This window comes from Macrotis lagotis, chromosome 1 (genome assembly GCF_037893015.1).
Source record: "Macrotis lagotis isolate mMagLag1 chromosome 1, bilby.v1.9.chrom.fasta, whole genome shotgun sequence".
Classification (NCBI taxonomy): Eukaryota; Metazoa; Chordata; class Mammalia; order Peramelemorphia; family Peramelidae; genus Macrotis; species Macrotis lagotis.
The window spans coordinates 923,772,525-923,844,613 of NC_133658.1; the positions used below are offsets into that span (position 1 = coordinate 923,772,525).

Sequence of the window (72,089 nt, forward strand, 5' to 3'; positions counted from 1 at the left end):
CCCAGGCTGACATTTCATTCTCTTAAAGCCAAAATGAAACAAGTTCTTTTAAACTTAACCTTAGATTTGTCTATCTTTTATATATAAATTTATAAGCTTATTTTCCTTTTATCCCAAATATAATAATATTTTCAAAAAATAAAATAGGATTCTCTATGAATTTAGTTTTAAATATATATATATATATACTAATTTCAAAAACCCAATGTAAATTTTTTACCAAAGCTAGTTTAATAAGATACAAATATAATTTTAATAGATATGATTTCATAAATATGAGATGGAAAAAACTTTTCATAAACTCTCTGGGCCAAAAAGACTTTGAGAGATGTGATTCATTGGCAAGTATTTTTTCTACTTTTCTTATAACAGATCTTTACAAATGTGATGAATGACACTTTAATTCATTCATATTTTGTTAATGTAACATAATTTTAAATTAAAAAAATTTTTGAATCTGTTCTTATACAGTTTACTATGTATACATAATCATTTTCAATTTAAAGTATATTCCCTTTATGCCCTAAAACTTTGAAATAAAAAAATTCTTAAGATCAGATGTTTCTAAAAATTTTTATGATTACAAGATTTTCTTTATAGTTCTGTTAATAATCTTTTAATTTGCAAAATGCATATTCAAAATTATCTTAAATTATTTTCATTTTCAAAATATAACAGTTTGAAAATTTTTATCAATTATAAAGCCTGATTAAAAGCACATAATTGAGAAGTCTGCGCTAAACAAAGATTTGGCAGACTTCCAGTCTCTAACAAGGCCATTCTGACCATATCTATTTTAGAATTCCCAATAGTTCTTTTTCCTCCTAGGACTCTGGAGGAGTCAAAAAAATTGTAACCAAAAATATTATTGTTTACAAACCCCTTAATTCACTTACATGTATTTTCAGATAATTTTGTTCACAGGATTGCACATTATACATTTAACCAATTTGAAGAAACAGGTTACATTTACTTAGCAATTGCTTTCATATCAAAACTTTTTACTTCATGGGGATTATTACTTTTCCAATCAATTCATTGCCAGACATTGCTAAAGAGGCAGTTTAATACAGTTTTCAGATTATTCCAACATTATTTAAACTCATATCTTCATTTACTTTCTCTCCTTCCTATTTGATTTTCAAATCATTTTCCCAAAGCTCCCCATATAGTTGATAAATGAAGTAAAACATTCTCCCATATTGTTAATGTACTGCCTCATTATTCTTTACCATAAATTCTCTTATTAAGATCAGTCAAGAAAAATAATTTTAGGGGCCGTTAGGTGACACTGTGTCACAGGCCCTGGAGTCAGGAGTACCTGAGTTCAAATCTGACCTCAGACACTTAATAATTACCTAGCTGTGTGGCCTTGGGCAATCCAATTAACCCCAATTGCCTTGCAAAAACCTAAAATAATAATAATAATAATTTTAAGTGCAATTTCAATTTCTACTAGATCCCTTATAAGTATAATTTGCCAAATCAGGAAATAAAACTCTCTTAGTCCATCAGATCAAAAAAAAAAATAGTAGAAAATAAGACAAATTAATAGAACCCTTCTTTCCCAAAAAACAACATGATTTCCTGGAAAATCTGTGGGTCCAAATTATGGATTTTTGGAAAAAGAAAAAGATCCAATTTTGAAAAGAGAGAAAGGAAAGAGGATTGGTCAGACAGAACACAAAGATATGACAGCTGTGAGAGCTAAGAGCTTTCCTCTGCCTGAATTTTAAAACAAACATTAAAAAAAAAAACCACATGAAAACAGAATCAGAGCACATTGAACCAGAAAGGCCCCAGAACTCCAGGTAAAACGTGACCTAGTTTTCATAGTAGAGAAAATACATAGAACATTTAATATATCACAATACATTTTTTTATAAAAGGTTATTAATTTTAGCCCTTCTAAATTTTGACTAGTATAACGTTTGAGAGGGCAAAACAGTCAATTAAAAATCTCTCAGCATAATTGGAATATTCCCTGTTATTTTAGAGTAAACCAAATAACTTTCTAAGGGGACAAGTCTTAAGCCTTTTCTGAGTGGTGTGGAATCTTCTATTCTTAAATCCTCATTTGACCCATAATTTTATGAAATAACCGACATTATCAAAATCCATATTGATAAAGTCTTGAAGCTAAAATATGATGATATCATCTTGGTAAAAGATTAAATATTTCATTTCCCTTTATTTCTTTTATTAATTTATTTTTGGCATTACTTATTACCCAAATTATATACTTTAGAATTAACTGGACTCTCTTGTCTTGATGAAATTTATTTATCAAATTAAAAATAGAATTACTTTTTATGATTTTATACACACACACAAACACCTACATATATATGTATATGTCTATATATACATATAAATATATATATAAATATAAATATATATATATATATATATGTAAAACATATTTGCTAATAGTCACTGTCTTTCCTGATTCTTTTACCTCCAAATAAATTTTCTTTTTTTAACACTTGTTTGGACAAATCTTCATGAAGTAATTCACTCTCTCCTGTCTCTCTGGCTATTAACTCCAAGTTCAAGAGATTAAGAACCAGATTATAAAAATGGAGAAGCCACAGAGAGGGAAAAGGAGGTGGGGAAACATTCTGGCAGAATTACAGTGAAGAAGTGGGGAAGAGAAAAATGTAACAATATTTTATCATATTAATATTCATTTATCTCTTTGATTCAAAGTACTATCTAAACTCAGTTCTCCTATCCTCGGGAACCATGGAGAACATCATAAGCAGTCTGTCAAGACTTACCTTATTTGATTTTGATAATTTCTAAGCCTTTCTCTTTAGCCAGTTTCTTTAAGATTTTTGTGTCCTTTCCTGGCTTTTTTAGTTGCTTGGAAATTACTTACCCTTTTTTCACGCATGTACCTGCTTGGAAAAAGGATGTAAAAAGCCACAGTTGTCAAAACAACTCTACCCAAAGCCTTCCCCTCTTTATGTGATCCTAGGATTCCTTCACAGCTTTACAAGGGGATTTTGTTCTAGTCAAAGATTACCTCAGTCTCCAGACAAGTTCAAGTCCTGCTTCTACCCCACTTAAGGATGCCAAATTTTGCCATGCCCTGATCAGCAGGGAATTCATTCAGCTCAGGAGAGAAAAGAAAACATGCATACACTCAGGTGGGGAATATCAGCAGGACAACTGACAGAGCCAGTTCATTGAAAACATCACACAGTTCTTATGGAAGAAAACCACAACATTAGCATATAGGATAAAAACAATGATGTAACTTTTTGGTGGGCAAGAATTAACCCAGCAGAATGTGACCCAGGGTTGAAATTTGGAAACAGGGCTTATCAAATAGTGAGTCCAGGAATGATGCAGTTGTGTTATCAAATCAGAGTTCTGAGGAATCTTTCAGCTCAAGGATCACCAGAGGTTAGGTTTTCTATCCATAACTGGCTTCATGATCCCAAACTCATTTGACTGGCTTCTACAAGCTATTATTCATGAATTCACAGATTTATATCAGAAGGGGTCAAAGTTTGTGATATTTCCCTTACCACCCTTTCAAACCCATCACATGTTAATTCCAGGCTTTAGCATTACAGTATTCAAAAAGCTTATATGTTCACAAGAGAACCAAACACTGTTAATTTCTTCCAAGTCACAAAAGAATATCAAGTAACTTATATATACACGTACATATATATTCCCTTCCATAAATATACAATAATGCATGATGAGACAAACATTACAAACTTTTTTCCTTTACCAACAAAAGACCTTGTGAGATTGTTGACAATTATGAATATTGATTTAGCATCAAAATAAATTAGATTCCCCAATTTAGTACAATAGGTCTTTCCTAAAAGAAATCAGTAAATATATTGTATATGATTCAATATTCACAAATTCTTTGACATTCAATTTATTCCAATTATATTCTCCTTCTTAATAACACATATAAATTCTCAAGACTTGTTACAAAACTTTCAAAGGTGACTAAAATGCTCTCATTTAGCTCTCAGATAGTTTCTTTTTCCTTTAAAAACAAGGAGGTGACCTTTTCTTTTCAAAGACCTTCCCACCCTCTTTTCAAAGCTCCTTGAGGGATAAGGAGTCAACATTTCCTGAAGCTTAAAGTCTCACTTAACCTAAGTTGAATATTTCAATTAATATTAGGTTAACAAAAAGTTAACTCATATCTAAGGTCATTTCCCAAACTTTGCCACTTACAAAATTTCAAATAATATAAGGGGATAGGCTCAGATCCCCACTTCATTAATTATTTAAAATTAGATCCTTTCAAGCAATTAAATTTAAAATCAAAGCTAAAAGGAGTAACATTTAACTCAGGTAACTATTTTAGATCTGAATTACACACACACACACACACACACACACACAAACACGCACACATAAAGACATATATACAGACAGACAGAGAAAGGCATAAAAACAGACACACACAACTCTTATATCAAAGATTCAAATTAACCAAAGTGAGATTGATACCCTGACTATACCAGATCTCAGCTGCGTGACCTTGGGCAAGTCACTTAAACCCATTGCCTAGAAAAAATTCTAAAAAAAAAGAAGGAAGAGAGAAAGTAAGAATAAATTCGAGGCATGAAGGATGTCTAATACAAAGGGATAGTGAAGGAAGATGGAATTCTGTGTGAGGAGTAGAGAGAACATATAAATTGGACTGTATTGCTAACCATAGGAAATAATAATTTCCTTGGCTACATCCCAAAAATATTGGTAAATTGTCACTTCAGGATCGTTACATTTGTTGAAGTTAATATTTCTTTGATTTGTCCTTTAGTCTACTCATTCATTAGGAATTGATCACTTATTCTGCTATTAACTTTCAGTATCTCTTTTTATCATCCATTGCTGAAAACTTTTTTGATGGAGTATGTAAATGTAAATGCTTTGTCTTTTTAGAAGGGGATAGGAAGAATATGTTTTATAAAGCAGATACAACTCAGTTATGGCTTCCAGACAAAAGAAAAATGTCAGAGCAAAGTGAGAACCTGGAGAAGAAATTAGGCAGTAACAACATCAAAAAGACAAACAAATAACTCTGAAAGACTGAAGTAAGCATATTACTGCAATGTAAAGCTAAGGAGAAAGGCCACAACTGAATGTGAACCCTAAAATTATAAGAACCTTCTCTTCCTGACTCTGGTAGCTTTTTCCAAGAAGGTTTTCACTGCAATGGAAATCACCAGTTGCCAGTTAGCTGGAGCTAAGGGACCCAGGATCTCAGATTAATCAAGTAACTCAAAAGGGCATCCTGTATACACACACATGTGTTGTTGGAAATCTAGATTTAAATGTAGATGTGAATATTTAAGAGTCTATCTTGGCATATATGAAAATTATGCTAGAGGTTTAAATCTTGGTCTAAATCTTACTAGTATTCTTAATTAATTTTACTTGTAATTTTCATATAATATCACTAATATAAGGATAACAAATTTATAATTCTTATTTGATTTTACTCATAACATTTTATATAATATAACTAATATAAATATAAAGATAATACAAATTTGTCTAATATAAAAATATCCAAAGAGTGGAGACTGAGTCATTGTATTGATTGTAAACTTCATCTGAGCAGCTAGATGGTACAATGGATTGAGCGCTGAGATTGAAGTCTAGAAGACTCATTTTCTTACTATCTTTGTGATTCTAGGCAAATTACTTTACCTCGGTTATCTCGGCAGTAACATATGTTGTAGAAGAAATTGTAAACCATGCCATGATCAGTGCCAGGAAAATTCAAAATGTTATTATTAAAAAAATTAGACACACGTGTAAAATGACTGAACAACAAAGTTTAACCAAAGTTATTATTAGTATGAAATATTAAGGTAATAATTCTGGAAAGATATTATTCATGTCTCAAAGATGGTCTGGAATATATGCCATCCTCAATTCTCTCTCTGAGATAAACTGCCTTCCTTCAACTCATAGCTCTGGTTAGTGATGAAATTCAAATTAATTAAGAATAGGATCAATGAACTGAATCTAATATTAGTTATCAGTTTTTCTAAACTCATGTTAGCCAGCTGAATGCCATCACTAGCTCTAGGTGGGGAGGCTCCATCCTGCATGACACATATGTTCTTCACGTACCCCCCCTTCCAAAAATTCTTTGCATCATTTGGCAAAATTTTTGTATGTTATTACCTGGGCACAGGCTGGGTACTCCCTTCCCTATAATTCAAATTGTTTGAGGGAACATTCTGTTTCATTTTGTATTTGTAAATGCAGACTCTAATTCAATATTTTGCAGAGAGCAAAAACTTGCTAAATATAAGTTAAAGTGAGTGGAAATCCATGATCTCAATTAGGCCTGACAAATGCTCCTGCCTTGTAAAAGCCATTATTAATCAAATGGTACACAGAAACTGCCCAAAGTTTAGGTCCTAGGCTCAAGATGTCTCCAACTGAATGGGAAAAATCGTGTACTTTTGTCCTTATTAAATCTTCTTAGTCAAAAATGCTTTCAGAATATATCTTTTCAAAGCCAATATTAAATGCAAGGGTGATCGACATTAAGCTTCTTCCCTGTCCATGACTTTTATTTTGCTGTCTAATTATAGTTCTGAATTTGTTGCAAACAAATTTATTTGCAATGAAAAAAATACATTCATTCTTGTAATCCTTTAGATAAAGTAGGTAACAGTCAGACATTTGTCACTGGACTTGGGATTCCTCATTTGTCATGTGAAGAAAGTGATTTTTGTAGTGTTTACTGCTAGGGTTGATGTGAAACTCAAAATCTGAAACTGTAAGCACAGTGCTTTATGGACCACGGATCAATACGAGTGTTGGTTATTTAATTGGCAGAATGGAGAGAACACCAGGTTTGAAATCAAGAAGACTTATCCTCATGAATTCAAATCTCTCCTCAGGCCCCTAATTTACTCTGTGACAGTGGGCAAATAATGTCCAACTGTTTTAAGTTCCATAGCTCTAAAATGAATTGGAAAAAAGAAATGGCAAACCTCCCAAGTGGCCTTGCCAAGAAAAACCCCAAATTGGGTCACAAAGGAGTCAAACTTAACATAACATAACAAAAACAAAAGTACCCAGTGTGGCTAGGAGAACTAAATGAGACCACAGTTGTAAACCTTAAATTCTTATAATTGTTATTCTTAATTGGGTTTAACTTTCCAGCCTGCTTTCATCCCATTCCTTTAGCCAGTCCTCACTTTCCAAGAACAGAAGATCTTTGTCCATTCTATTTGCCCCTTTCTAATCACTCTCTACAAAATTATTGGGTGAAACCTTTACTGGCTTTCATAAAACATCCAATTACTTTATAAAACCAGAAGGTTTTACTCTGGTAAATGGATTCTCGGAAGACCTATATTAATCTCAAATGGGACTTTAGCTCTGCTTCAAAGCAACAGATATGCTTCTATTCCAGCAGTAGAGACTTATATCTCAAGCATCCTTGGGCTTTTTAATCTTAGTGAAAGTGTGAAAGAGTCAGCAACACCTTTCACTTTCTTCATTTTCAGACTCCATCAGACCATTTTAACTGCAGTCATCAGGCAAGTTACTCAAAAAATAGGTTGAGAGAAATCAATGTTTTATTTGTGTCACTACTTTCGTAATTTCATTAATGAGAATTTTCTAGGTTGAATAGAGAACTTCAAGGTATGCTGCAGTGTCTGCTCTAAGGATACAGGTAATGAAGGGATCAGCCCTCTAATTTGGCTAACTGGTGAATTGATTTCAAGTTCTGCTAAGTTTCTTCACCAAAATCTGATCACAGCCAAGAATATACATAGCAATGATAAGATAGTGCTTTTAAACTTGCTTTGTCTATTTAAAATGCTTGCTGTACCAAGTACAATGTGATGGTATTAAACAAAAGATTTGTTTACTGAATCTTTACATCTTTATCCCTCAAGATATTCACAGCAAATGTAGGGTGATTGTTATTATCTACCTTTTCTAGAGGAAATCGCATAAATTAAAAGAGATTAACAGTCTGGAGTGAGTGCCTTATTGTGCCTTATTGTGAGTGCCTACAGTCTTCATGATTCTCATTCCAACAGACAATTTAGCCTCCCACAGAAAGCTAGGATCATTGCTTTAGAGATGGGACAAATCTTAGAAGTCATCTACTTCCTCCCTCCTTTTATCTTTTATATTTATTTATATACAAGAAAATTAAGGACTTAGAAGGTAAATTGAGCACCTGATGGTCATGGAAGTAGTAAAGAAGAAGAGAATTAGAGTTGAGAATCTCAAATTCCAAATTCAGCAATGTTTCTATTATACTCTTCTCTTTTAGTTGATATCTTTTAATGATAAAGAAGTGATTATGTGATCAATTTCTCCATGAAGCTAGTGTGGAAAAAAATGCTTAGAATGAAAATAAAAATGATTGTGGATTCAATCTAGTAACCAAATCAGCTGCCTTACTTGTTGAATATTTCTTTTTGATTAATCTGGAATCCTCAGCTCAAGAATTGAGAGATATTTGAGGCCAGGGGGTTCAACTCTATCAAATACAGGAAGAGGACATGTTATGGATGCTTGTCCTTCATTTTCAAAGAAGAAGGCCAAGATATCAGGGAGGTGATACCATAACAAAAACATCAATTGGATTTGTGTGAGGAGATGTTCTACCATGTCACCAGTCTCACTTCCTCCTCCACAATCATCTGGGTCAAATGGCCAGATATGAATTTGAAGGAATGGAGATGGCCCTGAATGGGAGGCAATGAGTGTTAAGTGTCTTGCCCAGGGTCACGCAACTATAAGAGTCAAGTGTCTCTGGCTGGATTTGAATTCCCATCCTTCTGACTCCAAGACCAGTATTCCATTCACTGTGCAGGCTTATAAATTTGTACCAATTATATTCTAGCTTCTAGAAGGATTACTTTGCTATATTCAAATATACAATTGTATTTATTGAGATAGAGTCTCTGAAAAATCTTTTCCAGATAGGAGCATAGACATAGAATTGGAAAAGCAGTCTAATGCCTGTGAACCCTAAAACTGTAACCATAAGAATATAGAGTTTAAAATAACAACAAAATAATACAGATAGAAAATGAACCTGCATTCTCGGGGATTTACTGATAAACCCATATGTGAGGACCATCCAAGATTGTCACCCTGAAATGGGAATGAAATTTGTCTTCTAGACAAAAACCAAGAATAGATAAATATTGACCTTCCTTGGTGACCTCTCCATAGTAATTGCACATTATCTTTAGCAGATACTGATTTACATAGATTATCATCTATGAACAGTTTTTGTCTGAACTCTGGTTATCTCTTCCTGGGAGGATGATATTCTTACATTGTACTCCCTTTAAATTCTTAATTTTTAATTAGGGAGGAAGGTGACCTATATTATGTCTAGTATATTCTAAAAGCAATTAATTTTCTATCACAATATAATTAGGACAAATTATTCTTTCATGTGCCTCAATTTCACTAATTTGGTTTAATTTACAACTGAGTTGTAACAGAGTGATATTGTTTTTGTTTTATTTCCCCAGAGTAAGAAAATTACATGAGTTTGATAATGAATTTATACCCACTTCTTCCTGGCTCAACCTTTAATGCCCCCTCAACTCTTCTTCAATTTGTTTCCTAGGATACTTTGTTGAGTTTTAGAAAATGCCATTCATTTCAATATCCATCAGAACAATATATGTTCTAGAAATTCCAACATTCAAACTGATTTGTTCAGTAGAATACATTCTGTATTTTCTTATAATTTCTTGGAGTCATATATTCCTTTTCATAAATGATGTAAAGGTGTTCCCTGAAAACAGATTTGCATGCCTGGAGATGGCCCTGGATGGGAGGGTTAAGTGTCTTGCACAGGGTCAAACAGTTATAAGCATCAAGTGTCTGTGGCTGGATTTGAATTCCCATCCTTCTGACTCCAAGGCCAGTACTCCATTCACTGTGCCAACTACTTCTTCCTGAATGTCTCTTCTGCCAGGAAGCTCCCCAATTATACTCCCTATAATATAATAAAATGATATATCCTTAGAATCCATTTCCATGAGAAGATGGTAAAATAGGAGCATCATGTGGGGAAAAAAAAACAGGAAAGAATTAGGATGCTCTACACTCTGAAAATAAATTTGGCTGACTTTTCAGTTTTCTTAAACATTGCCAAAGAAATGGAAGTTTCTAGAATCAGAGTTTTCTCATTTTTTTATTCCCAGTAATATTTTTTGAATGACACTCTCTAAGGAATTTCTGGAAGTTGGGTAAGGTATGATACTGAATTTATTGTGTTTCTAAAGGAAAGAATAACCTGGGGTTGGTGAGAAAAGCAATTAAGAGAGTTTCAATTAGCTTCTACTGGGTAGAAGAGCAAGATCAGAGAAAAGGGAAGAACACAGCTCAACTTGGTTGAGATGATAATCATTAATGATGGAGAGAAATAAGAGTGGTTCAGTTTATATTTGACTTTCTTTTTTGTCTGCCAAAGATAACAACTTTAGTGCTAGAAAGAACATAAATAAACGAATACTAGAGTTTTATTAGTCAGGGTAAATGAAGAGATAATATAGTAAGAGCTTACCCTTCAATTCAATTAAGTAGGCTTAAGCAATCATGTTAAAAATTGATAGTATTTTAATATTATCCTTGTTTTTATTTTCTTGTCAAGAAAACTATTATGAATTTCTGTTTCCTTCTACTGTAGACAAAGGTCTATATGATCCAATCTATAGTTTTCAAGGAGCAATGCATGGCTGTGAGAGTTGGACTATAAGGAAAATTGAGTGTTCCCCAAGTAATGGTTTGGAATTTGGGCTGTAGAGAAGACTTTTCAAGAGAATCTAGTAAAGTAAAGAGATTAAAGTAGTCAATGCTTAAAGAAATTAAATTCAGGCAAATCATTAGAAGGTGAAGTATTGGAGCTGGAGCTTAATAATTTGGCTATGTAATGAGAAGATGAGAGTCACTGGAAAAGTCCTTCATGTTGGAAAAGATTAAAGACATAAGGAAAAAGGGATAGTAGAGAGTGAGATGGATAGAAAGTGTTATGGAAGCAATCCACATGAGCTTGGACAAACTTTAAGAGATAATTGGCAATAGAAGGTTCCGGCTTGTTGAGGTTCATAAAGTCACCAAGAGTCTGATTTTACTGAATAACTGAACAACCATCACAACAAAGTATTGGTATAGTTCTTTAAGGACTACAAAGATTTTTCTTAAACTATTTTGATTACTCATCACAGCTCTGAGAAATACAATTTACCCAAATATATAGAGGAGAAAATAATCTCAGAAAGGTTAAATGATTTTATGAATGTTACATGTCTAGAAAAAACAAAGACTGTATTTGAGACAGTTTCTCCACTGTGCTTTGGTGCCTGTCCAATGACTTACATGGTCAGCTACAGAAAGAACTGGAGATTTGATTGTTGAGTAAATGACACTGACATTTGAAATATTGTGGTAAATTGGATAAAGACCAGAGGATTGGAGAAGGCAAATATTGGATGAATTTTGAAAAACATTGGAAAAAATAGAGAGAAAAACTTTACTTTAGTTAGAGGAGAAATTTTAGAATACATGCATGCAAAAATAAGTCATGTATATGCATGTATATACCCGGGATCCTGAATGAATATCTAAAAAGAAGCAGCAATATAACAAAAAATGAGAATATCTCCATTGTCTTTGTTGACAGAATTGCAAACTTGATTATTTTTCAATATCCACCTTAGATAACCGCATACTTATGCTCATTTTATTATAATTATCATCTAAGGTAACTAATAAGTATATTTTTTCTTAGAAATCACTGATATTAACTATCCTTCATTGATTAATTACTCAATTTACTTGAACTTTCAAACCAATTGATAAAATAGATATAAAATAAAGAAGAGAAATCTCATTATATCTAGTTCACCCATTTTTAAAATCTTTCTTTCTTTATGTATTTATGCATATACCGCTGTTGGTTGCTAAATAAAACTCTGGTGGCCATTTCAAGAGGATTGTATAGTGAGATCAGGCTTTCAGAATTGATAAGTTACCATTTGCAGATATATGTTTGATGGATAAAGGGAATTCTGGATGTTTTCAATTTTAGCACTTATTTGTTGAAGACAATAATTCACATCTCCTTGCTTTTACGCTATTTAGTAGTTGTAGTGTTACCAATTTTCATGTTGCTTTAACTCAAGTAGTTTAGTTTAGTGGGCCTAGAATATTTAACTGTCTGTCTAGCTATCTAGCTATCTACACACCTATCTCAGCTCTTTTACATGTACACACATGTACATGCATATATCTCTAAATAATCAAAATAGAGCATTATTTCATCATAAAATAATGAAAGGAGTGGATTCAGAGAAAGGCTTGAAAACAGGGAGAATGAGTCAAACAGAAGAACAAATGATAGGATGATTACAACTTTGTAAAGAACAACAAGTTTGATAAAACTTAAGAACTTTGATCAATGCAATTATAAACCCATCCATTAATAAGCAGTTATAAAGCACCTTGTATATAAGAGGGATTTCACTAAGTGATTGGAATATGCAGTAGGGTGAAAGTGCTTACCATCGTGGAATTTTAAAATTAATAAGTAAATGCCTATGTACAAACAACCTATTCACACAATATATGGGGAAAAGTCTTTGTTTTTTGCACCTCATTCTCCAAGATGACTATGATATGAGGGAGGGAATGTCATGACATGCTTGTGAATGAATTGGAGTGAGGGAATGCATTGCAAAGGCACTATAAAGGCTTTCTCCTCCAGAGCCATCTGAGTGCAGTGATCAGATATGGATCAGAACAACTGAAGATGACCCTACATTTGATGTAGTCAGGGCTAAGTGACTCCCCAGGGTCACATAGCAAGTTCATGTCAAGTTCCTGAGCTTGAATTCCAACTCCTGTCTTCCTGTCTTCAAGGCCATCTGAGATTATTGGTGGCATTGGTAGTGCTTTAGAAAAATCACTTTAAACTGAGTAGAGAGTGGCATAGGATTTAGAAAAAGGCAGGGAGGTTGGGAAACCAAAATTGTAATAGTCCAAGTAATAGGTGATGATGGCCTTCCTCAAGTAGTGGCGGTAGCAGGGTTGAGAAGGGGCATATCTAAGAGATGTTATGGGGGTAAAAATGATAGATTTTGGTAACATTGATGGAATGGACTGAGAGAGTAAGGATGATACCTAGTATGTAAGACCAGTTGTCAGCAATCTAAAATACACTATTATGTTCCTTATACTTTGCCCTTTCAGTATAAAAATGGGTTATTGTTCATAGGCTGGGAAAATGTGGTTATTGAATAAAGAACAAAAAGATCAAAGGTTTATTGTCTTGGTCAAAACACCATGTCACTCTCTCCTGATTACTTAAATTGAAAAGAGAACTGACAGATGTAAGTAATGGTGAATTTCACATAAAAATCACAAAAGAAATGAAAATAACTGCGATTTAATTGACACGAACTGACAGGTTTTTAATGAAAGTGGGTTGTCTACTAATCATCAATCCCATGACTTGTTAAAATAAAAAATTCAAATTAGAAGAAATGTCCATTATAAATGAAATTCACAAAGCTTTTGAAAGCACTAAATTAAAGCTACTAAAGAGATCCCCAATATTCTCTCATTTTGGATAAAATGATGGTTCCTTAAGCAGGGTAGTTTAGTGATACAGTAGACACCACAAAACTTCGGGTCATGAAGATTTGAGTTAAAATATTTTTTTCAGATGTGTCCTAACTGTGTTTTTGGATTATTCATTTAAACTACTTTTGCCTTAGTTTCCTCATCTGTAAAATGAGGATAATAATACCTCCCTCTAAGGGTTGAGGACCAAAAGTGATCCTAATAGTAAACCAGGTAGCACAGGATCTAAAATGTTTGTAGATCTCACCAATATTTTTGATAATGTAGGTTTTTTATGAAAAATTGAGTGCAAATTTGTTTGCCCGCTCATCAGTATTGTACATCAGTTTCATGATGACATGCTTCTCCAGGTTCTGGACCATGGACCAGTGATTTCCTAGTCACCAATGTAGTGAAAGAAGATGTGTCCTTGCTTTCATGTATTTCAGTACGATATTATCAGTCATATTATCAAATGCCTTCATTGAGGATAAACAAGTCGTCAAGGTCAGCAACAATGCTGATGGCAAAATTTCCAACTTGGAAAGGCTTCAAGCCAAGACCAAAGTGGAGGGAGTGTTGGGACATGATCTTCTCTTTGCAGATGATTGTGTACTCAATGCAGTTTCTGAAGCTGAGATGCAACAGAGTATGGATCGATTCTCTTCTGCTTGTCACCTAGTAATTAACACCAAGAAAACATGGGGTTTCATCAGGCAGAACAACACCATCCATATATAGAATTGTAGCAAATGGAGAAGCTTTGAATGCTGGGAATAATTTAACTTATCTTGGCAGTATATTTTCCAGAGATGTACATGCTGATGAAGAGGTTGACGCTCACATTGCCAGAGCTAGCTCAGTATTTGGAAGACTCCAAAAGAAAGTTTGAGAGAGAAGTATTAGACCGATTACCTAGCTAAAGTTCTACAGAGCTGTTGTACTGACCTCTTTGTTTTATGCCTATGAAGCCTGAATAATCTAACAACACAAGGCTAGAATTTGAAACACCACTGTTTAAATTGTCTTAGGAATATTCAAAAGATCTCCTGCCAGGAGAAGATACAAGACCCACAGGTCCTTTCTTGAGGAAAACTTTCAGATACTCAAATACTACTATGGAAAATAATTCTGATGGATTGGGCATGTTGTCCAACTTCCAAATATTTGCTTGTGAAAAAGATTATTTTTAGTGAGAACTCACACAGGGGAAGTACTCACAGAGTAGGACAGAAAAAGTGATACAAGGACCTTCTCAGGGTCTCTCTGAAGAAGTTTGGCATTGATTGTGCAGCATGGATAAACAATGGCATGGGACCCACCATATGTACCCTTATCAAAGAGGATGCTGTGTTCCTTGAGCAAGCCAGATGTGAAAAAATTCGAAAGAAACATGAGATGCAAAAATTTAGAGAACCCACACTAGGGGGTTAGTTGGACTACTTGTGCCCAACCTGTGGTGGAACACATCCACACGTGTGCATGCCGAACTTATATTTCTCTAAACAGTCACAGTCAGACACAGGGCTCTAACTTTTGCCATTTTGATCCTCTTCAATGTTGAAAAGACAAAAACCAACCGCTAATACCAAATAGATTGACAAACTTTTATCATAAACTTTATCAAAAAAGCCATAACAACCTCACGAATTAAAAATTATTTTAAGTACCTGTGGAAATACTCAGTTCTTCACATATAGAAAGGAGGATTGTATAGATTAGAATTCAGAAGGTAGAACTGCTGGAGGGGTGTGTGGATTCAGACAGGAGGGCTGAGGACAGAATGAGAATCATATTCTAGGAGTAGCCCATGGAAAAGGAGTGGGAGGATGGGGAGGAAAGATAAGGCAACAAGAATGATGCAGGGGAACTATGAAGAAAACTGTGAATATAGAAACTGGGTGGAGATGTAAATTGACTACCATACCTACACTTCAGATTTAAATTGACTACCATGGAAAAATATAGAGAATTATGATTTTAACTGAAGCACAATTTGTAATCTTAAAAGCTGCTAATCTTGTCAAATTAGGTGGAGATCCCCATTCTTAATGTAAAATTTGTATCCTGATCTCCTTAGGCTTCATCCTCTACCTCAAAGTGAACAGAACCAAGAGGCCATTGTATGTAGTGCAAATAATATTGTTTTAAGAATGACTTTGAGTGACTAAGACATTTTGACTATTATAAATACATAAATTAAAAACAGAGAATTTATAAAGACATCTGTATTCAAAGAACTAATAAAAAAATACATATAAAATAATTTGACACACAGTCACACATACATATACATGTATACCTATATGTGTCTATCAGTAATCATCTATAATTCTAGTTGAAAGGAGGAAATACCAAAAAGGATAAAAGAAATTTACCTAATAATTATATATTTAAAAAGTATAGTAAGTTGGAAAATGATTTGCAATTTCATGTAAAATTTTGTTTTTTTAAAATTATACACTTTTTATGGAAGTGCTTGTTTTACTCTATAAATTAAAAACAAAATTAATAATAAAATAATTAAGATATGATCACAATGGTTATGATATTGAAGATATGAATAAAACAGTCCTTGATTGGCTCAGGCAATTTTTATATACTGAGTCTGGTTTGTCTGTTACAAAGAGCTCTCCCCTGTAGTTCCAATAGTTCATAATCTCTTCTTTGCATTGAAAAATGTTTCTTATTAATTAACTGAGAAGAAAGGCAAGGCATTGAGTGGCTGAATCAGCTTTCTGCTAGCCTATAAAGCTAAAAAATAAAATAGGAATGTAGAATTGTCCAGATGAATCACTTTGATGTCTTTATCAGCATTTCTGTCAAAGAATTGATCATCCCTAATACTCAATTAATTCAAATAATCTATTTAACTTATTTCTTTGAATAGGAATTTCTTGACCTAAATCAATGAAATGAATTTTGTAGATATTTATTAGTTTGAAGTTACACACTCAGTTCTGGATTTTGTTTTCATCCAATCTTCTTCCCTTTATAAACTTGTCTTTTGTACTATAGGTGAAAAAGGAAAATGATGCATATGAGAGAGTTAAAGAATCAGACTTTTGATAGAGATTTCATTCTATTAGGATTATTGGATCCAAATCAGTATGGATTGCTATTCTTAACACTCATTCTCATCAGTTTTATGGTGACAATTATGGGAAACACAGTTTTGATTCTTCTTATCTACCATGACATCCGGCTCCACACTCCAATGTACGTCCTCCTTAGACATCTCTCCTTCACAGATATCTTGAACATCTCCAATATTGTTCCCAAGATGGCCAGTAACTACATATCTGGCAAGAAATATATCACATTTGCAGGTTGTGGGTTGCAGATCTTCCTGTATACCAGTTCCTTGGGTACTGAAAGTCTTATTCTCACAGCCATGTCCTATGATCGCTATGTAGCCATCTGCCAACCACTCCGCTATTCCATCCTCATGAACCATCAAATCAGTGTCCTTATGGCCACTGGCTGCTGGCTTGGGGGAATCATCAATTCTACAATTCATACAACTTATATTCTACTCCTCCCATTTTGTGGAACAAGGGTCATTGACCACTTTTTCTGTGAATTTCCAGCCATGTTGAAACTATCTTGTGTTGATACATCACAATATGAAGGCGGAGTCTCTGTGGCTGCTGTATTTTTCCTCTTAATTCCCCTTTCCATAATCCTTGGCTCTTATGGTCAAATTCTCCGTACTGTGCTTCATATGAAATCTGTGGAGACCCAGAGAAAAGCCTTCTCCACGTGCTTCTCCCACCTTATTGTTGTTTTAATATACTATTTTCCGGGTATTTTTACATATATGAGACCAAAGTCCTATCATACACCTGGTCAGGACAAGGTCATAGCCATCCTATATACCATTCTTACTCCCATGCTCAATCCTCTCATCTACAGTCTCCGGAATAAAGATGTCTTATGTGCCTTGAAGAAGGTTTTGGGTAAAGCTCTTTATCACAGAAATGATTATTATTAAAAATTAGATTGAATGCCCATGGATGATCTATTAGAAATGTATGGAAAATATTCCAAATAGCTTCATGACTTTTTTGGGTTGATATTAAAAATGAAACTTTTTACTCACCTTCAATATATGACAAAATCAACTCAACCAACTCACCTATATGTCTCTCCATGGAAAATCAATTTGTTGCATTTATTTTATGAATTCTGAAAAAATATAACATGAGTGATGCTATGATTCATTTTTCATTTCCTCCATTAGACAAAAATCTCTTATGTAGAAGACAACAATTAGATGTCAAGGTAATATTTAAAAGGTTGTGATTCATGTCATCATATTTCTTCATGTTGTCAAATAGAATTGGTTTTTAAATCTTTAATTTATTTGTTCTTATTTTTGTACAAATGGTTTTTATACATTACTAAAACATTTTTAAGAGTAAACATACCCCCTCCCCCTAAAAAATATTGACCTGCATGAGCAATAAAGGAAAGAGAAAAAATTAAAACTAAAATTAAAAATAATAATAGTAATAATCGTTGTCGCCAGGTGGCACAGTGGATGCCGTACCAGCCCTGATACCAGGAGCACCTGAGCCCAGATCTGAACCCAGACACCCCCAAATCACCCAGTTGTGTGACCCAGGGCAAGCCTCCCCAACCCCATTGCCCTTCAAAAACAAACAAAAACACAAAATATAACAGCAACAGCAACAACAATAATAATAATAACAATGATAATAATACATGTGCGTCAGTCTTTGTTCCAGCATCTCCAGCTCTGTCGCGGGTGGATCGCATTGTTTAGGATAAGTCCATCACAAAAGCTACTTCCATATTTTTCCTCTGTTGCCATTGTTGATCATAACTCCCTCCATTAGTTCTTCCCTACTACCATCTACTGTATTTTCTCTCTACTTTCACTCTTTCCTTCTTCTTAAATGTGCTGTAGGGTAGCTGAGTGGCGCAGCAGACAGATCCCTGGCCCTGGGACCAAGAGGCCCCAAGCCCCCATACCACCCCTTAGGCCTAGCATCCACCTAGCTCCATGGTCCCGGATAGGCCATCTAATCTCAGCCCCTTGCAAGAAGTAAAAAGAAAATGTGTTATATCTGACCACTCTCCCCACAAGGTCCATCCTCTCCTCCATCACTCACATTCTTCCCCTTCCCCCTGTCTCCTCCTCTCCTTCTTACTACAGATGTCTGTACCATGTTAGGTATATATGCTGTTTCCTCTCCTAGACACCTCTGATGCAGGTGAAGGTTCCCTCATTCCCCCTTGCCTTCCCCCCTTCCATATCACTGCAATAGCTCATTGTAATAAAAATATCTTATTATATGAAACATCTTAGCCTATTTCACTTCTCCTTTACATTTTCCTTTTAGCCACTCCATTTTTACACTATGTCTTCAAATTCAGTTCTCTCCTGTGCTTCATCTATAAATGCTCCTTCTACCTGCTCTATTAAATGAGAAGCCTCATATGAGCATTATGAGTATCATTTTTCTATGCAGGAATACATGTAGTTCATTATCATTAAGTCCCTCATATTTTCCCCTTCTCCTCCACTCTCTTTGTTTCACCTGAGTCCTGTATTTGAAGATCAAACTTTCTGTTCAGCTCTGGACATTTCAACAAGAACATTTGAAATTCCCCTGGTTCATTGAAAGTTCATCTTTTTACCTGGAAGAGGAGGTTCAATTTTGCTGGGTAGTTGATTCTTGGTTGCATTCCAAGCTCTTTTGCCTCATGCAATATTATATTCGAAGCCCTATGAGCTTTTAATGTAGTTGCTGCTAAGTCCTGTGTGATCCTGCCTTCTGCTCTATGATATTCGAATTGTGTCCTTCGGGCTGCTTGTAATATTTTTTCTTTGACTTGGGAATTCTGGAACTTGGTCATAATATTCCTGGGTGTTTTTTTTGGATCTCTTTCTTGGTGAGATTGGTGGATTCTCTCAATTTCTATTTTGCCCTCTGTTTCTAGGATATCTGGGCAATTTTCCTGGAGGAATTCTTTGAGAATAATGTCAAGGCTCTTTTCCTGATCATAACTTTCAGATATTCCAATAATTTTAAAATTATCTTTGCTGAATTTGTTTTACATATCAGTTTAGTAAAACTGCTGGGAAATCAGGATAATACATAGATTGACATCTCACAATCTATACCAAAGAGGTCAAAATGGGCATATGATTTAGTTACCTAAAAGGTGAGGTCAATATACCAACCAGAAGATCAAGAAATCATTTACCTATCAGGTCTATGGAGAGGAGAAAAATATATGAAAAACGAAGAGATAGAGATCATTATGAAATGGAAAATAAAAAAAAAACAAAATGAATTACAAAAAATTTATTTCATAAGTTGTAAAAAAATTTACCCAACCAAAACTCATACTACCAGGATTAGAAGGAAAGCAAAGAGCTGGAAATCAATTTTTACAGATGGTATTTCTGAAAAAGACCTCCTTTCTAAAAAATATAGAAAACTTTATTATATTTAGTGGAATCCAAATCATTCCTCTCTTGATTAATAACCAAAGGATTTGCTTTTCAGATGAAGAAATTAAAATTAATTATAGTCTTTTGAAAAAAAATGTTCTAAGTCACAATTTTCTGTTCTTACTGTGCTTCTTTCCCCTTTGCAAGGAAGGAGTTGAAATTTCCTGTAGTACCTTCATATTTTTTGGGCTAAGCTATTTTTTCCCCCATCCCCTTTTTGATATTTATTTTTTGGAATTTGTTTGTAGGGGCCATTTTATGACTGTTTGGAGGTAAATATGGGAGACTTGCAATAATAAACTGCTGACTGCCATCCTGGCTCCCAGAAGTGGCATCAAGCTGTAAAAACAAATTTTAACATTCATTTAAAAAAATGATCTCCAAATTTTCTCTATCCATATTCTCCTCTCTCCCAGATACAAAAAGCAATTGGTCTAGGTTATTTATGGGCAATTAAGCAAAACATATATTGCACCTAAATCATTATAGACAGATCTGTGAAAAAAATGGGCATGCATATATCCAGGTATGTAAAACAGACCTGCATATCCTAAGGTTCCATGAGACACATACAATTTTCAGAGAATAATTATATTCTAAGTCATGTAGAAATCATAGATATTTTATTTTCACTATATATCTTTTTATTTATTTATTTTTCCAACAACATACAAAGATAATTTTCAATAGTCATTCTTTTGTATGGTTCTTAATTTTTTCATTATCCTTTCTCCCTCCTATCCCTTTCCCTTCCCCAACAGAGAGAAATAATGACCATCAAGAAAATTGTTCTTTTAGATCCCAAGTGTTAAACATATTTTACATGTATTCAAAGTTATTACAAGACTTGACTATGATAACATTGTGAAAGTATTTGAAATTCTTGATACCAGTGGAAGTTAGTGGACGATACTGGTTCTTTGACAGAACTGAACAGTGTTACATTGTTAGGAGTACATATAGACAGTCTTGACAAATCTTCTACAGCAGGGTTCTTATTGGAGGAGCATTACAAGCTTTTGATGACTCAGCTGCTCTGTGGGCTCATATATATTCATTCTGCAAATGCATTGCACAAAGATCTCAAACCATAAAATCTTTTAATTAATGCCAAAGACTTGGTGCTGAAAATAGGTGACTCTGGTCTTTGTCAAACCATGGATATCCATTATTTCCATAAGAGTCATCTTTTTTAATTGATTATTTTATTTTATTTTTGCAATTAATGTTATGAAGGTTTTGCAACATTCATTCACAGGCATATGCATTTTTTAAATTATATCATATCTTTCCACTGTTCTTTCCTACCCCCTTCCCCTCAGCGGTGAACAGTCAGGTGAAAATAACACATACACATTTGTGTTTAGCATGTTTACAGATTAATCATTTTTATTATGAGGAATTAAGATTAAGGGTAAAGACCTAAAACCTTGAAATAGGAAAGAAATACATAAGCAAAGTTTTTTAAATTAAATGAAATGTTCATTCACATTCTGTAGATTTTTGTTTTTTTGTTTTGTTTTGTTTTTCCTCTGGATAATGGCAATAGCATTGTCCATAGCCAGTCTCCTTGGGTTGTCTTTGCTCTCTAAACTGCTGAAAAGAGTTGCTTCCATCAAGACTGATCAACTCACAACATTGTTCTTAATGCGTACAATGTTCTCTTGGGCCCACTTAAGGCCATCTTCTGAAGCATTGGTTACTAAATGATATATATTTCTACAACTTTTATTTTCTACTAATAACTATACTCAAGACATAGACTTCAGGATACACCATTCCATTCCTGAAATAGTAACTTGGGAAACCTTCTTTTCTGGTGTGCATGAACTTTAACAGAGGCAGCTGATTTTAGAATCTATTCCTGTTGTATATCAGGAAGATTGTCAGGAATTTCTCAATGTAATCCCAGTTCGCATAAAGAAGGATATGATTGAACCACACAAAGCCTTATGTAGTCATGAAGCACAGGATTTCTTGGAGCAAATTTTGATATTTAGATCCATTGATTGATTCACAGGAGAAGAAACTCTATCTCAATTTATTTATTCCTTTCTGGTGTTTGACCAATTTCAAGCCATCCTTTTTGCATTAAAGTTGAGGTTGATATTTTTTCATGGATGAAAGTCATAGTCACATTTATAATTAGAAGAGGTATCATGATTGTTAATTTCCCCATCCGTGACTGGCATATACACAGTAATTTTTATATTGGAGAAGTTCCAAATGATTCAAGGGTTCTTTCTGATGTCACTGATGAAGAAATTGATGTAGATCCTTGAAAGTATTTGGATGGAGATTGTGAAAAGTATCCAAAGGATTCTGCCTTTGACACCTATTTCTCTCCTGAAGCTCATTCTCATTATCCAGATTATCATGAAAATAAGCATTATGATATTGAATGCAGTACAAAATGAGGTCATCATCATATCTAGATCACCTTGTTTGAAGAGTAAGTGAATTTAACCATGACCATGAACCCTAATTGATTATACATCTTTCTAACTGGAAGCAACAAAGCAAAGAATAATCTAATAAGAAAGCCAAATCAAGGTGTAAAAGGAATGAATTGGTTAAAGCTCAAATTTCTCTTAAGGAATCATCATAGCAAGTGATTGGAAATATAAGAGAGAACTATCAAGTATTTGATTTTGGTTCCTTTTTTTTCAGGAACTGATCAATTTAGTTTACAACATGAGCCAATGGATGATGAAAGACTAAATAGTTCAGTGATTCAACTAGAATTGAAAAATTTGATATTCAAGTCAATTAACAGGGAAAAATCAGAAAAGTAATGGCAAATTTGATGCAGTTAGATGCTTTGTACCAGTCTTCTTGGGGGTGTTTTCTCATACTTCAATTTTGTTGTGAAATTAAAAAGGTTGAACCAATTGAAATGGAAAATGCATAACAGTTATTTAGACAAATTTCTTAGTTGGAAGAAAGATAATGACATGTTATAAAGTGAGTCAGTAGGTAATGCAAAGTTTGGGTAAAGAGAATGTGATGAAATTTTCTCTTTTTATAACCCACAGTTATATAGTACATTTGGTTCACCTCTTAATTCAACATGGGCCACATTAACTCTTTTATGAAATCTTCCCCCACCCCTTATAAAACATACGTCAATATTCAGAAACAGCTGAAATAAAACACTCAGCAGACAGTTCTCTTGTATTCATGAAATGTGTTTTAACTTATTACTAGTATGTCATATTTCACTTGAATCAGATAGTGTTATTTTTAGTATGGTTTTTTATGAGTTCTTGCTTTTTTTTTTTTTTTAGGTTTTGTGAGGCAAATGGGGTTAAGTGGTTCACCCAAGGCTACACAGCTAGGTAATTATTAAGTGTCTGAGTCTGGATTTGAACTCAGGTACTCCTGACCCCAAGGCTGGTGCTCTATCCACTGTGCCACCTAGGTGCCCCAAAGTTCTTGCCTTTTAAAATACATGATTGCTTTCTAAAAATGAAATCTTTTCTTAAATTCACATTGTTTGCGCACTAAAGAATAGAGCAAAACAATACAATGCAAGAGGAGACAAAAGAAATTCATTACCTCAAATGAAATTTACACAGTGACACTATACATAATTTGATGAAAATATCAAATTTTTCCATAATCATTTTTCATTCATGCATATTATCAAGCTTTTTATACTGCACATATTTCTTAAAAACATATGATAACAACATCATGAAAATGAATGCTGAATTTGGTTCACATGGATTAGCTACCTCAAGATAAGAACAGAATATGGCATAGTCCTTCACAATATGCAATTTTGATTTAGTCAACATTAATAAGAAACATTCACTATTTATAATTGTTCTGGTATACATTCTTAATTATATTTTGTTTTTTTTTAAATTGTAATGTTAGACTTATGAATATGGGCATAATATATGTCATTCTTGTAGGCTAAAAGTGGTTTATGAAAAGACATATTTTGCTTTTATTATATTTTTTTACCAAATTATTGATTCCCCTCCCAAAGCAAATATGAGTAAAATTAGGTTTAATGAAGCATGTGACATCTTAGCCTCTTGAAAATTAATTTTACCTATTTTTTCATTTTAATTGAATACTACCTGTATTTTTTGGCTAACCTATACTGGAGAGAGATCATGTGAGAAATGATTGTGAGAATGTGAGAAAGTCTTCAATAAAAATGGGAAAGATATATAATACAAGAGAAACTTTATTATTGGCATCAGTGTGGAAAAGTATTTAGATTCATGGCACATGTTAAGATAAAGAATTCTTTCTGGATAGAAACTTAATGCAATGAATGTGAGAAAGGCCAATAACAGATACTTTGCTTTCTCAGAATATTCTTAGTGGCCTGCGGGAAATTATTTCAAAATAAAGAATATGGCACAATTTTCAGACAAAACAAACTTTGCTGTACTTGTAAGCATTGAACTCTTTTTTTTAATTTAATTAATTTATTTATTTATTTTGTAAGGCAAACAGGATTAAGTGGCTTGCTCAAGGCCACACAATTAGGTAATTATTAAGTGTCTGAGACCAGATTTGAACCCAGGTACTCCTGACTCCAGGGCCGGTGCTTTATCCACTACACCACCTAGCTGCCCCTTAAGCACTGAACTCTCAGATTTAGAGTTAGAAAAAACTTAAAACTCACTTATTCCATTACCTTTATTTTGTAGGAATAAAGATGCAGGGAACCAAAATGACTTGCCTACAGTAGTAAGAGTGTCAATCATAAGATTTGAAATAAAATTTTCAAGACAAACAGATTTTTTATTATATACATTTTTATTGCTTTTTTAATTTTATAATTCCCCCCCATCTTGCTTCCCTCTCCCCACCAGCCACAGAAAGCAGTATGATAGTATTTACATTTTTTCCATGATATACATAGATCAAAATTGAATGTGTTGAGAGAGAAATCATATCTTTAAGGAAAAAATAAAATATAAGAAATAGAAAAATTACATAAGATAACTTATTTTAAAAAATTAAAGGTAAGAATCTTTGGTCTTTGTTTAAACTCAAATGTTCTTTCTTTGGATATAGATGGTGTTCTCCTTAAACTTAGAATTTTAAAAAATTCTACCATGCTACACCTGAATTTGTACAGGAGAGAAATTCCTAAATCTAAGAAATGAATGGGAGGAAGCCTTCAAAGTCATGCTCATACTTTTCCTTCACATCAGATAATTTACTGGAGAGAAGTGCAGTAAATTTAATGACATTTGAAAATGTTATAATAATAATTTTTTCACATATTATAGATTTCATCTTGGAAGTTAATTGATAGGATGAGAAAAATTTTAAATAGAATTTTTAAGTTAAAGATGAAAGTCAAGATAAATTTTTTAAATCTATCTATATTGTTTGCCCATTTTAAAGGTAAAATTGACCATGTTCATCTAAGTTTCTTTTATTTCCCACAATAATATTAGATTTTAACAGGAAAAATTTGTTTTTAGATAAACAAAATGCCAGTTGCATACTTAATAAATAACAGTTAAATTGTATTGGACTCCATTATTCATTTTGGACATGAAGACAAAGATTTCATTTATGCTAACTAAATAAATATTTAATTAAGACAGGGGCTTTATCTCTCCAAAGGAATTTCTCAAAAGTTCTCAACTCACACTATATCAATAATATATTCATAGCAAAAATATTTCCATTTTCAAAGAAAGAATCAAAATATAAATGATTCAAGTACTAATTTTACTGTCAACAAAGTAAATCCCATAGCCAAATAAATCAGGATGACACAATTGATTATTCTTGATCTGTTGACATGAATACCAAGATTCAACTGAGAATGCATTATTCAGTTTTATGGCATTTATAACCATCATTCTTGTAGAATAAATTCCAATAAATTTAAACATAGGGACATTTTAGTGAAAGAGTGAAAAAGAACTTTCTGTTCCATTCTACAACAGTAGAGAAGCCAGTTGTATGACACAGCAAATTATAATGTACATTGAAAAAGCATTTCACTTTTATTACCAAGTTGATCTAATTAGTCAAAAGCAGAGACCTTAAAGATACTCTTTCATTTTTTTCTGCTCAGTATTATCAATGTGTGATAGAAAGTCACGGGTCATTCAAACTCAAGATAGCCATTCCTGATTAGTTTTCCCTTTGAAATGTATCCTATATTTCTTTCTTTCTTTTATTTTTTGATGGTGCCATCATTTTCTTTGAAATGCAGGTTATAATAATATAATTTAATTTTTCCAATTGTTTTCATTCTGAAATATTGGTCCAGAATTCATGACCTTCCTTAGCAAGGTAAGATGCCACCAAGTACTACAATCATCTCATTGTGATATAATTCTGACATCTTTCTCAGTGTAAAGTGATTTTGCAGCCCTATTACCAGGCAAGGATGGTATCGGATATATTTTAGGCAACATTTTCTGAAGGGCCTCCCAGCTAAGGAGTGACTGAAGAAGGATTTGAAGTCAGATCCTTCTGATTACAGGGGTAGTGCTCTATCTACTGTGCCCCAGCATCCCAAGCAATGAATCTTTATTACCTCTAACTTCATGTGTTTTTAAGTTTCCCCAGTTTGGATTTTTAAAGTGCAAAACTTTGCTCTAGTTTTTCCCCACAATACATTAATGGAAAAATCACTACTCTTTCTCCCTGTGTAGAATCGTCCATTCATTTTTTCTTCTTTACTTTCACTATATTACTTTACTCTTAATTGTTATTTGAGAACTCATAACCTCTTCCTTTTCTATATTTCTGTTTATATTCCAGTCTTTAGGGAGATAACATGGCATAGTGGAAAAAGCAGATTGGGTAAGATCATATAAGTCTTACTATGATTACCTACAGTCTCTTAATCATTCTTGAAACAAAAATATTTTGAATTTAAATATTAAAAAAATTATGTTAAAAGTAGAAGCTACTGTTGGTCAGTCATTTTAATAATGTCTTATTTGTTTTATTACATTTTGGGTTTTCTTGGCAAAGCTACAGTAGTGATATAACATTTAGAGGTTATATGCAATATTGGTCACTAGTCCATATTACATAAAAAAATAAAATTCAGATTGTTATTTTTTGGGGGTTTTCCAAGGGAATTAGGGGCTAAATGACTTTCCCAAGGTCACACAGGTAAATAATTATTAAGTATTTGAGAATGGATTTCAACTGAAGTCCTCCTGACTCCAAAGCAGGTGCTCTACCCAAGTCACCACCTAATTGAGCCCAGAGTGTTACATAAAAAAAAAAAAAAATAAGAAAGGCACAGCACTGACCTTCAGGGATAACCCCAAGAAGTCTAAAGTGGAGATGAATTCAGTCTCATTCTATAGAACCAAACTAGTCTCTGAGAATTTGAATTGGAAAGAAGACCCTATGAATCATACAGGCCATATAATCCGTATTTATATAGCACAAGCAATACTGCCAAAGACTATAGGACAAAGCGATGATATTATTTTGAATTGTTGACTATGTCTCAAAATGATAATAATGCAACCCATACTGATGTCATAGGCAACTCTATGAACTTTCTGTTCTTTTACATCAGTGGTCTATAACTAACAAGATGTAAAGAACAAGAAGGGAGTAGAGCCAAGAGAACAATTTTAACATCAACAAAATTATGAGATGAGCAACTTTGATAGAAAACTCCTCGCAACAGTCCAGAGAGCTAGGAAAACTTTATTAGACTGGTAATGGTCTATATTATCCCCAAAAAGAGGATGAAAAACAAAACAAAACAAAACGCACAGGAAAAACCCTCACCAAATCTGATGTACACTCCATAAAAATGATCTCTTATGTATCTCTTTCCATTAATCCTAATTTCTCATGCCAAAAATTACTAATTTGTAAATATGTTTAACAAAATGTGTGTGTAAAATGCTAACCTGATTGTTCCTTACTGAAGGGAAGGGGGTGGGAAGGAACATTGGAGGGAATTTTTGTAACTTGGAAATATGCATGTACTAATGGATGAAAATTAAAAAAAAACATAAATTTTAAAAAGATGTAAATAATGACTCATAAGCCCACAACATTTGATGAAATTTTTCATTTATGTATGAATTTGGCTGAGCACAATTGGAATAGAATTATAGTTTATACTTTAAAACAAAGTTCATACTTTAAAACAAAGTTTTCTCCTCATTGCTATTTTTAAAGCTTCTTTTATCTGTTTATTTCCTAGATAGTATATAATTGGATTCAAAAAGGGAGGTATTATGGAATAAAATATTGAAAGTATTATATCTTTAGTTGACCCAGAATCTGAAGTTAGTTGTAACTACACCTAACAAACTGAAAAAAAAAAACCACAAAGAAACCACAATGATGTGGGGAACACAAGTAGGGAAGACTTTTCTTTGATCGTCTTTCACTGGAAATCTCAACACAGTGGAAAATATCCTGACTTAAGAAGCAGTGATGAAGGCAAAGCAGCCAACCCCAATCACCATAACAGAGGTAAATAAGGGCAACATATTGCTGAATGTCTGTGAAAGAGATCTTTAAGAGAATGGGAGGATATCACAAAAGAACTCATGAATGACATTGGATTGGCAGAAAGACAGCATGGTAACCAGAATGGAAACTTGAATAAAAAAGGACAGTGACCAAGCATGTTAAAGTCATCTTCATGTAGACACTTGAATGCATGATCTCTGTGTAATGAAGTGGGTGGCAGATGGCAACATAGCGATCATGGGTCATGACAGGGAGCAAAGTAAATTCAAAATATGCCAAGAAAACAAGCAGAAATAACTGAACTGCACATCCAGAAAATGAAATTATCCTATTGCTCACTAGGTAGTTAATGAATGCTGGGGGACCTGTGACTGATATGTAGCAGACATCCAAAATGGAAAGCTTCCTAAGGAAAAATGGGGGTGTGGAGTCTCCTGTCAATGATGGTGATGATGACAATGAGGAGATTCCCTATCAAGCCTACTGAGTAAAGGAGAAAGAAAAGAAAAAGAATATAAGATCTGCAGTTCTTGGGTGTGAGAAAAGCCCACAAGGAGAAATTCAATCATGGTTTTTAAAGCTAGACATTTTCACATTCAGAGAGTGACCTAGGTAGTCAAAGAGAAATTAAACAGTCCATCAGTCAGAGATCATTAAGGATATAATAAAAATGAAAAGTCATTATTCCATTTTTATCATTATTGCATGAGATATGAGACTTATCTTTTCATGGCTGTGTGACTCTGGCCGAGTCCACTTGCCTATCAAGGAAAAACTCTCTAAGAATAATATGAAAGTTGTAGTCCTGCACTGGTAAAGAATATTTCTGAACCTGGGAATTTTATCAATTAAAACATGGATAATTAAGGAATGGGTGCAAAGTAATGGTACCAATGATGCCAAATTGACTTCCTTTTTTTCTATAATATATTGATTATCTGTGAATGAATATATAAGTATGGGCAATCTAACCTAGGCCAGATACCATGAATGAAACTGACATTTTAAAGTTTTAAAGTTTATTGAGATGGGGTCTTAACTTATCATTGTTTTCCTTTCTGATGGACATCTTATCTTTATGGATATCCATAAACAGCATAGAAGAGAAAGCGTGAAGGAAAAAAAATAACATTTTAAAACAGGTTGTTTGATTTTGCTGGCAGTGAAGACAGGTACTATATGTTTTTTTCTTCTATCACTGCCTTTGACACAGTTTCCCACTGATTCAAAGATGCAACTGAATGCTGGAGATGCATACAAAAATATATTTCCCCCAAATAGGGACAGGAGGAGTATGAAGTCTGCTGCCTTGGACATTCTCTCTGCTCCTCTCTACTATTCTCTCTGCTCCTCTTTCTTTATCTAACATTTACCATAGGTGGTCACCAGCTCTCCTGGTCTAATCATATCAATTTTCTTCCATTCAGACTCAGGATGTAACCAAATGAGAGACCTTTCTCTAACACTGTCTCATATGGAATGGCATTCAAGGGAGCAAATTGTCTTGAGTCATTCCCTTTTTCTTATGTCCACTACACACTTGAAGTATTCTGTCAAGATTAAAGACCCAAGACTGGCACAATTGGTATGCAGACACCTCTAGGTCATTAATTATCCATGAAAACATTTTTTAAAGGGAGAGTCTGGTATTGTCATAGGAGTGACATTTTGATTTTGTTAAAAATTTAAATATACACATAAATGCATTTATGCAAAGATACATACATATACTCATGCACTCATATACATATATATAAATCATTTATATTCTCATTTTAGAATTGTCTTCTGTCTTTCTCCTCCCTTCCCTTCTACATTCAAGAAGTAGAAAAATATGTCTATGTAAATACTTAAACAAATGGCCATTGTTTTTATTGGATAAAGAAAGAAAGAAAGAAAGAAAGAAAGAAAGAAAGAAAGAAAGAAAGAAAGAAAGAAAGAAAGAAAGAAAGAAAGAAAAAGAAAAAAGAATGAAACAAAGAAAGAAGGCAGGAAGGAAGGCAGGAAGGAAGAGAGGGTGGGAGGAAGGGAGGGAGGAAGGAAAGGAGGAAAGGGAGGAAGGGAGGGAAGGAGAAGAGAAAACAAGAGAGAAAAATAAACATTTCAATCAAATTCATTTTATCTTACCTCAATAAGGCAACAAGTTTTCTTGCTATTTCTTTCTCCAGTGAGCAGGGCAGAATGGTGATATTACTGAATTATATTTTCCTTTAAAAAAGTCTTCAGAATTCATTTACCTCATGCCAAATTGGCAGAGAAATTTAAGAAAACTTTCATTGTGTATGGCTGTCATAATCCAATTGTACTTGTTTGAGAAGAATATTTCCCTTCAGTTTTCCCAATTATATTTGTGCTGAAGTTAGACAGCAAGTTTGATAGGATGGCTCCATAAACCAATTACACTCTTGGTATATAGATATGCCTTGCATGTCCTTGGGGACAGGGTCATTACTCTTCAGCCAAACAGAGAGCTTTCCGCTGCTGTAATTTTCTCTGGATAGCAAAAAATAACATGCCGATTAGTCCTCTCAGTTATACTAGGTTGGAGATAAAGAAATATTAATTAATGTGCATGTGTGTGTGTGTGTGTAAATATATCCGTATTATGACTATAGAATTCATCATCTGTCAGGGTCCCTCAAAAAATCAAATAAGTCCTCTTTATGCAGTCTTCAAAGGATTGAAGAGGAAAAATCCAAATATCCTGAGAAGTGATTTGGTTTATTAGCTCAGCTGATGCAGATATACTGTAGCTGTGGTTAGGGATTTGAATGACAAAGACATGAGAGCTTCAAATGTTTTAAATGTTTTAAAATGTTTTTAATGTTTTAAAATACATGTTACTTTTTACAAAATATTGAGTTCCAAAGAATTCCTTATCACATTTTTCTTTTTTCTGTATGAGAGACAAACTGATTAGAAAACATTTGAAAATCACAGTTTCCCAAATTTCTACCAATAGAAAAGTGACATTTTTCACTTTGATCATTTTCTTCTCTGGTCCCTTAATTTTTTGTGTTGTCATTTAATCTTAGAATATATGTATATTTCCATGCTCTAACTTTTTGTAATCATACCATCAAAATTAATTTATACCAATATCTTCTTATTTCTAAGCTCTTTCTAAATATCAGGCAGGTAGACCAGGGGATAGAACATCAGTGTTGGAGTCAAGAGGATCAGAGTCCAAATCTGATCTCAGATAATTGACACTTAAGCAGACACTTACTAGGTCACTAGTGTGACCTTGGGCAAGTCACTTGATTACTGATTTCCTCCATCCAGAGCCATTTCTAGTCATCCTGATTCATATCTGGTTAGGACCTAGATGACTCTGGAGGAGAACGTGAGGCTAAAGATTTAGTAAAGTACCCTCCTCACTCAAATTCAATTCTTGTGCTTGTTATGGAATCACCTCCCTGAAGTCGTGACCTTCTTCTAAAATAAGGAATAAAAATCATCAGCTGTTCTAATAGAAATCCAATTCTCAGGAGTCACATGTATCTAATTCCCATGTAAATAGTTGAATAACCTTTCTTTTTTTTCTTCCTTTTAAAGCATCTCTTCCTTTTTTTTTTAAAGCATCTCTTATATTTTGTATTTAAACATCATATTTTCTGCTCAGCTCTAGTAGTTCCATCAGAAAATTTTAAACATTCTCCATCTCTTTAAAGATCGATTATTTTTTCCCTGAAAGAGCTTGTTCAGTTTTGCAGGAGAGTTGACTATTGTGGTAATCCAATATCTTTTGCTTTCTTGAATATTCTATTCCAGGTCTTCTGATCATTTAATATTGAAGTTTTTACATACAATAATACAGACTATATTTGAATTGTTTCTTTCTGTATGCCTTTATTCCTTGACCTGATGACTCTGGAATTTGGCTACAATATTCCTTTGAGATTTCATTTTGCAATCTCTTTCAGGAGATGATCAGTGGAGTCATTCAGTGATGATTGTATCCTCTATTTTGTACTATCAGGGGAGATATACTTGATAATTTCTTGAAAGATAAAATCCAAGTTCCTTTTCCTATCATGTCTTTCAGCTGGTCCAATAATATTCATGTTAACTCTCCTTGCTTTATTTTCCTGTTCAGTTGTTTATCCAATGTATTATTTTATACTTTCTTCTATTGTTTTCATTTCTTTGATTTTCTTTGACTGATTCTTGATGTCTCAAAGTGTCATTTGTCCCAAATTGCCTAATTCTTTTTTTAAAGTTTTTTTTTTTGTTTCTTTGTTTTCTTTTTTTTTTTTCAAGGCAATGGGGTTAAGTGGCTTGCCCGAGGCCACACAGTTAGGTAACTACTAAGTGTCTGAGGTCGGATTTGAACTCAGGCACTCCTGATTCCAGGCTGGTACTCTATCTACTGGGCCACCTAGCTACCCCCAAATTGCCCAATTCCAATATTAAGGATTTATTTTCTTCCATTAGCTTTTGTATCTTCTTTTCCATTTGCTCAATTCTATTTTCAAAGGAGTTGTTCAGTGAAAGTTTTGTTCTTCCTTTTCAGAGCTCTTGACTGTTTTTTTCCCATTATTCTCCTGCATAACTCTCTTTTCTTTTCCCAGTTTTTTGCTACATCTCTTACTTGATTCTTAAAATCCTTTTGGAGCATTCTAAGATGTTTGCCAAAAGACAAAATTTAATTTTCTTTTTGAGGCTTCATAAGTAGATATTTTGCCATTTTCTTCTCAGTTCACCTTTTGATTTTCCATGAACCATAATTGTTTCTATGGTTAGCCTCTTTGGGGGATTTTTTGCATTTTTAAAATCTGAGGTCTTCTCCAGGGTCACAAAGGGCACTGTCCCAAGCTTCTGTGGCTGAGGTTCAGGTATATGCTCCTTGACTTTCCATAGTGGGTCCTCAGCTGAGAGTGAGTTGCTCACTGCACTGGGGGTTTACTGTTGCCTGTTGTGCAGGAATTTCAAGGTTCACACTATGCCTTCTGTGCTGGGGGTGGAGGCTGTACAGATGGTCTACTATGTTACTGGTGGGCTCACCTAGGAACAAAGGGCCTCAGGTGTTGATTTGTGCTATGGCTAAGACCCATTTCTGGCTTGCCCATTCCGCATTTGCACTGGGTTGCCCTCAGCTTTTATCCAAGTGAAACATCTTTCCTGAAGTCTTTCTAAATTATCTCAAACTGGAAAATTATCTCACTCTATTATTTTCAAGATTCTGTGATGCCAGAATCCATTTAAAGTTTTTGATTTAACATCGTTTCTTCTGGAAAGAGCTCCAGCAACTTCCTGACTACTCTCTGTCATCTTGACTCCACTACCCTACAATGTATTTTCTTAATATAGCAATTATTCTCCCATATTGTTTCACTATGGTAGATGTGTTATGAATATTTACCCATCCTTACTTTTATAATTTATGTGTTTGAGCAATATAGCCATTAATGTCTCACAACATTAAAAGTTATACACAATCTATTGATTTTTCTTGCAAATTCTAGATGGATTTCCAAAAGGTTTTTAAATTTATAGTCGCAACAAAAGTGAATAAATGTGTCTCATTATAACTCTCCATCATTTCCAAGATAGGTTTTTGTCAACTTTTAACAACCTTCACTGATTTCATCTTCAATCTAGTGTTATGTGTGACCCTGGGTAGGCCATTTAACTCTTAAGACACTTTTTAAAGAGTATTTGATAGAGAAGGGATTGATAAGTTAATGTATGAAATCATAGAACCATCCCAGTCCCTATACCTTTCATAAACAAACTTGCCATTTTTTAGAGTGTGATATACTTGACATTATGCATTTACATAAATATTCACATAGGTATTAATTGCCTGCATGAAAGATATCACATCCACTGATTTCAAATAAGTCATAATGAAGCATATCAAGAATACAATGTTCATTTTCTGAGCTCTTTTTCATCCTTCATTATAAAGTGATATCTTAACTTGACCATGAGATAAATTTAAATGAGGAAAATTATATAATATCCTCAGTTTCACTCTCTCTTCTAGATTAAAAGAAGTTCAAGGCAAAATTCAAGGAAAGAAGTTCAAGGGACAGTTAAGATGAATGGAGATGATCCAGGGGTAGACCAAACTCTGAGGTCTACTTCAACTGCCTTCATGGCCATTGGAACAAATTATTCTCATTTATCCATTCTGTCTTCATGTGCTTTTTTGGTGGTCATTCTCCTAACTCAGCAACAATTATAACTTCGGTTAATTATTCTCATCATGGTTTGGCCAAAGTGCCAAGATGGTTTGACCAGCATATGAGTGCTACACATACTACAGCTTCTGGGCACCACAGGTACAAATTGGGTGATTGGTAGACATCAGAGGTTGTGTAGCAACCTTAAAATTGCTCATCAAGTCCTCATGTCAGAGTTGCTACTTCCTTCCTGTATTACTCCCATATACCCCATACTCAGGAACATGTATCAGGATGGGGAAAGACTATTAGTGAAGGGGTAGTGTGCATGCTGTTATCCTCTGTTTCTAGATCCCTTCTGCCACCTGGAACATGTGTTAACCTCATGTGTCCAAGTCTATATTATCATTTGTCTTGGAGATGGCCCTGGTGGCCCCCTCACCACCTATAAGACTGTGTGAAGAAGTTCATTAAGCAGTAATGTCAATCAAAGTCATCCTTTCCCCTTGCCCTTGCTCAGGAATTCAGGAGAAAGGGTCTTGCAGAATTTGAATATTCCCTCCAGCCTGTGCTTTTTCGCTCCAGTTGTCATTTTGTTGTCCTGATGCCTTTTTTTCTGGGCTCTCAGATCTTTGATGGTTGAACCTACCCAATTAGAGGACCTAGAAAGTGGTGTCTATGAGTCTCCCAAAGAGTGTAATATGCCAAAGGGCAAGGTAGAGAAAGATCTCATCAGCAGAAGACACTTTTCAGTAGGACTATGTGCTTTTCTTCCTTTTCTGCTTTTTTTTTTTTTTTTTTTTTTTTTTTTTTTTTTTTTTGCTTTCTTAGAATCATCTCCTTTTCTCTACCTGGCTAATACTGTCAGTAGCATATATTCCTCTCAAAGATTAAACCATGTATGACTTGGTCCTAAGAGATAGGCAAGCACTGTTCTGAAGAGAAGAGGAATAGCCTCTGCCAGGGAAGTAAATTCAGGTGCACAAATTCTGAGTAATAGAGATGGGTGCTGCCAGTCATCCAGTACAATAATGCCACTAATTCTGCAAAAGCTAGTGAGAGCCCCTGGGAGAGTCCCCTTTTGTTGTTTAATGGCAGGATTGTTCTGGAAAGGGTTCATTCTGAGAAGTAATTGCAATTTTGGTTGCATCTGGAAGTTTACTAGCAGGGAAGAGTGGCATACACCTGTGAGTGGAAACTTGACATTCTCCTACCATTTACATTACCAATTGAATGTTGAGTAGTTCATAAAAACACAATACCAACAATTGTATCATCACGAGAAAAACTTGGTTATCCTGTGATATCACCATGGGAAATCATGTACTGGTACTTGATTCAGCCTTGTTGGGTTGCCACAAAGCCTTGCTGATGGGGCGGGGAAGCTGTATTCATAAGGCCAAGGGCTCCCACAGTATCCAGAAATCACCAGAAATTCTGTTTCCTGTCAACCAGGCCAAGGGGTGACACATTTCTGGAAAAGGCAAGTGACAAAGATATCTTTGCACCACACTCCCTTCACTATAATAAGCATACTTATGTAAAATCATGTCAACATGTATATGACCACATGATCTCCTTTGATTGTGATCATCACTCAATAAATACAGAAGATGATTAGCAGAATAATAGGAAATGTTAATCTCAAATTATATGAAAACGAGCTATTTAGTCTAGTAAAGAGAAAATTCAGAATGAATGCTAAAGCTGGCTTCAAATATTGGTAGACTTTCCTCTAGAAAAATTGTTTAGTCCAAATTTTTGCAGTGTTAAAAACATTTAGGACCTTATGTACACTCAGGAGGCATCTTAGTTCAAAATGTGTGTTTAAATATTCCTTTAGTTTTGCAAATTTGGTATTATCTTACTAATATATTGTGGAGATGACTTTTTATATCAATGGCATCAAACTCATTGAAATGGATGCCATTAAACTTTATAAAAATGAATATGTTGGTGTGTTGTATATTAGTATAAAAAACCACATAGTATAATCTCTGTTCTTTTGAATTTTTATTTGCTTTGTAAAATATTTCCTAATTGCATTTCCTTTTTTTTTTTTGGTGTTTTTTTTTTTTGCAAGGCAAATGGGGTTAAGTGGCTTGCCCAAGGCCACACAGCTAGGTAATTATTAAGTGTCTGAGACCTGATTTGAACCCAGGTACTCCTGACTCCAAGGCCCGTGCTTTATCCACTACGCCACCTAACAACCCCTCCTAATTGCATTTCAATCTGATTTGTTGGCACTCCGTAAAGTTGTTTACAATGTTGTGGGCTGCTGTCCACATTTGAAACGCACCTCTGCTTTATATTATTTATTTGTCTTTATTTCCTGTAGATTTTTAAAAATTTTATTCATTTAAGGCAATGGAGTTAAATGACTAGCTCTATGTCACATAGCTAGGCAATTATGAAGTGTTTGAGGATAGATTTGAACTCAGATCCTACTGACTCCAGGGTCGGTGCGCTATACACTGCACCACCTAGTTGCCCCTCCTGTAGATTTCTAATGTTCGATTTTTATCTATTGTCCAATCTTTTACTGAGTTTTTTAGTCTAACTATATTAACTTTATTTTTCTCTAAGAGAAGAATTGGTAAATAAATCGTCAACTCATCACAATTAATGTTAATATCCTTTGATACTTTAATAAAATTATTATATCAGTTTAAAAAGTCTTAATCACTGTTTTAAGTTTAAATCATTAAATCAAGCCTGGTCATTAGATGAAAGGTGTCATGGCAAATGAAGTGACATTACATAAGAATAAGAGACAGATAAGGGTTATGTATAACACAATAAACTTGAACATATCAAGGATTAGAATCAGATTGTTCAAAAAATTGATGTAGCTTTCAATAAAAGTGATGAGGAAGAACTAACTTTTGAGAGGAATGGTTTTGGAATTGGCCTTGGTCTCCTCCCTTCCTCTTCTTTGATTGAAAAAAAAAACTTTGCTTTTTTTTTTCAAAAGGGTGTGAAAAATGCTGGACTTCTCATATTCCCATGTGTTTATTAGTGTTTATCCATTAAAACCTGATTGTCACTCCTGTGTTGGGCTAAATAAAGGATAGACCAAATAAAGATACAAAGAAGCTATACTATAACTAAGGAAAGCATCTCAAAGAACTTAAAATGGGAATAAAAAAACTTTCTGAGAACCTGGAGCTAAGATATTACCCACATACTCCGTGTCTGCTTCAGCAAACTATCCCCTAGACTCTGCCTTTATTTCTGAAATAGAAGAAGGGCTCTAGCACATTTTTATCAATCTTGTTGGAAGATATGAACAATAGTCTCACAAGATCATGTTTTTGATAAGTTACAACATGTATTTTTCCAAATAAGTGATATCGTGAATTTATTTGAATATTTCAGCTAAATCTCACTTAGAGTTGCAGTTGTTTTGGGCATAAAAAATAATGTCCTTTAGTTTTAAAAATCTTCAGCTCTTTCCTTGTATTTCTTATCAGTGTGAAATAGTCCTAAGTAAAGGAAATTATGCAGCATAGTAGATAGAAAATGAGACCTAGTGTAGGAACTCATCTTTTTGAGTTCAAATTTGACCTAAGACACTCACCAGCAGTATGACCTTGAACAAGTAATTTAACCCTAATTGCTGCAGTTTCCTTATCTGTAAAATAAACTCAACAAGGAAATGCTCCTCTAGTCTCTTTCCAAGAAAGCCTCAAAAGGTATCACAGAGTCAGATATGAATTAACAATGGCTAACCAACAGCAATAACAAATTGTTCACATGGGATGAATGAAATCTAACTCATCTCCACATCTTTCAGTTTCATATATGACCACTAGAGGCTCCCATATATATCCGTGCCATCAAATCTCTAGATTTTTAATATCATTGATCTGAGCAAGTAATGCAACCTAAGAATATTCTTGCCATCGTCCTTACTGAAAAATTAAAATTTCTGAACCTTCCTTTTACCTTATGTTGAACTTTTTTTTTACATTTTCCTTTTGCTTCTATTTTATTTTAATTTTATTTTGTAGGAAAAAACTAATATTTCCATAGAACAATAGAATTTTTGAAGCATAGTTGCACATCAAAGTTCAAATCTATTATGTAAGCTATTCTTTATATTTATATATGATATCTTCTGCCTACACCTGAGCCTGGGGGGATGGGGGGAGCTGTTACCATGTTTGTTCTGGGAAGAAGACTCACCTGAAAGTATGGAGCCTGTGGCTCTGGTCCTCCAGACCAGCTAAGCAGAGCAGACCCATGTCCACAACTGTCTTTGCTGTAACTACCCCACTAACTCCACTGGAGCTACTGGGTCACCACTTACACAGCCAGAACTTTCATGACTGTTCTCAGGTTAGCCCTGGGCTTCACCCCACTGCCCCTGGGCTGACTCTTTGCTCTGTGCCCCCGGCTCATCCACGCTCCCCTGAATCAGTCTTTGTTGGGAGATGTTCTTCTCCTAGATTCTTTTTCTGGGTTTTGTAGATCAAATTTCTGTTAAGAAGATTGATTCATATTACTTCTGAAGTAAAGCCAGGAGACCTTAGCACAGTGACTGGCTTCTCTCCACCATCTTGGCCAGCATTCCTCAGGAGGGTTTTTTTTTTTTAACCATAGTAGGGAGGTCCCCTTTAACAAGCATTCTGAGCCTATAGGCATCCCATAGTTTCTTAGTCCAATTGGTTTATCACTTAAATCAATACAGGTGTCTTGAATACCTTTTACTATGAAAACTTTTCCCCATATTTCCATAAAAATACAACATTCTGAAACATCTGCACTAAAACACTAGATATTCTAAAACAGTAGATATTCTTTTTTTATTCATTTAAACTAGTTTATTTTGGGTTTTTATTGATTCTCATTTATTATTTGAAATTGAAATTTTTACAGGAAAAAAATTCTTGACTTGAAATTTACATGAGATTATACATAAATGCATGAAAATATCAATTTGTTCCTAAAGCATTTTTTATTTATGAGTATTTTCATATTTTCCATATTGTACACAATTCTTAAAAATAATCCCAACTATAATTGGTGATGAATGCTGAATTTGGTACACATCTGTAATGTACATGAAGATAAGAGAAGTATAAGGCCAAATGTTTACAACCAATAGGAATTCAGAATATGCACTTCTGTTTAGCCTGTGTTATTTATTACAGTAATTTCTTAATAAGAGTCATTAACTGTTTATAGCTGTTCTGGTATACAGACCTTATAATAAAGTGTCATGAAACACAGCTTATTTATTTAAGCAAATTGCTACATTTTCTGTTTTTTTATTGTAGAAGGTGAACTTAATTTTTTGAAATTTACTTATAAAGTTTTGTTTATTTTATTTTGCTTTTCTGTTTCGCACTATGGTTAGTTGCCTGACTAGCTGAACTTTATGTGTCAGCATTTTCTGAGGTTAATATATAATCAAATTATTTGAGTGTTCCTTTTATGTAAAATACTGTTAAGAGAAATCTGAATTTTGGAAATGCTTGACTTTTCTACAAAGAAAAAGTAGGAATTATTTTATTATAAAGTGCTCTTCAAAGCCATAATAGTGTTTAATTTTTTTAATTTAATGTTAGACTTGAAGACACGAACATAATTAAAGTACAGTATTATTATAGGTTGAAAGTTTTATATGGTAAGACATGTTTTGTTTCTATTGTATGTTTTTATTGAACCAAGCATGAGTAAATGTGACATGTGGCTGTTGATTTCTTGAAAATTCATCTCACCATTTTATTTTATTAAATACTATATCTTGCTTTATCTGTTTAAAGAAAAGCTTGACAAACATGACAATCAAAAAAAATGAGAGACAGGACACAGTGCATCTAGGAAAAACATTAGGAAAAAGAAAATCTTATAGGAAATAAAAGAGATATTGTTGAGAGACTGTTTAAATGCCATGAATGTGAGAAAGCATTCAGCAAAAGGGGGAAACAGAACATAATAAGTCACAGTGGAGAGAAATGTTTTTGTAGTGTAATCAATGGAGGAAAGTCTTTAGACTCAGAAGACACTTTATTCAAAATTAAAGAATTCATCCTGGATAGAGACTCAGTTTAATGAATGCAAGAAAGATTTCAGTCACAAACATCCCCTCAGAATTTTCTTATTGGGGGAAATTATTTCAATGTAATGCATAAGGAAACAATTCTCAGACAATCAAAAATCTTGTTGAATTTTAAATAATTTAACTCTTGAATTAGATGTAGAAAACTTAGACACCATTTAGTTCATTCCCTTTGTTTTCCAGGAATCAAGGGTCAGGGGAACAAAATGACTTGCATACAAATAGCAAAAGGATAATAAGAAGATCTGGATTTGGAAATGAGATCTCCCAGAGAAATTTAGGATTCTTTATATCATACCATACTGTGTCTGAATTTGGATAGGAAGATAAATCACGTACATTTTAAGTATGTGAGGAAGATTTCAACTTTAGTTCATTCTTTTCCTTCATAGAAAGAAAATGCTACAGAGAAGCGAAATTAATTGAATGTCCATGTGAAAATGTAGTATTTTCTTCCAAAGTAGTATTTTCTTTCTAAACTAAATTGCAGGATTCTGATAGTTTTAGAAAAATTTTGAAAGTAATTGTAAGTTAAATATAAGAAAGTAAAGTTATTAAATTTTGTAACTATTTACATTATTTATTCATTGTAGAGGTCAAATTAACCTTGTTCATCCAGGTTTCTTTTCTCCCAAAAATGCATAGTAGTTTCCAGTATGGAGGAATCGTTTTTGGAAATTCAAAGCGCCAACTGTGTACTAAATATATGACAGTTAAATTGTATTGGATACCATTATTCATTTTTTTAGGATTTCTTTTTGCAAGACAAATGGGGTTAAGTGGCTTGCCCAAGGCCACACGGCTAGGTAATTATTAAGTGTCTGAGACCAGAATTGAACCCTGATACTTTTGACTCCAGGGCCGATGTTTTATCCACTGCACCACCTAGCTGCCCCCCATTATTCATTTTTAATATAAAGATCTCACCTATGATAGCTAAATTAAGAAATAATTAAGACAGGTACTTTTCCTCTCCATAGGAATTTCTCTAAAGGTCCTCAAATCTTATTCAATCCCTAATATATTCACACATCAAATATTCTTGCTTTCAAAGAAAGAATCAGAATGTAGATGATTCAGCAACTTAATTTATTGTCAACATAATAACATAATCAAATATATATCAAGATGTATACAATAGATAGCTCTTCATCTATTGCCTTGAATACAGAGCCTCAACTGAGAAATGCATTATATGATTTTAGGCCATTTATATATATCATTCATGCAGAATAAACTAATGTAGATCTAAACATAAAGACTTTTTAGTGAAAGAGTGAGAAAGGCCTTTCTTTTTTTCCATTCCACAACAGTAGAGAGTGCCTAGATGCATGACATGAGAAATTATAAGAGTATTTTCAAATGCCACTCCTTTTTTATTATCCAGTTCCTGCAAATAGTCAAAAACAGAGAACTTGGATTAATTCTTACATTTCGTTACTATCATATCTATCCTATGGGTAATTAACTGGATAACAGAAAGGCATTGCACCTTCACACTCAAGATAGCCATTCTTGATTAGTTTTATGACTTAAATGTGTCCCACATTTCTTTTCTTGTTGTTGCTGGTGACATTATTTTCTCTGAAATGCAGCAGGTCAGGAATAATAAGATAACACTATTTTATCCATTTGATTTTATTCTGAAATATTGAACAAAAAATTCCTGACTTTCCTTAAAAGACATGATGCTGTTATAAGTTACAATCATGTAATTATACTATATTTTAGTCACATTTCTCATTCAATAATATTTTTTACAGAGTAGAATTATGCAGCAGGATCAGCATAACATATTTTTGGTACTCATAGTTAAGTTAATGGTGCAGGGTCACTTAGGTAGCAAGTGACAGCAGATATTTACAGTCAGGTCCTCCTGGCTCCACTTCCAGTGCTCTATCCACTGCTCACCTAGCTGCCCCTAGAGTTGAAACTTTCTTTCCTCTAACTCCGTGTATTTTTAAGTTTCTCCCAATTTATATTTTAATAATGGAAACCTTTTCTCAAGTTCAGTTCCACAATATCTGTGTGGTAATATCGAAACTCTTTCCCCCTATATTAAAATGCAGATTCATCTCACTTTCTCTTTTTTACTTTTACTATATTAATTTTTCTTACTCTTATTTTCTTTTTGAAAATTCATAGTCTCATCCTTGTTTGTATTTTTGTTTTGTTTTGTTTTCCAGTCTTTAGGGAAATAGCAAGAATTAGTGGAAAGAAGAGTAAAATTGGAATCAGAAAAATGGGTAGAATCGAGTTGGTATAAGTTCATATCAGTCTTACCATCGCTCCCTGTAGATTCTTATTAACTCTTTGGAAAAAATACGTTGAATTTCTACATTAAAAAAGAGTATTTTCATATCAAATGTAGATGTTATTGTTGCTCAGTTTTTTAATCACGACTGATTCTTTTTTTTGGCAAAGATACAAGAGTGGCTTGCCATTTGGAGGCTACATGCAATGTTGATCACGATTTCATATTAGATCAAAGCAAAAATTCATCATGTTATTTAAAAAAAGAAAAGCACTGCATTGACCTTCTAGGATAACACCCAGACACATAAAGTGGAGACGAAGTCAATCTTGTTCTAAGGAATCAGACTGATCTGTGCATACTTGAATTGTAAAGAAAAGCCTATGAATCCTATGTGGCATAGAATCCTTATCTAAATATCATAAGCAGTACTCCGAAAGTCAGTATAAAGAATGATATTATTTTGAGGTATTGAATATGCCTCAAAACGATAATTATGGAACTGATAAAATCAAAGGCAAATCTAAGGACTTTCTATTCATTTAGATGAGCAATTCATCTCTACCTATCAAGATGTAAAGAACATCTCATAATTCCACAGTATCAGGAACAAAAAAAATATATCGTAATAGAATTTGTCATTGACAGATGAATCAAGTTCACCAACAGTGGGATGGTATGATAACTTATGCTTGATTAGGTAACAAAATCTTCCTCTTCATTATTACCCTTAAAGCCTCTTTTATCTGCTTATTCCTCAGGCTGTATATAATGGGGTTCAAAAGGGGAGGTATTATGGAATAAAATATTGCAAGGATTATTTCTTTGGTTGACCCAGAATCTGAAATTGGTTTTAGATACACATAGCAACTTGTAAAAAGGAACAAAGAAACCACAATGATGTGGGGAACACAAGTAGAGAAGGCTTTTCTCTGGTCTTCTTTCACTGGAAATTTCAACACAGTGGAAAATATTCTGATGTAAGAAGCAGTGATGAAGGCAAAGCAGCCAGCCCCAATCACCACAGTCAAGGCGTATAAGGATAACATGTTGCTGAATGTGTCTGAGCAAGAGATCTTGAGGAGAGAGGGAATATCACAGAAGAACTGATGGATCACATTGGATTGACAGAAAGACAATCGAAATGTGTAACCAGTATGGAACCCTGAATAAAAAAGGCCAGTGACCAGGCATATTAAAGTCATCTTCATGCAGACACTGGGACGCATGATCATTGTGTAATGAAGTGGGTGGCAGATGGCAACATAGCGATCACGGGCCATGACGGTGAGCAATGTAAACTCTACATAAGCCATGAAGACCATCAGAAATATCTGAGCTGCACATCCAGAATATGAAATAACCCTGTTGTTCATTAGGGAGTTAATGGATGCTAGGGGAACTGTGAGTGATATGTAGCAGGTATCCACAATGGACAAATTCCTAAGGAAAAAGTACATGGGGGTGTGGAGTCTCCTGTCAAAGGTGGTGATGATGACAATGAGGAGATTCCCCATCAAGCCAGCTAAGTAGAGTAGAAAGAAAAGCAAAGAATATAAGATCTGCAGCTCTAGGGTGTCAGAAAACCCCAAAAGGAGAAATTCAGTGACAATGGTGGTAAAGTTAGTCATTTTCAGATTAAGGGAGTGACTTAGGTATTCAAAAAAGAAATTACACAGTCCATTAGTCAGAGATTATAAATTATATACTCTTTGTTAAGATGAAAAGTCAGTATTGCATTTTAATCATTACTTCATAAGAATACTGGACTACCTTTTTCTGACTCTGTGACTCTGGCTATGTCCAGTTAACTATAAAGGAAAAACATTAATAATTATTTGAGAAGTGTAGTCTTGTACTGGCAAAGTATATTTCTGTACCTAAGAATTCTGTCGATTAAAACCAGAATAATTAAGGAATGGGTGCAAAGTAATGGAACCAATGATACCAAATTGATTTCCTTTTTTCTATAATGTATTAATTATCTATAAATTAATTTATCAGTATAGATAATCTAACCTAGGCCAGAAACCCTGTACAAAATTGATATCTTGAAGTTTTAAAGTTCATTGAGAAGCAGTCTTAATTTATCATTGTATTTCTTTGCCATAGACATCTTATCTTTATGAATATCTGTAAATAACAGAGAAGATAAAGACAGAAGTAAAAAAAAAATCATAGTTAAAACAGATTCTTTGCATTTGGTGGCAATGTAGAAAGGTACTATATGTTTGTTTCTCCTGTCACTGCCTTCTATACATTTTTCCACTGAATCAAAGTTGCAAGTGAATGTTGGAGGCTCATAGAAAAATATATTTCCCCCATAGATGGACAGGAATATGATGAAGTCTGCTACTTTGGCTCCTCTCTCTGTTCCTCTCTATTACTCTGCTCCTGTGAATAGTCTCTCTTTATTTGACATTTACCATAGATGGTCACTGGCTCTCCTGATCTAATCATATCAATTTTCTTCTATTCTGACTCATGATGCAATCAGAATGAAAGGCCTGTCTCTAAATCTGTCTCATATGGAATGGCAGTCAAGGGAGCAAATTGTCCTCAGACATACCTTTCTCTCATGCCCACTACATCCCTAAAGAATTCTGTCAATATTAATGATCCAAGACTGCCACAATTATTATCCAGCTCTCTCTTGATCATTAATTCTCCATGAAAGCATTTTTATTTATTTTTTTATTTTTTAGGTTTTTTTAGTTTTTTGCAAGGCAAACAGGGTTAAAGTGGCTTGCCCAAGCCCACAGAGCTAGGTAATTATTAAGTATCTGAGACTGGATTTGAACCCAGGTACTCCTGACTCCAGGGCGGGTGCTTTATCCACTATGCCACCTAGCGACCCTATGAAAACATTTTTAAAGGAAAAGAATCAGGTTTTGACACATTAATTTTCATAAAAATTTAAATACATACATAGATACATTTATTCAAACATACATACATATACTCATGCTCTCATGCACTATAAATTGTACACATGTACTCATGTACACATATAACTCATTTTTATTTTCATTTCTGAATCATGTTCCCTTTTTCTCCTCCATCCCCTTTTGCATTCAGAAAGTAGACAAATATTTCTATGTAAGCACTTCAACAAATGACCACTTTCTTTATAATAGAAAGGAGGATAAAAGGAAGGAGTGAAAGAAGCAAGGATAGGAAGGAAGAAAGGAAAGAAGGAAGGAAGGAAGGAAGGAAGGAAGGAAGGAAGGAAGGAAGGAAGGAAGGAAGGAAGGAAGGAAGGAAGGAAGGAAGGAAGGAAGGAAGGAAGGAAGGAAGGAAGGAAGGAAGGAAGGAAGGAAGGAAGGAAGAAAAATGAGGAAGGAGGGAAGAAAGGAAGAAAGAAAGGAGGAAGAAAGGCATAATAAAAGGAAGAAAGAAGGGAGGAAGGAAAGAAACAAACATACATACAAACAAATAACAAAGAAACAGAATGGAAGAAAGGAAGAGAGGGATGAAGGAAAATGGAAGGAAGGAAGGAAAGAAAGAAAGAAAGAAAGAAAGAAAGAAAGAAAGAAAGAAAGAAAGAAAGAAAGAAAGAAGGAAAGGAAGGAAGGAAGAAAGGGAGAGAGGGAGGGAAGGAGAGAAGTGAAAACAAAAGGAAAAATAAGCATTCCATTCAAATTCATTGTACATTACCTGAATAAGGCAACATGTCTTGCTATTACTTTCTCTAGTCTGTATTGCATAAAGATATTACTGAATTCTTTTTTTCCTTGAAAAAGACCTCTAGAATCCATCCAACTCATTCTAAATTGGCAGAAAATTATAAAATTCCCATTGTTTTCTGGCCATCATAATTCTATTGTACTTTTTTGAGAAGCATATTTCCCTTCCATTTTCTCAATTATATTTGTAGCTAAAGTTGGACAGCAAGTTTGACAGGATGGCTTTATAGATCAGTTGCACACTTGGTAGATATTTCTTGCATTTCCTTGGGGACAGCATTCATGGTAATCAGTCAAACAGAGAGGCAGAGATGTTTGTACTGTTGTAATTTTCTCTGGGTAGTAAAAAGCAACATGCCAATTAGTCCACTCAGTTATACTGGTTTGGAGCTCAAGAAATATTAATTAATGTGCATGTGTGTTTGTGTGTTTGAATTTGTATTATGGCTATAGAATTCATTATCTCTCAGGTTCCCTCAAAAGAATCAAATAAGTCATCTTTATGCAATCAAAGTGTTGAAGAGGAAAAATCCAAATATTCTGAGAAGCGATTTGGTTCTCAGTTCATACAGATGTATTGTAGTTGTAGTTATGGATTTAAATGACATATAGATATGAGAGTTTCAAAAATTTTCTGTAAAATGTTTAAAATTGCATTTTATTATTTATATAATATCCAGTTCCAAAGAATTCCGTAGAACATTTTTGGTTTTCTTTATAAGAGACAAAATAATTATGGAAAGTAATGACATGAAAGATGAGAAAATTTTTGATAATCATAGTTCCCCAAATTTCTATCAATTGAAAAGTGTTTTCTACTTTGATCATTTCTTCTCTGATTCCTTAATTTTCTTTTTGTGTTTGGCATTTGATTTTAGATTAAATGCATATTTTTCTGCTTTTATTTTTTTAATCATACATCAAAATTAATTTATGTCAATGTATGCTTCTGTCTTAGTTCTTACTAACTAATAGGCAGGTGTTGACATGGATAGAGTTTCAGCATTGGAGTCAGGAGAATATCAGATAATTGACACTAGTGTGACCTTGGGCAAGTGACTTGACTCTGATTTCCTCCCATCCAGAGCCATCTCCGGTCATCCTCATTCATATCTTTTTAAGAACCAGATGGCTCTAGAGGAGAAAGTGATGCTGGTGACTTAGCACAGCTCCCTACAAACCCTGCCCCTCACCTGATATCACTCAAATTAAATTTTCGTGATTGTCATGGAATCAGATCCCTGATGTCCTTGTCTTCTTCAAGAATGAAGGACAAAAATCATTAACTGTCCTTATAGAAATATGGTTCTCAGGAGTCACATATTTTTTATTCCTATGTAAATAGTTGAATAAACTTTCCTTTTTTCTTCTTTCTTGTTTACATTTTTAATCATCTCTCATGTTTTGAATTCAAACATCATATTTCCTGTTCAACTCTGGTCTTTTCATCAGCAAATTTTAAAGTTTCCTATTTCATTGAAAGTCCATCTGATTTCCCTGAATGTTTTTCTGTAGAGTTGCCTATTCTGTCATTAAAGATCTTTTTTCCTTCTTGAATAACTTATTCCAGGTCCTCTGATCATTTAATAATGATGGTGTTAAAATATAATGCAAACTATATTTAAATTGTTTCTTTCTGGATACCTTTATTTCTTGACCCGATAATTCTGGAATTTGCCTAAAATATTCCATTGAGATTTTATTTTGCATTCTCTTTCAGGAAGTGATCAGTGAATTCAGTCAATGACTATTTAACCATCTGTATTATACTATTAGGTCAGATATCCTTGATAATTTCTTGAAAGATAACATCTGAGTTCCTTTTTTTTTTAAATTGGGTCATTTCAGGTAGTCCAATAATTCTTATATTTTCTCTCAGTCTAATTCCCGTTCTGATGCTTTTCTAATGTATTATTTTATATTTTCTTCTATTTTTGCATTGCTTTGATTTTCTTTGACTGATTCTTGATTTCTTGAAGTGTCATTTACCTCAAATTACCCAATTTTAATATTAAAGGATTTATTTTCTTCCATTAGCTTTTGTATCCCCTTTTCCATTTGGTCAATTCTTTTTTTAAAGGAATTTTTCAGTACATTTTTTGTTCTTCCTTTTCAGAGGTGTTGACTCTTTTATCTCATTGTTCTCCTGCACAACTCTCTTTGCTTTTCCCAATTTTTTGCTACCTCTCTTACTTGATTTTTTAAATCCTTTTGGAACACTTTCAAGATTTTTGCCCAAAGACAAAAATTCATTTTCTTTTTGTGTCTTCTTAAGTAGGTATTTTGCCATTTTCTTCTTCTCAGTTAAAATTTGATTTTCCATCACCATAATTGTTTTCTATGATTAGCCTCTTTCTGGGGGTTTTTTTGTGTTTTTAAAATCTGAGCTCTTCTCCAGGGAACCTAAACAACTTTCTGTGGCTGGGGGCCATTTGTCTGTTTCCTGGCTTTCCACAGTGGGTCCTCAGCTGAGAGTGACTTGCTCACTACACTGGGGTGGTTAGGTTTACTGTGTCTGTTGTGGAGGAATTTCAAGCCTCATTATATGGCTTCTATGCTGGGGGATGGAGGCTTTACAACTAACCAGCTTGCTATGTCACTGGCCTGCTGACCTGGGATCAAGGGACCTCAATTGCTGATGTGTGCTAGGGTTAAGAGCCCACTGCTGGCTTGCCCACTCCCTATCTGCACTAGGTTGCTCACCCCCTTTTACCCAAGGGGCCAAATCTTTCCTGAAGTCCTTCTAAATTTATTTAAACTGGAAAATTGTCTCACTCTATCTTTTTTTCCTAGCTTCTGTGATGCCAGAATTCACTTAGAGGTTTGATATATCATTGATTCTGAAGGAAAGATCTCCAGCAATTTTCTGACTTCTCTCTGCCACCTTGCCTCCACTACCCTACAATATATTTTCTTAATATAGTGATTATCCTCCCATATTGTTTTTGTTGTGATAGTGGTGTTATGAATATTCACCTATCTTTACTTTTATAATTGTTGTGTTTGAGCGATATGACGATTAATATCTCACATAGTTAAAATTATGCACAATCTATTGATTTTTCTTGTGAATTCTAAATTGATATCCAAAAGGTGTTTAATATTTATAGTGCCAAAAAAGTGAATAAATGTCTCACTATACCCCTATATCATTTTCAGTAATGACTTTTGTTAACTTTTATCAACCTTCACTGATTTCATGTAATGTGTTATGTTGTTATATGTGACCCTGAATAGGTCATTTAAGTATTAGGACACTCTTTAAAGAATATAAGTGAAAGAGAAGCAGTTGATAAGTTAGCCTATGAAATCACAGATCCATTCCAGTCCCTATACCTTTCATGACCAACTCTGCCATTTTTAAGACTGTGACTTGGTGTTATGCATTTTATATAATTATTCATATAGGTATTGATTGCAGCATGAAATAAATCACATCCACTGATTTCAAATAAATAGTAATGAAGCATATCAGGAATACAATGTTCTTTTTTCATCCTTCATTATAAAATGATATCTTAACTTGCCCGTGAGATAAATTTAAATGAAGAAAATTATGTAATACCCTGAATTTCACTCTCTTCTAGATTGAAAGAAGGGGAGAGGTAAAAAGTTAAGATGAATGGAGATGGTCCAGGGGTAGACTAAGCTCAGAGGCTGGATTCATTTGCCTTCCTGATGTTTGGAACAAATAATTTTCATTTATCCATTCTGTCTTCACAGGCTTATGGTAGAAATTCTCTTAAGTCTGCAACATTTTTAAGACCTGTTAATTATTTTCATTATGGTTTGGCCCAAGTGCCAAGATGGTTTGGTCCAGGGTGGCTGCTGCATATGTTTCACCTTCTGGGAGCCACAGATAGAAGTTGGTTGTCTGGTAGACACTAAAGGTAGTGAAGCAGCCCTTTAAAGGCTTCATCAAGTCCTCATCCCAGTGTTCCTAGTCTTGCAGTGTTACCTCATACACCTCATACTCAAGAACATGAATCAGGAGAGAGGAAGACCATGAGGGAAGGTGCATGATGATATCCTCTGTTCCTACATTCCTTCCCCTGACTTAGAGCATGTGTCAATCTCACAGGTTCAAATCCATATCATCGTTCATCTTGGAGGTGGCCCTGGTTGAACCCTCATCAACCACAAGATTGTTCAAAGAATATTGTTAAGCAGTAATGTCAATGTAAGTCATCCTTTCCCTTTGCCCTTACTCAGGACTTTAGGATAAAGAATTGCAGACTTTGAGTCTTTTCTCCAGCAGGTGGTTTTTCTTTCCAGTTGCCATTTTGTTGCCCTGATGTCCTTACTGTCTGGGATTTCCAAACTTTTATGGTGGAAACTGCCCACTTAGGGGAGTCAGAAAGTGGTGTCTATGAGTCTTCCAAAGAGAGTAAGATCTTGAAGGGCAAGGCACAGAAAGATTTCAACAGCAAAAGACACTTTTCAGTGGCCCATATGCTTTTGTTCCTTGTCTGTTGTTTTTTTTTTCTTCTTCTTTCTTGCAATTATCTCCTCTTTTCTAACTGGAAAATTATGTCAGTATCAAAAGTCTGTCTCAAAGATTATGCCATGTATGAGTCAGTGGGTCCTGAGAGATAAGCAAATACATTTTGGAAGAAATAGTAATAGCCTCCAATAATGTAGAAAATTAAGATGCCCAAATTCTGAGTGCTGGAGATGGGTGCTACCAGTCAACCAGTACAATACTGCCACCAGTTCTGAAAAAGCTGGTGAGGGCCCCAGGCAGAATTCCCTTTTGTTGTTGAATGGCAGGATCGTTTTGGAAAGGGTTCACTCTGAGAAGGAATTGCAGTTCTGGCTGTCTATGAATTTTTACCACCAGAACAGAGAGTCATACACCTGTGAGAGGAACATTGACATAGTCCTACCATTTACATTGCCAATTGAATGTTGAATGGTTCATAAAAACACACCACCGACAATTGTACCATCATGAGACAACTTGCTTATCCTGTATGGTTGCCATGGGAAATCATACACTGACATGTGATTCAGCATTGCTGGTTGCCACAACACCATGTTGATGGGAAAATGAAGCAATATCCATAAGGCCAAGAGCTCCCATAGTATCCAGATATCACCAGAAGTCTTATTTTCTATTAATCAGGTGAAGGGGTGACACAGTTCTGGAAAAGGCAAATGGGACAGGTCTTCTGGCCAAGATGGCAGAGAGAAGACAGGCACTATGTTAAAGTCTCCTGATCTTCCCTCATATATAATATGAAATAAACCTCTTAACAGAAATCCAGAAAGAGAAGCTAGGAGAATATCTACCGTAAGGTTTGTCTTCCAGGATCATGACTGAACCCAGGTGAAGAGGGCAGACTCTGCAGGGAGCACAGGACAAGGTGAGAGTCTGAGAGCATGAGAGCAGGACTAACCTAATCAACCATGGGGGTGTGGGCCAACTGGGGAGCCAAGGCATTAGTTGTGGCACCGATGGTGTGGAGTTTGCCAGCAGGACTGGAGGGTGAGTTCCAGTATGGGAGAGTTGCAGACATCAATCCCACCTCTGTCCCAGGCTCAGCTGTGAGCAGCAGAGTTCCCTCAGTTATGAATAGGGAGAGGAATTATCTTGTGGAGGGCAATGCCCACCATTGTTCAAAGATAAAAGTATTCAGTACCTTCAACCACTCCCTCTAGGTCAAGGAAGAGGGCCTCAAATCAAGATCACACACACTCCAGAGAAAGCAACCAACACAGCCTACTGGACAGCCCACTTGGAGTTACTAAACCCAGTGAGAAAAGCCTCTAGGGGTGTAACACCAAACCTCTGTGAACCAGCCCCTCTCCAATAAAAGGCTTAGGAAAATGAAACAAGGCTAGCAAAAAAGAGGGTCCATAGAAAAATTCCTAGAAGGAAAAGACCCTAACTCAGAGAGACCCAGAACCTCTGAGCAGAATATGATCTGCTCTCCAGCACAAACAGACTGCCTTGAAGAAATCAGGAAGGAGTTTAAAAATCAATTGGAAAATTTGGGAAAGAAAATTAACACCTTGCAGCAAGAAAACAAATCATTGTAAAATACAACTGGACAAAAGCAAAAAGAAAATAATTCTCTCAAAACCTCAATTGACCAAATGGAAAACTGTTACAAAAATAGAATTGGCCAATTGGAAACGGAGTTGCAAAAGGTAAATGAAGAAAATTCTTCTCTAAAAAAATGGAGTCTATGGAGACTAATGACTACATGAGAAAGCAAGAATGTGTTAAACAAAATCAAAAAAATAGAAGAAAATGTAAAATACCTCATCAACAAAACCACTGACCTTGAGAATAGATTGAGAAGTAAAAACCTGAGAATTATTGGTCTTCCTGGAAACATTAAAGAGGATAAAAGTTTAGACTTTTTACTACAGGATTTAGTGATGGAAAACTGCCCTGATATCATGGAACCAGAGGGAAAAATAGTTATTGAAAGAATGCATTGATCCCCTCCAGAAAGACATCCTAAAATGAAAACACCAAGGAATGCTGTGGCCAAATTCCAGAACTATCAGATAAAAGAGAAAACTCTGCAAGCAGTCAGAGAGAAACTATTTAAATACCAAGGAGTTACAGTGTGGATTATGCAGGACATGGCTGCATCAACCTTAAGGGATTGAAGGGCTTGGAATGAGATATTCTGAAGAGCAAGGGAGCTTGGAATGCAGCCAAGAATCCACTACCCAGAAAAGCTGAGCCTTCTCTTCCAGGAGAAAAGATGGACATTTATTGAAATGGGAGACTTCCAACATTTCCTGAAGAAAAGACCAGAGCTAAATAGAAAATTTGGACATCAAATAGGAGACTCAAGAGACACATGTAAAGGTTAAAAAAAGGCTAAAGAAAAAAACTGCTATCCAATTAGATGAAACTGGCTATATCCCCACCTGAGAGAAAGATTCTCATAAATCTTTTTTTTTAGGTTTTTCAAAGGAAGTTGGGTTAAGTGGCTTGCCCAAGGCCACACAGCTAGGTACTTCTGACTCCAAGGCTGGTGCTCTATCCACTGTACCACCGAGGTGCCCCAAGATTCTCATAACTCATGAGAAATTGCAACTTAGCCACAAGTGATAGACACTCATGACTTTTCTTTGACTCAGATAGAATGATATAAAAACAATATCTCCTTAAAAAGGGGACAGTAAGAAGATGGGAGGATGGAGGAGATTGAATTGCATAAATCTCATTACATTAAAAGGTAAAAAAGACATATTGTAATGGGGGGGGAAGAGGTGAGAACTACCTGAATCTTCATCTCATCAGACTTGGCATAAAGTTAACTTACACACAGTCAGTTAAGAAATTTATCTTACTTTTCAAGTATTAAAAGGGGAAAAGTAATGAGGGGGCAGTGGTAGGGGGAGTAAAAGGGGAACTAACAGAAGGAAGGGAAGGAAGAAGGGGAAAAGGGAAAGAGAAATAAAGGGCATGGGGTGGATATTAGAGGGCAAATGCACTAAAGGTGGAAGTATTCATAAACAAAATACTGGGGAATATGGACAAAGTGAAAAAAGGGGAAAAATACAAACAGAGGGAAGATAGCATGGAGGGCAATAAAGAGTTAGTAATTATAACTGTGAATGTGAATGGGTTGAAGTCTCCCATAAAAAGTAAGCAGATAGCAGAGTGGATTAAAAACCAGAATTCTACAATACGCTGCTTATGAGAAACTCATTTGAAGAAGAGAGATACATCTAAAGTAAAGGTAAAAAGGTTGGAGCAAAATATATTTTGCTTTAGCTGGAGTGAAAAAATCAGGGGTAGCAATCCTTATCTCAGACAAAGCAGCTACAAAAATAGTGTTAAAAGAGATAAGGAAGGAAACTATAGTCATCTAAAAGGTGCCACAGACAATAAAGTAAATTCAATACTAAATATGTATACACCCAGTTGGACAGCATCCAAATTCTTAGAGGAAAAGTTGAAAGAGCAACAGGAAGACATAGACAGCAAAACTCCACTAGTGGGAGACCTTAAGCTCCCACTCTCAGATTTAGATAAATCTAATCATAAAATAAAGAAGAAGGAAGTTAAGAAGGTAAATAGATTGTTGGAAAACCTAGATATAATAGAGTTATGGAGGGAATTGAATGGGGATAGAAAGGAATATATCTTTTTCTCTGAAGTATGGCACTTACACAAAAATTGACCATGTACTAGGGCATAAAAACCTAATGATCAATTGCAGAAAGGCAGAAATAGTGAATCCATCTTTCACAAATAACAATGCAATAAAAATCATATGCAATATTGGGCCAGGGAGATATAGACCCAAAACTAATTGGTAGTTAAATAACCTCATTTTAAAGAATGAGTGAATCAAACATCAAATTATAGAAAGAATCAATTATTTCATCCAAGATAATGAGAATAATGGAACAGCATAGCAAAACCTATGGGACTCACTCAAGGTAGCTATCAGGGTATATATTATATTTTTAAATGTTTGCATGAATTAAATTAGAGAAAGATGAAATCAATGAACTAGATATGCAACTAAAATTAGAGAAAGAAAAAATAAACCCCCCCAATTAAATAACAAATTAGAAATTCTAAAAATTAAAGGAGAAATTAATAAAATTGAAAGCAAGAAAACTGTTGAACTAATAAATAAAACCAAGAGTTGGTTTTATGAAAAAAATAAAATTGATAAAACTGTGGTCAATTTTATTTCAAAAAAGAAAGAAGAAAACCAAATTGATAGTATCATAAATAAAAAAAAAAGATGAACTCACCACCAAGGAGGAGAAATCAAAATAAAAATGCAGAATTATTGTGTCCAACTCAATGCCAATAAATATGACAATCTAATTGGAATGGATGAACATTTACAAGAAAATATGTTGTCCAGGTTAAATGAAGAGGAAATTAAATACCTAAACATGCCTATCATAGAAAAAGAAATTCAACAAGCCCTTATTGAAATTCCTAAGAAAAAATCTCCAGGGCCACATGGATTAACAAGTGAATTCTATCAAACATTCAAGGAACAAGTATTTCCACATCTATATCAACTCTGGAAAAATAGGTGAAGATGGAACTCTGCCTAACTCTTTCTATGACACCAATATGGTGATGATGCATAATTCAGGAAGACTTAAGACAGAGAAAGACAATTATAGGCCTAGGTTCCTAAAGAATGTAGATGGAAAAAAATCTTAAAAAATTATTAGCAAAATGATTACTAAAACTTATCTCTAATATAATACACTATGACCAAGTAGGATTTATCCCAGGAATGCAGGGTTGGTTCAATATTAGGAAAACTGTTAGTATAATAAAATATATCAATAAGAAACCTATGAGAAATCATATGATTATATAAATAGATGCTGAAAAAACTTTTGACAAAATACAGCACCCATTTCTACTAAAAACACTAGAGAGAATAGGAATAGATGGATTGGTCCTTAGAATAATAAGTGGTATCTGTCTGAAGCCATCAACAAGCATTATATGCAATGGGGATAGGCTAGAGGCATTCAGGGGTGAAACAAGGATGTCAGTTATCACTACTACTATTCAATAGTATATTAGAAATTTTTACTTCAGCAATAAGAGAACAAAAAGAAATAGAATGAATTAGAATAGGGAAGAAAGAAGCAAAACTCTCACTCTTTGAAGATAGTATACTTAGAGAATCCCAATATTTCACCTAAAAAGTATTATAAACAATTAGCAACTTTAACAAAGCTGCAGGATATAAAATAATCCCTCATAAATTCTCAACATTTCTATATATGACTAGTAAAATGCAGCACTAGAAAGAGAATTCTCATTCAAAGTAACCTTAGATAATATAAAATACCTGAGAATCTATCTGCCAAGGCAGAATCAAAGATTTTTTGAAAGCAATTATAAAACACTTCTCTCTCAAATAAAATCATATTTAAATAAGTAGGCAAATATCAACTGCTCATGGATAGGTTGAGCCAAGATAATAAAAAATGACAATTCTACCAAAACTAAACTACCTGTTCAGTGTTCTCCCAATAAAAATTCTAAAAAATTGCTCTAAAGAGTTAGAAAAAGTTGTAAGTAATTTCATATGGATAAATAAAAAGTCCAGGATTTCCAGGGATTCAATGCAAAAAATGCAAAAGAAGGTGGCTTAGCCTTACCAGATCTAAAATAATATTATAAAGCAACAGTCATCAAAACTGTCTGGGATTGGCTAAGAAATAGAGTGGTGGTCTAGTGGAATAGACTAGGTGCAATAGCATGAAATGATTATAGTAATCTGTTTGATAAACCCAAAGAGTCCAGCTATTGGGTAAAAATTCTATTTGATAAAAACTGTTGGGAAAATTGGAAGTTAGTATGGAAGAAACTCAGATTAAACTAACACCTCATACCCTATACTAAGATAAGATCAAAATGGATATAAGATATAGACATAAAAATACAGTTATAAGCAAACTAAAAGATCAAGGAGTAGTTTATCTGTCAGATCTATGGAAAGGGAAGCACTTTATGACCAAGAAAAGATGGAGAACATGATTAAAAACAAATTACATAATTTTGATTACATTAAATTAAAAAGCTTTTGCACAGACAAAACCACTGTAACCAAGATAAAAAGAAATTTAGTAAATTGGGAAACAACTTTTTTCAACTAGTTTTTCTGAAGAATGACACATTTCTATAACATACAGAGAACTGAGTCAAATTTTTTTAAATAAACAAGCCATTCCCCAGTTGACAAATTGTCAAAGGATATGCAAAAGCAATTTTACAGATGAGAAAATCAAGGTGATCCATAGTCATATGAAAATTTCCTCTAAATCACAACTTATTTGAGAAATGCAAATTAAAGCATCTCTGAGGTACCACCTCACACCTCTCAGACTAGCCATTCTGACCAGAAAGGACAACGATCAATATAGGAAGGGATTTGGGAAATCTGGGGCACTGATACATTGTGAACTCATCCAACCTTTCTGAAGAGCAGTTTGGAATTAAGCCCAAAGGGCAACAAAAATGTACATGCCCTTTGATCCAACAATACCACTACTGGGTCTATACCCTGAAGAGATGATGAAAAAGGGTAAAAACATCACTTGTACAAAAATATACATAGTAGCCCTGCTTGTGGTGGCAAAGAACTGGAAATTATGTAAATATCCTTCAATTGAGGAATGATTCAATAAACTGTGGTATATGTATGTCATGGAACACTATTGTTTTATTAGAAACTAGGAAGGATGGGAATTCAGGGAAGCCTGGAAGGATTTTCATGAACTGATGCTGAGCGAGATGAGCAGAACCAGAAAAACATTTAGCACCCTAACAGCAACATGGGGGTGAGGATCAACCTTGATGAACTTGCTCATTTCATCAGTGCAACAGTCAGGGACAACTTTGGGCTGTCTGTGATGGAGAATTCCATCTATATCCAGAGAAAGAATTGTGGAATTTGAACAACGACCAAAGACCAAAGACAAAGACAAAACCCTACCCCCGGTATATTATTATGCAATTTTGTTATCTCTTAAACTTTATTTTTTTCCTTAAGGATATGATTTATCTTTCATAACAATCAATTTAGATCAATGTATACCATGGAAATGATGTAAAGACTAACAGACTGCCTTCTGTAGGGCAAGGGCGGAGGGAAACAAGATTCTGGTAAAATTACAAAACTCAAAATAAACCAAATCTTTCTAAAAAAAAACAAAAAGAAAAGGAAAATGGCTAAGGTATCTGCATTACACTCCCCTCAATATAATAAGCATAACTGTATAAATCATGTCAATATGTATATGTCCATATTATCTTCTTTGATTATGATCACCAATCAATAAATGCAGAGGATGATAAACACAAAAATAAGAAAGTTAATCTCAAATTATATGAAAATGAGTTATTTGATCCAGTAAAGAGAAAAGTCAGAATGATTGTTAGATTTGGCTTCAAATATTTGAAGACTTTCTCATAGAAAAAGTGTTAAGTCCAATTTTCTGCAGTTTTAAAGATACATCTTAGGGGACTCAGGAGGCACCTTGGTTGAAAATGTATCTCTAAATATTTATTTAGTCTTTCAAATTTGGTGATTATCTTACTAATATATTGTGGAGATGGCCCTCTTTATCAGTGGTGTCAAACTCAAATCAAAGTGGATACCATGAAACTATATAAATAATAAATATTCCTGTGGCCTGCATATTAATTTAGAAAACCACATATTAACATAATCTCTGTTCCTTTGAATTTTTATTTGTATTGATAAATAGTTCCTCATTGTATTTAAGTCTGATTTGTTGGCACTCTGGAAAATTGTTTAGCATATTGTGGCCTGTGTCCCATATTTCAAGAACACTTCTGCTTCATTTTATTTGTTTGTTTTGCTTTCCTGTAGATTTTTAATGTTCAATATTAATCTATTTTCCAATATTTTACTGATCTTCTTAGTCTCTGTACTAACTTTATTTTTGTCTAAGAGAAGAGTTGGCAAATGGTCTCATCACATTATTAATGTCTTTTGATAACTTAATGAAATTATAGTATCAGTTAAAAAAAATCTCAATCACTATTTTGAGTTTAAATCATTTAAAGAAACCTGGTCCTTTCAGGAAAGGTGAAAAGTCAAGGTAACTGAAGTGAATCTGTCTCCTAAGAATAGGAGACAGATGAGGGTTGTGTATAAGACAATAAACTTGGACATATCAAACTTTAGAATCAGATTGTTCAAAAAATTGATGTAGATTTCAATAAAAAGCTATAAGGAAGAACTAAATACCGAGAAGAATGGTTTTGGAACTGGCCAGGATCTCCTCCCTTTCTCTTCTCTGTTTGAAAAAAAACTTTGTTTTTATCCAAAGGGTGTAAAAAATTTTTGACTTCTTGTATTTCCATGGGTATATTAATATTTATCCAGTATTGCCTGATCATAGTTCCTATGTTGGACTATGTAATGAATAGACCAAATAAAGATATAAAGAAGTTATACTGTACCTAAGGAAAGCATCTCAAAGAACCTAGACTGGGAGCAAAACACTTTCTGAGAACTTGGGGCTAGATGTTACTTACCCATATACCCCATGTCTACTTCAGCAAATCATTCCCTGGACAGTGAATTTATTTCTGAGATAGTAGAGGGTCACTAAGATATTCTTTACCAGACTTGTTGGAACTTATGAACAATAAGCTCCCAAGATCATCTGTCTTTGATAACCTCCAATATGTATTGTTTTAGGAAATTTCTACATCAATGATATCACAAATTTATTTGAATATTTGAGCTTAATCTCAGTTTAGAATTATATATTATTTTTGGGTTTAGAAAGCAGTCCTTTACTTTTAAAAATCTTCAGTTCTTTACTTGTATCTCTCATTAATGAGAAACAGTCTTAAGTTAAGGTGGCATAGTATATAGAAACCTGGACCTTGTGTTGGAACTCATCTTCTTGAGTTCAGTCTGACTTAAAACATTCACCAGCAGTGTGACCTTGAGCAAGTAACTTAACCCTATTTGCCTCAGTTTCTTATTTGTATAATGAGCTCAACAAGGCAATGGTAAATTACTCCAATATATTTCCAGGAAAACCTCAAAAGCATCATAGAATCAAATATGCCTTAACGATGGATAACACAACAATAACAAATTGTTCTCATGGTATGAATGAAATCTAATGCATCTTTACATCCTTCAGTTTCATATATGAGCACCAGACCATTACATGTACATCCCTGACATTGAATTCTCTAGAACTTTGACATTATCATCCGCCCCGCTAACATAACCTAAAAAATGTTCTTGCCATCTACATCACTGAAAACCTAAAATTTCTGAGCCTTCCATTTAACCTGTATTTGAATTTTATTTTAGGTTTTCTTTTTTCCTTCCACTCAAAGTATAAGTTCCAAAAGAGAATGAATTGGTTTCTATTGTCTTTTTTTTAATTTATTGAAAGCAAAAATAATTTCCATAGAATGACTGAATTTTTAAAAGATGGTTGCACATGAAACTGTAAATATATTATGTAACACTTACTATTCTTTTTAAATATATAAAAAGTAATCATGTAAATTTATTTTTTCTTGCCCCTGACCCTAGACATAGCTAACAATAAAAACAAATATGTGTGTGCATTTAAAATCATAGTATACACTCTTCTATTTGTCAATTCTTTCTCTGGATACAGATAGTATCTTTCTTATGTTATTTATATTGAGAGTATTTAAAGAGTAAAAATGACATTTTCATTAATATTTTTTCTGAAAACAAGATTACTATTATTGAATGCAATGTTCTCTTGGTTCTGCTCATTTTACTCTTAGCTACTTCATTTTTTTTCTAAAAACAATAACTCAATTTTGGCAGAGGTGAAGTGAAAGTCTTTCATTGTGGTTGTATGTATATTTTAAACTAGATTACAAAATAAAAATACATACATTGTTATGTGTGCAGCAAAACAGAGAGGATTCATGATATTGAGCAATAAATTTCCATTTCAATAAAGGCTAAGTAATATATGTATGTATATATATATATATATATATATATATCACATTGTGTTCAAAATTGTCCTTCTTTTCATTGTTTTGATGACAATTTTCTTTTGTTCTCTACTGAACACTGTTTATTTTGGTGTTTTTTTCTCCCATCTCCCCAGATTGGTTATAATTAGCCATAAATCTATATGCCTTCATATACATATATGTCTTTATTCATATATGCATGCTCACATGCAAACATTACCATATATACATATGTTATATATATACACACACACATATCTGTGTCAATACTTACACACACACTCATATAAAGTTTGTCTTTCATTTTCAAAAGCCAGACATCAGGGAATTGATACCTTGACTTGCAGTTAGTAAGTACCAAGTGTCTGAGGTCAGATTTGAATTTGATTCTCCTGACTTTAGGACCATCCCTCTTTCTATTGCACCATCTAACTGCCATTGATAGACAGAGAGATAGATGTGTGCATATTTGTACACATATATATATATATATATGCAAATGTGCATATGTAAATGTGTTTGTATACATGTATGTATGGATGTATGTTTATGTATTGATCCCTCTTTATGATGAAAGGTTTCCAGAACTAATAGTTCTCCTTTTCCATGTAATTCATCTCTCCCTTCTTACTCTCACATCTCACGTGTAGAAACAATCTGTCCTTATTGTGTTCCTTGTAATTAGTCTTTGATATTTACCTTATATTTTTCTTAGTTCTTGTATGCCATTTACTATTCAGTTCATGACTTTTTGCAACAAAATCCAAAAACTTTAAAAAATTTTTTCCTAAGAACTTAATGTTCCTGAATTGCTTTTATCCTGCATTGGAAGATGATAATGATAGCTCATAGAAACTGTCTTATATATTAGGGCAGTTAGAAGGAGCATATATAGATAAGGCACAGGAGGAAGCTGAATTTGAAGTCATACAATATTTTAAAATAGCGTTAATGCCTAAGAAAGAAATGTACTGGGAGAAAGGGAAAGGAGAAGTAGAGTGAGCTAAGTTATTGCAATAAAAGAGGCAAGAAAAAACTTTTTCAATGGAGTGGAAGAGGGGGAAAGCAAGTGGCTCAGAGCAAAAATAACATACTCAATTGGGTAAAGAAATCTAGCTTTCCCTAGAGGAAAAATAGTAGAGAAAAGGATGGGAGAAAGGGGACAGGGGAAGGGGAGGGGGGGAATGTAGGTAATAAAAGAGAGGAAAGATCATTATAGGGGGTAGTCAGATAAAACACACTTTTGGTGAGGGATAGGGTGAAAAGAGAGAGAAAATAGAATAAATTGTGGGGGGGGGGGATAGGATGGAGGGAAATACAACTGTAGGAAAAAATACTGCTGCAATTTCTCTGCTGGACTTATGACAAATAATGCTATCCAATCCATAAAAAGAGGTGATAGTGTCTGAATAGTCTGAAGTACAAAAAAGAAGAAAAGAATTTTATCCTACTCAACTCTATCCCATCTCTCCTTTAAAATTATTGAATTTCTAATAAAAGTCTTGGACATGTGGTTTACATTTCCACATTTAGAAAGCAAACAATCTGTCCTTATTGTGTCCCTTTGAGATTTACCTTATATTTTTCTTAGTACTTGTAAGTCAAATTTTCTATCAAGCTCAGGACTTAATGCAACAAAATCCAAATAGTCTGACATTTCATTGAATGTCCATATTTTTTAAGTTCATGCATTTGCTTAGTATGTTATTTTTGACCACAAACCCAGTTGCTTTCCAAATGTAGTGGGTCCAAGACTTGCAGTCTTTTAGGTACTTGTTGCCAGTATTATGTAATTCTAATTGTGGCACCCTAATATTTGAATTGCTTTTTTAATCACTGCTCTTAATATTTTCTTGTTAACTTGTAAGTTTCAGAATTTAGAATTTAGTTAGTTAGGCTATCCTTGCGAGTTTTCCTTCTAGGATGTCTTTCAGGAGCTGATAAATGAATTTTGCCTATTTGTATTTTCCCCTCTTGTTCTAATATTTCAGGACATTTTTATTTAATTATTTTTCTATAATACTATCAAGCTTCTTTTTTTGATTATAGCTTTCTGGTAGTCTAAATATTCTTAAATTATTCTTTCTGATCTCTAGATTGGGTATTTGTCTTAATGAGGTGTTTCACATTCTCTTCTATTTTTTTCATTACTTATATTTTTGCTTTATTACTTCTTAGTCTCTTATTACTTCACTAGTTTCCATTTCTCAAATTTTAATTTTCAAAGAGTCATTTTCTACCTTAAGATTCTGGATCTCCTGTATCTCTCCAGTGGGTTCACCTTTTTCCAAAATTTTCCTGATTGTCTTAAATGTTCTCATTTTCATGTTTTGTTTTCCTCAAGCTCTCTTATTGGATTTTTAGAGTTATTTTGGAGTTCTTCTTTGAATTCTTTTTGAGCAGGTAGCCATCTGACATTAGTCTTTGGGGTAGGAGAGGTTTTTTTTTTTTAACTTCAGCATCTTCCTCTGAAGATTAGTCCCAGTCTTCTCTAGTATCATAGTTACTCTTTATGGTTGAATTCTTCTCCTTTGCCTGATCATTTTATAAAGCCTTTTTTTAAAAAAAAACTTATTATTATATTTACCTCTACTCTGGAGTATATAGGATGGAGCCTTTGACCTAAGGAACTTTGGTCTGGGAGTAACTGCTGCATTTCTTTCCATGTCTGTCACAGGGGAACCCTTCTGCACATTGTACTGTAAATGACCTTACTCCCTGAGAATTCTCCAATGCCCATAACATTTAGTTCACCTTCACCCCTCTGATCTAGAAACAAGACTGAGAACTCAGTTCTCCTTTTAGAGCCAGCAGCCTCCCTGATCCTCTGTTTGTGCTCTCACCAATTAAATGTGGATTCTTTCTTTTCCAAGCTTGTGCTAGTATAACTGGACCTGGAGACCCTTATCAATAGAGGTTCCCTCTCTTCACTCACTGAGAGGGGAGAATTCCTGTGGTTAAGACAAAGACTAACTTCCAATCCAACTGCCCCTAGACTTTGTCTCTTATTTTTCCAGGAAACTAGCTTGGAGTCACTTACATTTACATTCCAACCAAATCTGGGTTCCAGGATCATTCTGTGAAACTTCTCCCATGGTCTCAGGAAGAGCACTGTTCTGCCCCAACTGGAGTTTGCTACTCTACTATCATGCTGAGTTGTTTTTCTGACTTGTTTGAGGAAGAAATCTGGAGTGGATGGAATTTTCTGACTTACACTGTCATCTTTCCAGAGTCTTCAACTCATCATTTCTCATTGTACAGTAGTATTCCCTTTGGATCATAAATCCAGCTTGTTGAGTTTATCTTTTTTTATTTTTTTATTTATTTAAGGCAATGAGATTAAGTGATTTGCCCAAGATCATACAGCTAAGCAATTATTAAGTGTCTGAGGCTGGATTTGAACTAGGTCCTCCTGACTCCAGGAGCGGTGCTCTATCCACTGCACCATCTAGCTGCCCTTAGTTTATTCTTAAATGACAGGCATCCCCCCAATTTTGAAATTCCACAATGAAAGATACTATAAATATTTTAGAATATGTAGGTTCTTTTATTCTTTTTCCCTAAGCAATTTTGGAAATAGACCTAGTACTGGTATTGCTGGATCAAAGTTATAGGCAGTTTAATAACACTTTGGGCAAAATGCTAGATGGTTCACAATGGTATCACTTTCTGTTTCAATCATTTTAACCCATCAGATAGATAAAAATTGGATTTTCATGGTCATTTTAATTTTCATTTCTCTAATCAATGATGATTTCAAAGATTTTCATTTGACTATAAAATGTTTTGATTTCTTGAAAAACTGAAAGTTCAAATTCTTTGATGATTTATCAATTGGGGAAAGACTTCTATTCATAAAAATGTGACAAAGTTCTTTATATATTTGAGATATGAGACTTTTATCTGAGAAAGGAACTATAAAATTTTCCATGTTTTCTGCTTTCTTTTTTATCTTGCCTACATTTGTATTTATATGAAAATATTTTAAATCTAATATAATCAAAATTATCATTTAACACCTCAGTCTACTCTCTCTCATTTATTAATGAATTGCTTGGATTCATAAATATGATAAGCAATGTATTTTATTTCCTTCAGATTTTATTTTTCATGTCATAATTCATTATTTCAATATCTTGTATCCATTTTGATCTAATTTATGTAAATTATGTAAGATTTTACTCAATACCCTCATTCTATCATAATATTTTCCTTCTTTATTTAACAATCATCAAATCTTAGGTCTTTACACACATCAAATACAAGGTTACTCTATTTGCTGATATAAATTATGTGCCTACTCTGTTTCTTTGATTTGCCCTTCTATTTCTTAGTCATTTCTAGACATTTTTGATAATTACTGCAATGTAATTCAGTTATGATATGATATAATTCAGATATGATAAAGCTAAACCTCATTCTTTGCATTTTTTCATTATTTCCTTTGTTATTATTGACTTTTTATTCATCCAAATGGATATATTTTCTATTTTTCCTATTCTGTAAAATAATTTTGGTAACTTAATTTGGTAAAATTATAAATGAGTTTAAGTAAAATTGTCATTTTTGTTATATTGGCCCTGTCTACCCATGAACAATTAATATTTCTTTGGTTTACTTTTATTCTATTTGTTTTTCCAGGGTTTGGCTCAGTGTTTGGTTTATTATAACTTCTAAAGAAATAAAAGTTTTTATTCATTCATTCAGTCATTTTTGCATCTTATTTCTTTTGATATCGATTTTTTCCTTCTGTATTTTCTTCTTGTGTTCCAAATCAGACACTGATTTTGTTAAAGAAGCTTATTAACTTTTGTAAAAAAAAAACTATTGCTTGCCTTTTAAATTTTTCTTTGACTCCATTACTTATTTTCTTAACATCTATCCTTGTTTCATTTTGTTTTTTAATTATTTTATTGCACTTCTGACAACTTTAATGTTCTTCCATGTAGTGTTAAAATCTAATCTTGAATGGTAGGTTAGAGTTGGATTATGAAAAACATTAATTTCTATGTACTGTAGCATGCATTGAATCATAGAAACAACAAGGAGCTAAAAAAATTTCTGAGTAGGAAAGCATAATGAGGCCTATCCCTTGCATATAATATTTTGACAACTATGTGATAAATGGAGTATGGATTCTTGAGGAGAGAAGCCCTGAGACCTGAAAAATAATTAGGAGAGGATTAAAGTAAACCAGAACTATTGGGGAGGATGTAAACTAGGTTTATGACCATGTGAATGGAGAATGTGAAAATCAATTACATTTTAATTTACCACAATTATCATAGAGGGCATATCCAATTGCAAAGTTCTATTCCATGAAATTTGATGTAATAAATAATAATAAATTCATCATGTTACTTCATTTTAAAATATTTATTCTACTTTTAATTTATGGAATAAAAAAGTTTCTGTAATGGCACAATAAAAATATCATTACAAATGTAATTGCAAATCTATCATTTATAACTTACTTTTCCTTTTTTTAAACATATAATAAAATGTCAAGCAAATTTATTTTTTCACCTCTGTCCCCTCTTAGAGATGGTTGTCATTAGACAAAAAAATTCTTTCCTTTATTATCTAAGATCATTAACTTCATAATTTCTCACAGCACAATAGTATTTCCTCACAATCAGAAGTAAAAAATATTATACTAGTTTAAAAAAAAAAGAAAGACATACTATTAACTTCCAAGGGAATGCTTAGAATGTGATGAACTCTGCCTTGTTCTAAGGAAGAACAGCTGTTAGTGTGAATTTGAGTTGAAAACAGAACCCACTGAATGACTTATGGGTTACAGTCTTTATATGTCATAAGTGGGCAGGTAGTGCAAAAGTACAGTGGAAATTATCAGACCTGGAGTCAGTAGGACTCAAGATTTTCCTCAGATTCTTGATATTCACTACCTTGTGCAAATCATTTTACCCTTATTTTACCCTCACATTTATTTACCCTCACATCCAGGACCATTTCTTATCTTCCTCTTTCATATCTGGTCACTGGACCCCTGCCAAAAGGAAAGTGAGGCTGGTGATTTAGTGAGCTCCCCTCAATGAAATCCTTTCCATTTCCTTGTCTTTACATCACCTCCCTGATGTCATGGTCTTTTTTTGAGAATGAAACACAAATCTAAGAACAGTCATAAGTAGTGCTGCCAAAAGACAACTAAGGAAGCAAGGGAATTAAGTTCTTTTAATTTTTTGAATGTTCTTTTAAAGGGTAAACTGTTGATAATATCTTAGTCAATTCAGGTTTTTACTCATGCATTGTGCACCTCAGCAGAAAACAGCACCCAATAAACCAACAAATAACATAAATGTATGTGTGCATGAGATTTTCAAATATTTAAATGAATTACATTCAACCACATTAGGAAGGAACTATAATTTGTGGTTTAATCTTAAATAAAAGAGATTTCTCTTCATTGCTATTCTGATAGTCTCTTTTATCTGTTTATTTGGGAGACTGATTATAATAGGATATAGAAGAGAAAATATTATGGAAAAGAATCATTAAAGAATTGCTAAGGAAATCATTAAATCTATAATAATCTGAAGATTATTGTAGATGAACATGATTACTTGAGATAAGAAGCAAAGATATCATAATATTGTGGTAGAAACATGAGAAAGAAAAAAGAAAAAGAAAAGAACTTTTAAAAAAAATTGAATATACTATTTTTTTGTGCTGCGTTAAGACTCCATGTATTTTCCCTCTGGAAATGAATAGCATTTTCCAATCAATTTCTCAGAAAAATTCCCCAAAAACTGAACTGCTGAGAGGAGATTCATCCATCCTAGTAAATCTGACATAATGTTACTGATAATTTGTACCAGGTACTCCTGTTTCTGCTCACTTCACTAAGCATCAATTTGGACTTGTATTTCCACACTTTTCTAAAGTCTGACCCATGAGTTATTTTTAAGGTGATATTTTATTTTGTTTTTCCAGTTACATATTATTAAAATTTTTCTACATTCATCTTCAGGCAAATGCATATTTATAAGTTACACTACAGGGATCAGACCTCATATCAACTATAAAATTCTTGGCTCTATTTTTGCTACACCCCAGGAGTAGAACTCAAACAACAAAGAAGAATGCAACTCATCTAAAACTCAAAGCAATCAACTGGAAAGGAAGTGCAATTCAGCCAAGAGTAAAATTAACCAACTAAAAAAAGAAACACAAAAGCTAACTGAGGAAAATAAAACCTTTAAAGTTAGAATTAGGCAAATATATGACTACAAGATTACATCAAATAAAGTAAAAAGACCAGAAAAACTGAAACTGCATAAAGTACCGTTTAGAATATACAAACAAGCTGGAAAAAGATCCAGGAGAGATAATTTATGAATTATTGAACTACTAGAATGTCTAGATGAAAAAAAAAAAACTGGAAAATATCTTATAAGAAATTTCAGGAAAAACTCCAGACCTATTGGATCAAAAAGACAAAATAGTCAATAAAAGAATGCACAGAACTCCTCCAGAGATCCCAGTTTAAAAACTTCAAAGCTTGTTATAGTCAAATTCCAGAATTCTTGAAAAAAGGAGGAAAAAATACAAGCGAAAACTACAAAAGAAGAAATTTAAATGCAAATGAAACACAATCAGACCTACCCAGTACTTCTCAGTTTCAACACTGAAGTACCAGCGAACCTGGGCTACCATATTTCAGAGGCCAAAGAACCTTGAATTTCAACTAGGAATTTACCATCCTACAAAATTCAGCATATTTTGTCAGAGGAAAATATGAATGTTTACTAAAACAGAAGAAGTCAAAAATTTCCTGATTTAAAAGAAAAAAAAAAAAAACAAATCCAGGGGAGGCTAGCTGGCACAGTGGATAGAGCACCTGTCCTGGAGTCAGGAGTAGCTGAGTTCAAATATGACCTCAGACAATGTGGCCTTGGGCAAACAACTTAACCTCATTGACTTGCAAAAAAAAAAAAAACCCAAAAAAGCAAAACTAAAAATCCAGACCTGAACAGAGAAATCAATTACAAATATAAGTCTCAAGAAATTTATAAAAAAGGTAAATGAAAAGGGGAATAAAACAAAATCAATGTTTCTCAAGAAAAATAAATTGTGTACAACCTTTTAAGGGAAGATGTCACACTTGTAACTCTTTAAAATTTTATTTCTCTTACGGTAGTTAAAGGGATGAAAACAGTTGGAGAGTTTGACTCTAGGGGATGTGAGTATGGTGGTTTCTAGAATTTCCATTGAAGAGGATCAAGATGACTCACTATGTCTGATACAAATAACCCAAATAAAAAGCTGAGGTGTTTGCTCTAAATGTGTCTCATTTTTCTTTGATCTACTTTAATTCTGTCTAGTTCATAGAGCTTAGCACTTCCTCTAATGAGGGTATCTTACGCTGGGTGGTCTTGATTCAATGTTTCCCCATACATAATCATCAATTGTAAAGTTCTTAAGAGAGAGACCTTCAGAGTGTCTTAGTACTTAGAATACTAAGAGAGTCTATAGTTAATTGAATCAGAAGTGCCTTTAGGAGCAGAGGATGGGAACTTAATTAGACATAAAAAGATTAGGAAGTGATATTTTGTTAATCCATATTTCAGTTAACAGGGGTTTAAATACCATGATTGGGGAGCTAAAGGGTGGGGTGGAAGTATGGGAGAACATACATTTGTAGGGAAGGGAGAGGCACAAATGACTCATGAAATGAATTTATTTGAATGATGTTTTGGCTCATGAGTTTTGTATATCCATGGAGGGTACTTCAAGGAAGGTAGAGTATAAAGTGCTTATAATTTGTTGTGATTCATGACTTTTGAGAAATGTTTTTCCAATGAGGCAGAGGATGAAAGGTATTTAATGTCTATGAGGAAATGCTACTTATCAATCAATCAATCAACATGGGATTGTACTTTGATAGCATTTTAAACTTTTCAAGTAATCAATTTAATGAACCTTTGACTGCTGGCACTGTTTGATAGTACTTTTTTGATAGTATTTCTATTCAAAAATAATACCAAGGACACAAAGATACATTATAAAAGAAGAAAAATAGGGTAGGTGTGAACACTGAATAAATCTTATTCAAGACTTGACTAGAGAGGGATAAGATGCATTCCCATTTTGGCTTAAAAATCTACCCTACACTACAGGAAAGTGGATGCTGGAGGGGAAGGGAAAGAAAAGGGAAGAAGGGATTGATAAAATGGGAGGTGAAGGTATAAGTGAATAGAAATAAAGTTAAAATTAAAAATAAAAGTTGGGGCGACTAGGTGGCACAATGGATAGAGCACCAGCCCTAGAGTCAGGAGTACCTGAGTTCAAATCCGGCCTCAGACACTAGCTGTGTGGCCTTGGGCAAGCCACTTAACCCTGTTTTCCTTACAAAAAATCTAAAAAAAAATTAAAAGTAAAAATTAAAGAAGAAGGGAGTAAAACTTTGATGAAGAAGAATAAAGGGAAAGGAAAGAGAAAAATATAAATGCATAGAGATTGTATAGAAATACAGGATTAGTAATCTTACTGAAAATAGGAAATAAAAATGAAGCAGATATCAGAATGAATTAAAAATGAGAACCCTATAATATGTTGTTTACAACTAACACATTTGAAATAGACACACACAGGATAAAGGTAAAAGGCTGGAGTAAAATATATTGTGCTTTAGTTGAACTAAAAAAAAATCAGGGTAGTGATCCTGATCTCAATTAAAGCAAAATCAAAAAGTGATCCCATTAAAAGGACTAAGGCAGAAAACTACATCTTTTTAAAAAAAAATTCTTGGATTTATTTTAATTGCTCTAATAATTATTTAGAACATTTTTCATATGATTAGAGAGAACTCAAATTTCATCATTTGAAAATATCCTTTGACTATTTATCAGTTGGGAAATATCTTGTATTCTTATAAATTTCACTCAGTTCTCTATATATTTTAGTAATGAGTCCTTTGTCAGAAACACTTTTTGTAAAAATACTTTCCTAATTTCTTGCCTTCCTTTTAATCTTGGTTGAATTGTTATTTGTGCAAAAACTTTTCAATTTAATGTAACCAAAATCATCCATTTTGGACATGCCAAAACTCTAAAAGATTTCTTAATCTATTACTTGCATTAACTTTTTTTTTCTTGTTAAGCATTACACTCTGGAATCAGAGTTCATTCTTAACCAATAAATGAACCCTAGTGGTGCTTAGGAGTCCCTGTCTTCAGGGCAGCTAGGTGGAACAGTGGATAGATTACTGGCCCTGCAGTCAGGAGGACCTGAGTACAAATCTAACCTCAGACACTTAATAATTATATAGCTGTGTGAACTTGGGCAAATCACTTAGACCCATTGCCTTGCAAAAAATAAAAAAGAGTTCAGCTGACTTCCAGGTATATCTACAGTATTATCTCTCTCTCCCTCTTTATGTGTCTGTCTGTCTTTCCATCCCGCTGTCTCTCTTTGTTTTTGTGTCTGTCTGTGTGTGTGTGTGTGTGTGTGTGTGTGTGTGTGTGGTCTGATTTAATAGAGTGAGAAAGAGTATCAAAAATGAATGTTTTGAATATGTTTCTTGTCAATTTCTGTTTCCTCCTTCTGCTAAGGATTATAAACTTGAATGTAAGGATGTCAACTCTGTGTGTCTATTTACTCCTGAAAAAAATAGGAAGATGTCTAATTGTTTCTGTAAGAATCCCCAAAATCATTTCATTATATCAATAGTCACATGACATCCCAGCAAGAGAGGGAAGAAAATCCATATGGATAATTGTATAAGGAATTTTTTTCTGTTCTTGTCAGTAGGGACTACTTAAATGATAACTTTGTTGGGGTGCCAGCCAACTTTTTAATGAGTTTTGGTAAACTTGAGGCCCTGGGGAGATTTTCTAAATATTCTGCCAATTGACCAAGTAACAAACATTAATGAGTCTCTTG

At 33.8% G+C, this 72,089-nt stretch overlaps 2 protein-coding genes and 2 pseudogenes across 2 annotated transcripts; 2 read left to right on the forward strand and 2 right to left on the reverse strand.

Annotated features, from left to right (window-relative positions):
* The first annotated feature begins 16,651 nt into the window (after positions 1-16,651).
* LOC141509682 (olfactory receptor 2AJ1-like) lies at positions 16,652-17,614 on the forward strand. Its single transcript, XM_074219411.1, has one exon. It carries the CDS (start codon positions 16,652-16,654, stop codon positions 17,612-17,614), a length of 963 nt encoding a protein of 320 aa, XP_074075512.1.
* A 3,263-nt stretch (positions 17,615-20,877) lies between these two features.
* Positions 20,878-23,258, forward strand: LOC141509689 (mitogen-activated protein kinase 6-like; annotated as a pseudogene).
* Positions 23,259-28,217: 4,959 nt separating this feature from the next.
* Positions 28,218-29,130, reverse strand: LOC141509699 (olfactory receptor 14C36-like; annotated as a pseudogene).
* A 14,569-nt stretch (positions 29,131-43,699) lies between these two features.
* LOC141492871 (olfactory receptor 14C36-like) lies at positions 43,700-44,644 on the reverse strand. Its single transcript, XM_074193572.1, has one exon. The coding sequence runs from the start codon at positions 44,642-44,644 to the stop codon at positions 43,700-43,702; it is 945 nt and encodes a 314-aa protein (XP_074049673.1).
* Between the last annotated feature and the right edge of the window lie 27,445 nt (positions 44,645-72,089).

Bases quoted from the DNA above. Each gene is read 5' to 3' on its own strand.
- LOC141509682 (XM_074219411.1), top strand. From the start codon at position 16,652: ATGATGCATATGAGAGAGTTAAAGAATCAGACTTTTGATAGAGATTTC.
- LOC141492871 (XM_074193572.1), bottom strand. From the start codon at position 44,644: ATGACTAACTTTACCACCATTGTCACTGAATTTCTCCTTTTGGGGTTT.